The sequence below is a fragment of the Triticum urartu genome, chromosome 2A (genome assembly GCF_056163025.1).
Source record: "Triticum urartu cultivar PI428250 chromosome 2A, HENAU_Tu73, whole genome shotgun sequence".
Lineage (NCBI taxonomy): Eukaryota > Viridiplantae > Streptophyta > Magnoliopsida > Poales > Poaceae > Triticum > Triticum urartu.
In genome coordinates, this window is record NC_141874.1 from 658,013,954 (window position 1) to 658,077,697 (window position 63,744).

Genomic DNA, 63,744 nt, shown 5'->3' on the forward strand with positions numbered 1-63,744 from the left:
TACGTGTGTTGAATGCGGAGGTGCCATCCGTTCGGCACTTGGTCATCGGTGATTTGGATCACGGCGAGTACGAGTCCATCATCCCCGTTCTCTTGAACGCTTCCGCTCGCGATCTACAAGGGTATGTAGATGCACTCCCCTCTCGTTGCTAGATGACTCCATAGATAGATCTTGGTGAAACGTAGAGAATTTTTTTTGTTTTCTGCAACGTTCCCCAACAGTGGCATCATGAGCTAGGTCTATGCGTAGTTACTATGCACGAGTAGAACACAAAGTAGTTGTGGGCGTCGATATTGCCAATTTGCTTGCCGTTACTAGTCTTATCTTGATCCGGCGGCATCGTGGGATGAAGCGGCCCGGACCAACCTTACACGTACGCTTACGTGAGACCGGTTCCACCGACTGACATGCACTAGTTGCATAAGGTGGCTGGCGGGTGTCTGTCTCTCCCACTTTAGTCGGATCGGATTCGATGAACAGGGTCCTTATGAAGGGTAAATAGAAATTGGCAATTCACGTTGTGGTTTTGGCGTAGGTAAGAAAATGTTCTTGCTAGAACCCTATTGCAGCCACGTAAAAACTTGCAACAACAATTAGAGGACGTCTAACTTGTTTTTGCAGCAAGTGTTTTGTGATGTGATATGGCCAAAGTTGTGATGAATGATATATATGTGATGTATAAGATGAATGTTCTTGTAATAGGAATCATGACTTGCATGTCGATGAGTATGACAACCGGCAGGAGCCATAGGAGTTGTCTTTATTTTTTGTATGACCTGCGTGTCATTGAGAAACGCCATGTAAATTACTTTACTTTATTGCTAAACGTGTTAGCCATAGTAGTAGAAGTAATAGTTGGCAAGCAACTTCATGGAGACATGATGATGGAGATCATGATGATGGAGATCATGGTGTCATGCCGGTGACAAGATGATCATGGAGCCCCAAGATGGAGATCAAATGATACTGGCCATATCATGTCACTATTATTTGATTGCATGTGATGTTTATCATGTTTTTGCATCTTGTTTACTTAGAACGACGGTAGTAAATAAGATGATCCCTCATAATAATTTCAAGAAAGTGTTCCCCCTAACTGTGCACCGTTGCGAAAGTTCGTTGTTTCGAAGCACCACGTGATGATCGGGTGTGATAGATTCCAACGTTCACATACAACGGGTGTAAGACAGATTTACACATGCAAACAATTAGGTTGACTTGACGAGCCTAGCATGTAAAGACATGGCCTCAGAACACAGAAGACCGAAAGGTCGAGCATGAGTCGTATAGAAGATACGATCAACATGAAGATGTTCACCGATGTTGACTAGTCTGTCTCACGTGATGATCGGACACGGCCTAGTTAACTAGTATCATGTTATACTTAGATGACTGGAGGGATGTCTATCTGAGTGGGAGTTCATCGAATAATTTGATTAGATGAACTTAATTATCATGAACTTAGTCTAAAATCTTTACAACATGTATTGTAGATCAAATGGCCAACGTTGTCCTCAACTTCAACGCGTTCCTAGAGAAAACCAAGCTGAAAGACGATGGCAGAAACTATACGGACTGGGTCCAGAACCTGAGGATCATCCTCATAGCTGCCAAGAAAGATTATGTCCTACAAGCACCGCTAGGTGAAGCACCTGCTCTCCCAGCAGAACAAGACGTTATGAACGCTTGGCAGACACGTGCTGATGATTACTCCCTCGTTTAGTGCGGCATGCTTTACAGCTTAGAACCGGGGCTCCAAAAGCGTTTTGAGAGACACGGAGCATATGAGATGTTCGAAGAGCTGAAAATGGTTTTTCAAGCTCATGCCCGGGTCGAGAGATATGAAGTCTCCGACAAGTTCTTCAGCTGTAAGATGGAGGAAAACAATTCTGTCAATGAGCACATACTCACTATGTCTGGGTTACATAACCGCTTGACTCAGCTGGGAGTTAATCTCTCGGATGACGCGGTCATTGACAGAATCCTTCAGTCGCTTCCACCGAGCTACAAGAGCTTTGTGATGAACTTCAATATGCAGGGGATGGAAAAGACCATTCCTGAAGTATTTCCAATGCTGAAATCAGCAGAGGTAGAAGTCAAAAAGGAACATCAAGTGTTGATGGTGAATAAAACCACTAAGTTCAAGAAAGGCAAGGGTAAGAAGAACTTCAAGAAGGACGGCAAGGGAGTTGCCGCGCCCGGTAAGCAAGCTGCTGGGAAGAAGCCAAAGAATGGACCCAAGCCCGAGACTGAGTGCTTTTATTGCAAGGGAAGTGGTCACTGGAAGCGGAACTGCCCCAAATAATTAGCAGACAAGAAGGCTGGCATCACGAAAGGTATATGTGATATACATGTAATTGATGTGTACCTTACCAGTACTCGTAGTAGCTCCTGGGTATTTGATACCGGTGCAGTTGCTCACATTTGTAACTCAAAGCAGGAGCTGCGGAATAAGCGGAGACTGGCGAAGGACGAGGTGACGATGTGCGTCGGGAATGGTTCCAAGGTCGACGTGATCGCCGTCGGCACGCTACCTCTACATTTACCTACGGGATTAGTTTTAAACCTCAATAATTGTTATTTAGTGCCAGCTTTGAGCATGAACATTGTATCAGGATCTCGTTTAATTCGAGATGGCTACTCATTTAAATCCGAGAATAATGGTTGTTCTATTTATATGAGAGATATGTTTTATGGTCATGCTCCGATGGTGAATGGTTTATTCTTAATGAATCTCGAGCGTAATGCTACACATATTCATAGTGTGAATACCAAAAGATGTAAGGTTGATAATGATAGTCCCACATACTTGTGGCACTGCCGCCTTGGTCACATAGGTGTCAAACGCATGAAGAAGCTCCATGCAGATGGACTTTTAGAGTCTCTTGATTACGAATCATTTGACACGTGCGAACCATGCCTCATGGGTAAAATGACCAAGACTCCGTTCTCAGGAACAATGGAGCGAGCAACCAACTTATTGGAAATCATACATACTGATGCGTGCGGTCCAATGAGTGTTGAGGCTCGCGGTGGCTATCGTTATGTTCTTACCCTCACTGATGACTTGAGTAGATATGGGTATGTCTATTTAATGAAACACAAGTCTGAGACCTTTGAAAATTTCAAGGAATTTCAGAGTGAGGTTGAAAATCAACGTGACAGAAAAATCAAGTTCTTGCGATCAGATCGTGGGGGAGAATACTTGAGTCACGAATTTGGCACACACTTAAGAAAATGTGGAATAGTTTCACAACTCACGCCGCCTGGAACACCTCAGCGTAATGGTGTGTCCGAACGTCGTAATCGCACTCTATTAGATATGGTGCGATCTATGATGTCTCTTACCGATTTACCGCTATCATTTTGGGGCTATGCTTTAGAGACTGCCACATTCACTTTAAATAGGGCTCCGTCGAAATCCATTGAGACGACATCGTATGAATTATGGTTTGGGAAGAAACCTAAGCTGTCGTTTCTAAAAGTTTGGGGATGCGATGCTTATGTCAAGAAACTTCAACCTGAAAAGCTCGAACCCAAGTCGGAAAAATGCGTCTTCATAGGATACCCTAAAGAAACTATTGGGTATACCTTCTACCTTAGATCCGAAGGCAAGATCTTTGTTGCCAAGAATGGATCCTTTCTAGAGAAAGAGTTTCTCTCGAAAGAAGTAGGTGGGAGGAAAGTAGAACTTGATGAAGTATTACCTCTTGAACCGGAAAGTGACGCAACTCAAGAAAATGTTCCTGAGGTGCCTGCACCGACTAGAGAGGAAGTTAATGATGATGATCATGAAACTTCAGATCAAGTTGCTACTGAACTTCGTAGGTCCACAAGGACACGTTCCGCACCAGAGTGGTACGGCAACCCTGTCTTGGAAATCATGTTGTTAGACAACGGTGAACCTTCGAACTATGAAGAAGCGATGGCGGGCCTGAATTCCGACAAATGGCTGGAAGCCATGAAATCCGAGATAGGATCCATGTATGAAAACGAAGTATGGACTTTGACTGACTTGCCCGTTGATCGGCGAGCCATAGAAAATAAATGGATCTTTAAGAAGAAGACAAACGCGGATGGTAATGTGACCATCTATAAAGCTCGGCTTGTCGCTAAGGGTTATCGACAAGTTCAAGGGGTCGACTATGATGAGACTTTCTCACCCGTAGCAAAGCTGAAGTCCGTCCGAATCATGTTAGCAATTGCCGCATTCTATGATTATGAGATATAGCAAATGGACGTCAAAACGACATTCCTTAATGGTTTCCTTAAGGAAGAATTGTATATGATGCAGCCGGAAGGTTTTGTCGATCCTAAGAATGCTGACAAGGTGTGCAAGCTCCAACGCTCGATTTATGGGCTGGTGCAAGCATCTCGAAGTTGGAACATTCGCTTTGATGAGATGATCAAAGCGTTTGGGTTTATGCAGACTTATGGAGAAGCCTGCATTTACAAGAAAGTGAGTGGGAGCTCTGTAGCATTTCTCATATTATATGTGGATGACATACTGTTGATGGGAAATGATATAGAATTCTTGGAAAGCATAAAGGCCTATTTGAACAAGTGTTTTTCAATGAAGGACCTTGGAGAAGCTGCTTATATATTAGGCATCAAAATCTATAGAGATAGATCGAGACGCCTCATTGGTCTTTCACAGAGTACGTACCTTGACAAGATATTGAAGAAGTTCAAAATGGATCAGTCAAAGAAGGGGTTCTTGCCTGTATTGCGAGGTACGAGATTGAGCTTGGCTCAATGCCCGACCACGACAGAAGATAGAGAAAAGATGAGTGTCGTCCCCTATGCCTCGGCCATAGGGTCTATCATGTATGCTATGCTGTGTACCAGACCTGATGTAAACCTTGTCGTGAGTTTGGTAGGAAGGTACCAAAGTAATCCCGGCATGGAACACTGGACATCGGTCAAAAATATCCTGAAGTACCTGAAAAGGACTAAGGAAATGTTTCTCGTTTATGGAGGTGACGAAGAGCTCGTCGTAAAGGGTTACGTCGATGCTAGCTTCGACACAAATCTGGATGACTCTAAGTCACAAACCGGATATGTGTATATTTTGAATGGTGGGGCAGTAAGCTGGTGCAGTTGCAAGCAAAGCGTTGTGGCGGGATCTACATGTGAAGCGGAGTACATGGCAGCCTCGGAGGCAGCACACGAAGCAGTCTGGGTGAAGGAGTTCATTACCGACCTAGGAGTCATACCCAATGCGTCGGGCCCGATGACTCTCTTCTGTGATAACACTGGAGCTATTGCCCTTGCCAAGGAGCCCAGGTTTCACAGGAAGACCAGGCATATCAAGCGTCGCTTCAACTCCATTCGTGAAAGTGTTCAAAATGGAGACATAGAGATTTGTAAAGTACATACGGACCTGAATGTAGCAGATCCGTTGACTAAACCTCTCCCTAGAGCAAAACATGATCAAAACCAGAATTCCATGGGTGTTCGATTCATCACAATGTAACTAGATGATTGACTCTAGTGCAAGTGGGAGACTGTTGGAAATATGCCCTAGAGTTAATAATAAAATGATTATTATATTTCCTTGTTCATGATAATTGTATATTATTCATGCTATAATTGTATTATCCGGAAATCGTAATACATGTGTGAATACATAGACCACAATGTGTCCCTAGTGAGCCTCTAGTTGACTAGCTCGTTGATCAACAGATAGTCATGGTTTCCTGGCTATGGACATGGGGATGTCATTGATAACGGGATCACATCATTAGGAGAATGATGTGATGGACAAGACCCAAACCTAAGCATAGCACAAAGATCGTGTAGTTCGTTTGCTGTAACTTTTCTGGATGTCAAGTATCATTTCCTTAGACCATGAGATTGTGCAACTCCCGGATACCGTAGGAGTGCCTTGGGTGTGCCAAACGTCACAACGTAACTGGATGACTATGAAGGTACATTATAGGTATCTCCGAAAGTGTCTGTTGGGTTGGCACGAATCGAGACTGGGATTTGTCACTCCGTATGACAGAGAGGTATCTCTGGGCCCACTCGATAATGCATTATCATAATGAGCTCAATGTGATCAAGTGGTTGATCACGGGATCATGCATTACGGTACGAGTAAAGTGACTTGCCGGTAACGAGACTGAACGAGGTATTCGGATACCGACGATCGAGTCTCGGGCAAGTAACGTACCGATTGACAAAGGGAATTGAGTACGGGATTGATTAGGTCCTCGACATCGTGGTTCATCCGATAAGATCATCGAGGAGCATGTGGGAGCCAACATGGGTATCTAGATCCCGCTGTTGGTTATTGACCGGAGAGTCATCTCGGTCATGTCTACATGTCTCCCGAACCCGTAGGGTCTACACACTTAAGGTTTGGTGACGCTAGGGTTGTAGAGATATGAGTATGCAGTAACCCGAAAGTTGTTCGGAGTCCCGGATGAGATCCCGGACGTCACGAGGAGTTCCGGAATGGTCCGGAGATGAAGAATTATATATAGGAAGTGCAGTTTCGGCCATTGGGAGAGTTTCGGGGGTCAGCGGTATTGTACCGGGACCACCGGAAGGGTCCCGGGGGTCCACCGGGTGGGGCCACCCATTCTGGAGGTCCTCATGGGCTGAATTGGGGAGGGAACCAGCCCATAGTGGGCTGGTGCGCCCCCCCCTTGGGCCCCCATGCGCCTAGGGTTGGGAACCCTAGGGGAGGGGGCGCCTCCACTTGCCTTGGGGGGCACTCCACCCCCTTGGCCGCCGCCCCCCTAGGAGATCCCATCTCCTAGGGCCGGCGCACCCCCTAGGGGGCCTATATATAGGGGGGAGGGAGGGCAGCCGCACCTGAAGCCTTGGCGCCTCCCTCTCCCCTGTTACACCTCTCCCTCTCGCAGAAGCTCGGCGAAACCCTGCTGCGATCACCGCTGCATCCACCACCACGCCATCGTGCTGCTGGATCTCCGTCAACCTCTCCTTCCCCCTTGCTGGATCAAGAAGGAGGAGACGTCATCCGCTCCATACGTGTGTTGAATGCGGAGGTGCCATCCGTTCGGCACTTGGTCATCGGTGATTTGGATCACGGCGAGTACGAGTCCATCATCCCCGTTCTCTTGAACGCTTCCGCTCGCGATCTACAAGGGTATGTAGATGCACTCCCCTCTCGTTGCTAGATGACTCCATAGATAGATCTTGGTGAAACGTAGAGAATTTTTTTTGTTTTCTGCAACGTTCCCCAATAGTGGCATCATGAGCTAGGTCTATGCGTAGTTACTATGCACGAGTAGAACACAAAGTAGTTGTGGGCGTCGATATTGCCAATTTGCTTGCCGTTACTAGTCTTATCTTGATCCGGCGGCATCGTGGGATGAAGCGGCCCGGACCAACCTTACACGTACGCTTACGTGAGACCGGTTCCACCGACTGACATGCACTAGTTGCATAAGGTGGCTGGCGGGTGTCTGTCTCTCCCACTTTAGTCGGATCGGATTCGATGAACAGGGTCCTTATGAAGGGTAAATAGAAATTGGCAATTCACGTTGTGGTTTTGGCGTAGGTAAGAAAACGTTCTTGCTAGAACCCTATTGCAGCCACGTAAAAACTTGCAACAACAATTAGAGGACGTCTAACTTGTTTTTGCAGCAAGTGTTTTGTGATGTGATATGGCCAAAGTTGTGATGAATGATATATATGTGATGTATAAGATGAATGTTCTTGTAATAGGAATCATGACTTGCATGTCGATGAGTATGACAACCGGCAGGAGCCATAGGAGTTGTCTTTATTTTTTGTATGACCTGCGTGTCATTGAGAAACGCCATGTATTAACCAGAAACGTAATACTTGTGTGAATACATAGACAAACAAAGTGTCACTAGTATGCCTCTACTTGACTAGCTCGTTAATCGAAGATGGTTATGTTTCCTAACCATAGACATGAGTTGTCATTTGATTAACGGGATCACATCATTAGGAGAATGATGTGATTGACATGACCCATTCCATTAGCTTAGCACCCGATCTTTTAGTATGTTGTTATTGCTTTCTTCATAACTTATACATGTTCCTATGACTATGAGATTATGCAACTCCCGTTTACCGGAGGAACACTTTATGTGCTACCAAACGTCACAACGTAATTGGGTGATTATAAAGGTGCTCTAAAGGTGTCTCCAAAGGTACATGTTGGGTTGGTGTATTTTGAGATTAGGATTTGTCACTCCGATTGTCGGAGAGGTATCTCTGGGCCCTCTCGGTAATACACATCACTTAAGCCTTGCAAGCAATGCAACTAATAAGTTAGTTGCAAAATGATGTATTACGGAACGAGTAAAGAGACTTGCCGCTAACGAGATTGAACTAGGTATTGAGATACCGACGATTGAATCTCGGGCAAGTAACATACCGATGACAAAGGGAACAACGTATGTTGTTATGCGGTCTGACCGATAAAGATCTTCGTAGAATATGTAGGAGCCAATATGAGCATCCAGGTTCCGCTATTGGTTATTGACCGGAGACGTGTTTTGGTCATGTCTACATTGTTCTCGAACCCGTAGGGTCCGCACGCTTAACGTTACGATGAATGTTTCATTATGAGTTTATATATTTTGATGTACCGAAGGTTGTTCGGAGTCCCGGATGTGATCACGGACTTGATGAGGAGTCTCGAAATGGTCGAGGCATAAAGATCGATATATTGGACGACTATATTTGGACACCGGAAAGGTTCCGGGTAAGATTGGGACAATACCGGATCACCGAGAGGTTATCGGAACCCCCCGGGAGGTATATGGGCCTTATTGGGCCTTAGTGGAAAGGAGGGGAAAGGAGCAAGGGAGGGGGCACGCCCCCTCCCAAGCCCAATCCGAATTGGGAGGGGGGCCGCCCCCCCTTTCCTTCCTCCCTCATTCCTCTTTCTTCCCTCTCCTACTCCTAATAGGAAAAGGGGGAGTCCTACTCCCGGTGGGAGTTGTACTCCCCCCCTTGGGTGCGCCACCCTCCTTGGCTGGCTCCCTCCTCCACTCCTTTATATACGGGGGCAGGGGGGCACTCCAGAGACACAACAATTGATCATTGATCTCTTAGCCGTGTGTGGTGCCCCCCTCCATCATAATCCTCAATAATATTGTAGCGGTTCTTAGGCGAAGCCCTGCGACGGTAGAACATCAAGATCGTCACCACGCCGTCGTGCTGACGGAACTCATCCCCGACACTTTGCTGGATCGGAGTCCGGGGAACGTCATCGAGCTGAACGTGTGCAAAAACTCGGAGGTGCCGTAGTTTCGGTGCTTGATCGGTCGGGCCGTGAAGACGTACGACTACATCAACCACGTTGTTATAACCCTTCCGCTTCCGGTCTACGAGGGTACGTAGACAACACTCTCCCCTCTTGTTGCTGTGCATCACCATGATCTTGCGTGTGCGTAGGATTTTTTTTGAAATTACTACGTTCCCCAACAGTGGCATCCGAGCCTAGGTGTAGGATCTAGAAGTAGATGTGTTTAGAGGGGGGGTGATTAGACACTTAGTGCTAAAGTTGCAATTTTTAAGCTTTTTCGGTTTAAGTGGAGTTTTGGCATAATTTCAACATTCACAATACATATCAAGCAAGTATGCAAAGAGTTTATAGGCAGCGGAAAGTAAAGCATGCAACTTGTAAGAATGTAAGGGGAAGGGTTTGGAGAAATCAAACGCAATTGGAGACACGGATGTTTTTCCCGTGGTTCGGATAGGTGGTGCTATCCTACATCCACGTTGATGGAGACTTCAACCCACGAAGGGTAATGGTTGCGTGAGTCCACGGAGGGCTCCACCCACGAAGGGTAACGGTTGCGCGAGTCCACGGAGGGCTCCACCCACAAAGGGTCCACGAAGAAGCAACCACCCACAAAGGGTCCACGAAGTAGCAACCTTGTCTATCCCACCATGGCCATCGCCCACGAAGGACTTGCCTCACTAGCGGTAGATCTTCACGAAGTAGGCGATCTCCTTGCCCTTACAAACTCCTTGGTTCAACTCCACAATCTTGTCGGAGGCTCCCAAGTGACACCTAGCCAATCTAGGAGACACCACTCTCCAAGAAGTAACAAATGGTGTGTAGGTAATGAACTCCTTGCTCTTGTGCTTCAAATGATAGTCTCCCCAACACTCAACTCTCTCTCATAGGATTTGGATCTGATGGAAAGAGGGTTTGAGTGGAAAGCAACTTGGGGAAGGCTAGAGATCAAGATTCATATGGTAGGAATGGAATATCTTGGTCTCAACACATGAGTATGTGGTTCTCTCTCAGAACATATGAGTTGGAATTGTGTATGTGTTCTGATGGCTCTCTCCACGAGTGAAGAGGAGGTGGAGGGGTATATATAGCCTCCACACAAAATCCAACCGTTACACACAGTTTTCCAATCTCGGTGGGACCGAATCAACAAACTCGGTCTGACCGAAAAGGTAAACCTAGTGACCGTTAGAGATTTCGGTGGGACTGACTGGATCAACTCGGTGGGACCGATGTGCTAGGGTTAGGGTAAATCCAAAACTCGGTTTGACCGATTACTCAAACTCGGTGGGACCGATTTAGGTAATAAGTGAAACTGAGATTTGGCCAAGCAAACTCGGTGGGACCGATTGCATATCTCGGTGAGACCGAGAATATTGCAACGGGTAACAGAGAGTTTGCAAGCCCATCTCGGTGAGACCGAGATCCCATCGGTGAGACCGAACTGATTAGGGTTTGGCAGTGGCTTATGACAAGTGAAACTTGGTGGCGCCGGATAGGAAGAATCGGTAGGACCGAGTTTGGCTTAGGGTTTAGGTCATATGTGGAAGTGGGAAAGTAGCTGAGGATTTTGGAGCATATCATTAAGCACATGAAGCAAGAGGCTCATTAAGCAACACCTCATCCCTCCTTGATAGTATTGGCTTTTCCTATGGACTCAATGTGATCTTGGATCACTAAAATGTAAAATGAAGAGTCTTGAGCTTTAAGATTTAGCCAATCCTTTGTCCTTAGCATCTTGAAGGAGTTCCCACAACCTTTAGTCCATGCCACTCCATTGTTGAACTTATCTGAAACATGCTAGATAGAAATGTTAGTCCAACAAGAGATATGTTGTCATCAATTATCAAAACCACCTAGGGAGCACTTGTGCTTTCAATCTCCCCCTTTTTGGTAATTGATGGCAACATACATCAAAACTTTAGATAAAGATATAAAGAACAGCAAGTAAAGCTTTGGAAGGACATGTAACAAGCATAGGCTCCCCCTACATGTATGCACTCATGTAAATATGAAATATAGAGGCATGTGAGAGCATAACCATGACAGAGTAGGCAATGTGTTACATGTATCTTGGCCATATGCATCAGAGCAAAAGATTATCAATGAAAATACCTTCATGCTCATGAGTCCTTCTTGCAAACAGTATGTACATAAGCAAGAACTCCTCATACTCATGATTTTGATGCATATACTTACCTTGTGGTCTTGAGTTGGCTTAGGATGGAATGAACCTGCACAAACAAAGTTAGATAACACAGGTACATCCACTAGCCAGAGCAAACAAAAGAAACCACAAGAATACCAAGACTGGGATGACATGTAGAGAGTGAGTACAAGGTACCACATTGAATTCAACATGTCCCCAAGAGTAAAGATATGCAATGAATTTGACTGATTTCTTTCCCTTAGGTGTCTTGCTCCCCCTGAATCTTACATGGGATATTGGGAGAAGATAGGAAACAGAAAATCAGAGCTGAAAGATACAAATGGATAGAACTTAATGCAAATACATGTCTTTCCCCCAAAAAGACATGTGACATCTCTCCTCTTGAACATCAAGCATCTGGGATCCTTGAGTATTTTCTCTCCCTGGAAATCTCTCTCTCCCCCTTAATAACATCTGGGAAATCGCTCTCTCCCCCTTAACAACATCTGGGATCCTTGAGACTTTCTCTCCCCCTTGAGCTTCCCTTAACAACATCTGGGATCCTTGAGACTTTCTCTCCCCCTTGAGCTTTGATGTGATCTCTTTTTCCCCCTTTGATATCAATTTCCAAGAAGGGCTTTCTGGAATCTGTCGTATAGGTTTGGTCCTTGAGACTCAGCACAAAGCAAAGGATAAAATTGTGATGCTTGTAGAGGACAAGATTCATTGAGTGGAGCTGGATCAGAAGAAATGTAGAACAAGTGGCAAACTGTTTTTCTGATTGCAAAGTCGGTGCCACCGAGTGGCATATTTCGGTGGTACCGAAAAGATTCGGTTGGACCGAAAATTGCAAGTCGGTGAAACCAAGTTTACACAGAGAAAAACACTTGTCACCTCAGCTCACTAGACATGTAGGATCTCACAAAGATTTGCAATGAATTACCTAAAGGATTTGCAAGGAATTAAATGCAGAAAATGCAGAACAAAAACAAAGAGAAAAGAGAAGAAACTGAAAGATCTAGATGAAGTTTTTTTTTGAAAAAGAGAAAGAAAATAAACATGCATGAGACAAATGCAATAACACAAAGAAAGAACACAAGAGAGATTCATCTAGAGTTGGGCGGTGACATAGTCACCTATGTTAGAGTATATTGACTTAGGAGTCAAGTGAGAACACTTGATCATAGGTCATACTCATCGTTTAAGCTCAAAATGGGGTTACCATTTTTCGTTTAAGCATCTTGATGTATTCACATCTTGTTGAGTTGCTTTGACTCATGTCTTGGAGTAAAGCTTCTCTAAGATGGAATAACATACCTTGGGTGGTGGTGTGGTTCTTGCTCATGTAGTTGAACTTGTGTGGGTGCTCAAGGTTGATGTAGCTCATCAAGAGTTGGGAGCACCACTTGGAGTTTGAGTTCATCTACCTACATGGGTTAGTTATTGCAAGGAAGAGCACTTGTGTATCCAAAAATGACAATCATGAAGCTCAACATAGAATTTGTCAAAGGATATGTTTGAATGGTTTTGTGCTTCCTTGTCTTCAACCACTATTGTGTAGAGTCTTGGTGATGTAGAGATTGCTCAAGATGTGAGTGAGTCGCAATCTCATGGAATTAGATTCAACCAAGCACCTACACGGGTTAGACAACATGCAAGGTGCAAATATATCCAAGACATAAGATAGTTATCATAAGAGATATATCATGGATTAGTCATAAGCTCATGTCTTGCATGTATCCAATGGAGTTTCTACTCCAAGTTCGAAGCATCAATGATGTTCAATTCTCCTCTCAACCTGCAAAACACTTTCTCATCAAGTGGTTTAGTGAATATATCCGCTAATTGCTTATCGCTGCGAACATGCTTAAGATTAATGTCACCCTTAGCAACATGATCTCGAATGAAATGATGACGAACTTCAATATGCTTAGTTCGAGAATGTTGTACAGGATTATGACCAATTTTGATAGCACTTTCATTGTCACAAAGCAGTGGAACATGTTTCACATAAATCCCATAATCTTTAAGAGTTTGGGTCATCCAAAGTAATTGAGCACAACATGAACCAGCGGCAATGTATTCCGCTTCGGCGGTGGATAAGGATACCGAGTTTTGTTTCTTGGAAGACCAAGACACAAGAGATCTACCAAGAAATTGACAAGTACCCGAAGTGGACTTTCTATCTGTTGGAAATATGCCCTAGAGGCAATAATAAATTAGTTATTATTATATTTCCTTGTTCATGATAATCGTTTATTATCCATGCTATAATTGTATTGATAGGAAACTCAGATACATGTGTGGATACATAGACAACACCATGTCCCTAGTAAGCCTCTAGTTGACTAGCTCGTTGATCAATAGATGGTTACGGTTTCCTGACCATGGACATTGGATGTCGTTGATAACGGGATCACATCATTAGGAGAATGATGTGATGGACAAGACCCAATCCTAAGCATAGCACTAGATCGTGTAGTTCGTATGCTAAAGCTTTTCTAATGTCAAGTATCATTTCCTTAGACCATGAGATTGTGCAACTCCCGGATACCGTAGGAGTGCTTTGGGTGTACCAAACGTCACAACGTAACTGGGTGACTATAAAGGTGCACTACGGGTATCTCCGAAAGTGTCTGTTGGGTTGGCACGAATCGAGACTGGGATTTGTCACTCCGTGTAAACGGAGAGGTATCTCTGGGCCCACTCGGTAGGACATCATCATAATGTGCACAATGTGATCAAGTAGTTGATCACGGGATGATGTGTTACGAAACGAGTAAAGAGACTTGCCGGTAACGAGATAAAACAAGGTATCGGGATACCGACGATCGAATCTCGGGCAAGTATCGTACCGCTAGACAAAGGGAATTGAATACGGGATTGATCGAATCCTCGACATCGTGGTTCATCCGATGAGATCATCATGGAACATGTGGGAGCCAACATGGGTATCCAGATCCCGCTGTTGGTTATTGACCGGAGAGTCATCTCGGTCATGTCTGCATGTCTCCCGAACCCGTAGGGTCTACACACTTAAGGTTCGGTGACGCTAGGGTTATAGAGATATTAGTATGCGGTAACCCGAAAGTTGTTCGGAGTCCCGGATGAGATCCCGGACGTCACGAGGAGTTCCGGAATGGTCCGGAGGTAAATAATTATATATAGGAAGTGCTATTTCGGCCATCGGGACAAGTTTCGGGGTCACCGGTATTGTACCGGGACCACCGGAAGGGTCCCGGGGGTCCACCGGGTGGGGCCACCTGCCCCGGGGGGGCACATGGGCTGTAGGGGGTACGCCTTGGCCTATATGGGCCAAGGGCACCAGCCCCTAGAGGCCCATGCGCCAAAGGGACAAGAGGAGGGTAGAGTCCTAAAGGGGGAAGGCACCTCCGAGGTGCCTTGGGGAGGATGGACTCCTCCCCCCCTTGGCCGCACCCTTCCTTGGAGGAAGGGGCAAGGCTGCGCCCTCCCCCTCTCCCTTGGCCCTATATATAGTGGGGGGGAAGGGAGGGCAACCATACCTAAGCCCTGGCGCCTCCCTCTCCCTCCCATGACACATCTCCCTCCTCCCGCAGCGCTTGGCGAAGCCCTGTTGGAATCCCGCTACTGCCACCACCACGCCGTCGTGCTGCTGGATCTCCATCAACCTCTCCTTCCCCCTTGCTGGATCAAGAAGGAGGATACGTCACTGCTCCGTACGTGTGTTGAACGCGGAGGTGCCGTCCGTTCGGCGCTAGGATCATCGGTGATTTGGATCACGACGAGTACGACTCCATCAACCCCGTTCTCTTGAACGCTTCCGCGCGCGATCTACAAGGGTATGTAGATCCACTCCTCCCTCGTTGCTAGATGACTCCATAGATTGATCTTGGTGACACGTAGGAAAATTTTGAATTATTGCTACGTTCCCCAACAGTGGCATCATGAGCTAGGTCTATGCGTAGTTTCTATGCACGAGTAGAACACAAGTAGTTGTGGGCGTTGATTTTGTTCAATATGCTTGCCATTACTAGTCTTATCCTGATTCGGCGGCATCGTGGGATGAAGCGGCCCGGACCGACCTTACACGTACTCTTACGTGAGACTGGTTCCACCGACTGACATGCACTAGTTGCATAAAGGTGGCTAGCGGGTGTCTGTCTCTCCCACTTTAGTCGGATCGGATTCGATGAAAAGGGTCCTTATGAGGGTAAATAGCAATTGGCATATCACGTTGTGGTTTTTGCGTAGGTAAGAAACGTTCTTGCTAGAAACCCATAGCAGCCACGTAAAACATGCAAACAACAATTAGAGGACGTCTAACTTGTTTTTGCAGGGTATGCTATGTGATGTGATATGGCCAAAGGATGTGATGAATGATATATGTGATGTATGAGATTGATCATGTTCTTGTAATAGGAATCATGACTTGCATGTCGATGAGTATGACAACCGGCAGGAGCCATAGGAGTTGTCTTAATTTATTTATGACCTGCATGTCAACATAAACGTCATGTAATTACTTTACTTTATTGCTAACCGTTAACTGTAGTAGTAGAAGTAATAGATGACGAGACAACTTCAAGAAGACACAATGATGGAGATCATGATGATGGAGATCATGGTGTCATGCCGGTGACGTTGATGATCATGGAGCCCCGAAGATGGAGATCAAAAGGAGCAATATGATATTGGCCATATCATGTCACTATTTGATTGCATGTGATGTTTATCATGTTTTTGCATCTTGTTTACTTAGAACGACGGTAGTAAATAAGATGATCCCTCATAAAATTTCAAGAAAGTGTTCCCCTAACTGTGCACCGTTGCGACAGTTCGTTGTTTCGAAGCACCACGTGATGATCGGGTGTGATAGATTCTAACGTTCACATACAACGGGTGTAAGACAGATTTACACACGCGAAACACTTAGGTTGACTTGACGAGCCTAGCATGTGTACAGACATGGCCTTGGAACACAGAAGACCGAAAGGTCGAGCATGAGTCGTATGGTAGATACGATCAGCATGAAGATGTTCACCGATGTTGACTAGTCCGTCTCACGTGATGATCAGACACGGCCTAGTTGACTCGGATCATGTAATCACTTAGATGACTAGAGGGATGTCTATCTGAGTGGGAGTTCATAAGATGAACTTAATTATCCTGAACATAGTCAAAAGATCTTCGCAAATTATGTCGTAGCTCGCGCTTTAGTTCTACTGTTTAGATATGTTCCTAGAGAAAATTTAGTTGAAAGTTGATAGTAGCAATTATGCGGACTAGGTCCGTAAACTGAGGATTGTCCTCATTGCTTCATAGAAGGCTTATGTCCTTAATGCACCGCTCAGTGTGCTGAACCTCGAACGTTGTCTGTGGATGTTGCGAACATCTGACATACACATTTTGATAACTACGTGATAGTTCAGTTAAACGGCTTAGAGTTGAGGCACCCAAGACGTTTTGAAACGTCGCGAAACATATGAGATGTTTCTAGGGCTGAAATTGGGATTTCAGGCTCGTGCCCACGTCAAGAGGTATAAGACCTCCGACGATTTTTTAGCCTGCAAACTAAGGGAGAAAAGCTCAATTGTTGAGCTTGTGCTCAGATTGTCTGAGTACAACAATCGCTTGAATCGAGTGGGAGTTGATCTTCCAGATGAAATAGTGATGGTTCTCCAAAGTCATTACCACCAAGCTACTAGAGCTTCGTGATGAACTATAATATATCAGGGACATATATGATGATCTTTGAGATATTCGTGATGTTTGACACCACAAAAGTAGAAATCAAGAAGGAGCATCAATTGTTGATGGTTGGTGAAACCACTAGTTTCAAGAAGGGCAAGGGCAAGAAGGGATACTTCATGAAACGGCAATTCAGCAGCTGCTCTAGTGAAGAAACCCAAGGTTGAACCCAAACCCGAGACTGAGTGCTTCAGTAATAAGGGGAACAGCCACTGGAGCAGAATTACCCTAGATACTTGGTAGATAAGAAGGCTGGCAAGGTCGATAGAAGTATATTGGATATACATTGTGTTGATGTGTACTTTACTAGTACTCCTAGTAGCACCAGGGTATTAGATACCGGTTCGGTTGCTAAGTGTTAGTAACTCGAAACAAAAGGCTACGGAATAAACGGAGACTAGCTAAAGGTGAGCTGACGATATGTGTTGGAAGTGTTTCCAGGGTTGATATGATCAAGCATCACACGCTCCCTCTACCATCGAGATTGGTATTAAAACCTAAATAATTGTTATTTGGTGTTTGCGTTGAGCATAGACATGATTGGATTATGTCTATCGCAATACGGTTATTCATTTAAAGAGAATAATGGTTACTCTGTTTATTTGAATAATACCTTCAAATGGTCTTACACCTGAAATGAATGGTTTATTGAATCTCGATCGTAGTGATACACATGTTCATGCCAAAAGATAGTAATGATAGTACCACCTACTTGTGGCACTGCCACTTAAGTCATATCGGTATAAAACGCATGAAGAAGCTCCATGTTGATGGATCTTTGGGCTCACTCGTTTTTGAAAGGTTTGAGACATGCGAACCATGTCTATTGGTGTATATGCATGAAGAAACTCCATGCAAATGGACCGTTTGGACTCACTTGATTTTGAATCACTTGAGACATGCAAATCATACCACATGGGCAAGATGACTGAAAGCCTCGTTTTCAGTAAAATGGAACTAGAAAGCAACTTGTTGGAAGTAATACATTTTGATGTGTGCAATCCAATGAGTGCTGAGGCATGTAGTGGATATCGTTATGTTCTTACTTCACAGATGATTTGAGTAGATGTTGAGTATATTTACTTGATGAATCACGAGTCTGAATTATTGAAAGGTTCAAATAATTTCAGGGTGAAGTTGAAAGATCGTCGTGACAAGAGGATAAAAGATCTATGATATGATCATAGAGATGAATATCTGAATTACGAGTTTGGCACAGAATTAAGACATTGTGGAAATTGTTTCACAACTAATACAGCCTGGAACACCATAGTATGATGGTGTGTCCGAACATCATAACTGCACCCTATTGGATATGATGCATACCATGATGTCTCTTGTTGAATTACCACGATAGTTTATGGGTTAGGCATTAGAGACAACCACATTTACTTTAAATAGGGCACCACGTAATTCCGATGAGATGACACCGTATGAACTATGGTTTAGAGAAACCTAAGCTGTCATTTCTTAGAAGTTTGGGGCTGCGACGCTTATGTGAAAAAGTTTCAGGCTGATAAGCTCAAACCCAAAGCGGATAAATGCATCTTCATAGGACACCCAAAACAGTTGGGTATACCTCCTGTCTCAGATTCAAAAGCAATAAGGGATTGTTTCTAGAATCGGGTCCTTTCTCGAGGAAAAGTTTCTCTCGAAAGAATTGAGTGGGAGGATGGTGGAGACTTGATAAGGTTGTTGAACCGTCTCTTCAACTAGTGTGTGGCAGGGCACAGGAAGTTGTTCCTGTGGCACCTACACCAATTGAAGTGGAAGCTTATGATAGTGATCATGAAACTTCAGATCAAGTCACTACCGAACCTCGTGGGATGACAAGGATGCGTACTACTTCAGAGTGGTACGTAATCCTGTCTTGGAAGTCATGTTGCTAGACAACAATGAACCTACGAGCTATGGTGAAGCGATGGTGGGTCTGGATTCCGATAAATGGCTCGAGGCCATAAAATCCGAGAGAGGATCCATGTATGAAAACAAAGTGTAGACTTTGGCAGAACAGCTCGATGGTCGTAAGGCTGTTGAGTGCAGATGGATTTTTGAAAGGAAGGCGGACAATGATGGTAAGTATCACCATTAAGAAAGCTCGACTTGTCATTAAGATGTTTTCTGACAAGTTCAAGGAGTTGACTACGATGAGACTTTCTCACTCGTAGCGATGCTAAGAGTCTGTTGGAATTATATTAGCAATTACTGCATCATTTATGAAATCTTGCAGATAGGATGTCAAAACATTGTTTCCTCGATGATTTTTCTTGAGGAAAGGTTGTATGTAATACAATCGGAAGGTTTTGTCAATCCTGAAATATGCTAATAAGTATGCAAAGCTCCAGCAATCCTTCTAAGGACTGGAGTAAGCATCTCGGAGTTGGAATGTATGCTTTGATGAGATGATCAAAGATTTTGGTGTATACAAAGTTTATGAGAAACTTGTATTTCCAAAGAATTGAGTGGGAGCACTATAGAATTTCTGATGAATATATGTTGTTGACATATTGTTGATCAGAAATGACATAGAATTTCTGGAAAGCATATAGGGTTATTTGGAAAGTGTTTTTCAATGGAAAGCCTGGATTAAGCTACTTGAGCATTGAGCATCAAGATCTATAAGGATAGATCAAAACACTTAAATGGTACTTTCAAATGAGCACATTCCTTGACATGATCTTAAAGGTGTTCAAGATGAATCAGTCAAAGAAGGAGTTCTTGCCTGAGTTGTAAGGTATGAAGTTAAGACTTAAAACTCGACCACGGCAGAATAGAGAGAAAGGACGAAGGTCGTCCCCTATGCTCAAGACATAGGCTCTACAGTATGCTATGCTGTGTACCGCACCTGAAGTGTGCCTTGCCATGAGTCAGTCAAGGGGTACAAGAGTGATCCAAGTATGGATCACAGGACATCGGTCAAAGTTATCCTTAGTAACTAGTGGACTAAGGAATTTTCTCGATTATGGAGGTGGTAAAAGAGTTCGTCGTAAAGGGATACGCCGATGCAAACTTTGACACTAATCCAGATTATTCTGAGTAGTAAACTGGATTCTTATAGTAGAACAGTTATTTGGAATAGCTCCAAATAGAGCGTGGTAGCTGCATCTAGGAGATGACATAGAGATTTGTAAAGCACACACGGATCTGAAAGGTTCAGACCCGTTGACTATAACCTCTCTCACAAGCATAACATGATCAAACCTAGAACTCATCGAGTGTTAATCACATGGTATATGTGAACTAGATTATTGACTCTAGTAAACTCTTTGGGTGTTAGTCACATGGGGATGTGACCTTGAGTGTTAATCACATATCAATGTGAACTAGATTATTGACTCTAGTGCAAGTGGGAGACTGTTGGAAATATGCCCTAGAGGCAATAATAAATTAGTTATTATTATATTTCCTTGTTCATGATAATCGTTTATTATCCATGCTATAATTGTATTGATAGGAAACTCAGATACATGTGTGGATACATAGACAACACCATGTCCCTAGTAAGCCTCTAGTTGACTAGCTCGTTGATCAATAGATGGTTACGGTTTCCTGACCATGGACATTGGATGTCGTTGATAACGGGATCACATCATTAGGAGAATGATGTGATGGACAAGACCCAATCCTAAGCATAGCACTAGATCGTGTAGTTCGTATGCTAAAGCTTTTCTAATGTCAAGTATCATTTCCTTAGACCATGAGATTGTGCAACTCCCGGATACCGTAGGAGTGCTTTGGGTGTACCAAACGTCACAACGTAACTGGGTGACTATAAAGGTGCACTACGGGTATCTCCGAAAGTGTCTGTTGGGTTGGCACGAATCGAGACTGGGATTTGTCACTCCGTGTAAACGGAGAGGTATCTCTGGGCCCACTCGGTAGGACATCATCATAATGTGCACAATGTGATCAAGTAGTTGATCACGGGATGATGTGTTACGAAACGAGTAAAGAGACTTGCCGGTAACGAGATAAAACAAGGTATCGGGATACCGACGATCGAATCTCGGGAAAGTATCGTACCGCTAGACAAAGGGAATTGAATACGGGATTGATCGAATCCTCGACATCGTGGTTCATCCGATGAGATCATCGTGGAACATGTGGGAGCCAACATGGGTATCCAGATCCCGCTGTTGGTTATTGACCGGAGAGTCATCTCGGTCATGTCTGCATGTCTCCCGAACCCGTAGGGTCTACACACTTAAGGTTCGGTGACGCTAGGGTTATAGAGATATTAGTATGCGGTAACCCGAAAGTTGTTCGGAGTCCCGGATGAGATCCCGGACGTCACGAGGAATTCCGGAATGGTCCGGAGGTAAAGAATTATATATAGGAAGTGCTATTTCGGCCATCGGGACAAGTTTCGGGGTCACCGGTATTGTACCGGGACCACCGGAAGGGTCCCGGGGGTCCACCGGGTGGGGCCACCTGCCCCGGGGGGCCACATGGGCTGTAGGGGGTACGCCTTGGCCTATATGGGCCAAGGGCACCAGCCCCTAGAGGCCCATGCGCCAAAGGGACAAGAGGAGGGTAGAGTCCTAAAGGGGGAAGGCACCTCCGAGGTGCCTTGGGGAGGATGGACTCCTCCCCCCCTTGGCCGCACCCTTCCTTGGAGGAAGGGGCAAGGCTGCGCCCTCCCCCTCTCCCTTGGCCCTATATATAGTGGGGGGGAAGGGAGGGCAACCATACCTAAGCCCTGGCGCCTCCCTCTCCCTCCCATGACACATCTCCCTCCTCCCGCAGCGCTTGGCGAAGCCCTGTTGGAATCCCGCTACTGCCACCACCACGCCGTCGTGCTGCTGGATCTCCATCAACCTCTCCTTCCCCCTTGCTGGATCAAGAAGGAGGATACGTCACTGCTCCGTACGTGTGTTGAACGCGGAGGTGCCGTCCGTTCGGCGCTAGGATCATCGGTGATTTGGATCACGACGAGTACGACTCCATCAACCCCGTTCTCTTGAACGCTTCCGCGCGCGATCTACAAGGGTATGTAGATCCACTCCTCCCTCGTTGCTAGATGACTCCATAGATTGATCTTGGTGACACGTAGGAAAATTTTGAATTATTGCTACGTTCCCCAACACTATCAACCTTGTCTCCGGCATAATCCGAGTCGGAATAGCCAACAAGATCAAAAGAAGACCTCTTAGGATACCAAATGCCAAAATTTGGTGTATGAATTAAGTATGTCACTATCCTTTTCACAGCCTTAAGATGACATTCTTTAGGAGCAGCTTGATATCGTGCACACATGCACACACTTAGCATAATATCGGGACGTGAAGCACATAGGTATAACAATGAACCAATCATAGAGCGATAAACCTTTTGATCAACCGGTTCACCATCTTTGGTCAAATCATTATGTCCACTAGTAGGCATGGGTGTAGAAATACCTTTGCATTCTTGCATATTGAACTTCTTGAATAAGTCCTTGGTGTACTTTGTTTGAGAGACAAATGTACCTTCCGTAGTTTGCTTGATTTGCAAACCGAGAAAGAATTTGAGTTCACTCATCATAGACATCTCAAACTTCTCTGACATTAGCTTTCCAAACTTTTCACTAAAGAGAGGTTAGTTGAACCAAATATGATATCATCAACATAAATTTGGCATACAAATAGTTCTCCATTAACCCTTTTAGTAAAAAGAGTAGAATCAATTTTACCAATTTCAAAACCACTTGTAGTAAGGAACTTGGTCAAGCATTTATACCATGCTCTAGGAGCTTGTTTAAGACCATAAAGAGCTTTGTGAAGTTTGTAAACATGATTTGGTTTCTTAGGATTGATAAAGCCGGGAGGTTGTTTGACATAAACTTCCTCCTCTATTTCACCATTTAGAAAAGCACTTTTAATGTCCATTTGGTACAAGGTGATATTATGGTGATTAGCATAGGCAAGTAAGATGCGAATGGACTCAAGTCTAGCAACGGGAGCATATGTCTCACCATAGTCCATACCTTCGACTTGTGTGTACCCTTGGGCGACGAGACGTGCTTTGTTGCGAACCACTTGTCCATCTTCATCTTGCTTGTTGCGAAACACCCATTTGGTACCAATGATGTTGTGGTTGTTGTCGTGCTTCTCAACCAATGTCCAAACTTGGTTTCTTTCAAAATTGTGTAGCTCTTCATGCATAGCGTTTATCCAATCCAGATCTTCCAATGCTTCTTCAACCTTCATAGGTTCAATGCTAGAGATGAATGAATAGTTTTCACAAAAGTTAGCTAAACGAGTTTTTGAGCGAGTGATTCTCCCGGTTTGTATATCATTGAGGATTTGCTCGACGGGATGATCTTTGGCAATTCTTGCTCGAACTCGTGAGAGATTTTGCTTGGGTCTTCGTTGAACATCTTCTTCATCTTCTTCTTCTTCTTGGCCTTCTTCATTGTTGACGTTGTTGTTCTCTTGTCGTGGTGGAGAAGGAGGTTGTTGATGTTTGTCTTGATGTACTTCCTCGTCTTCTTCATCTTGGTGTGTCCCACTTGTGGATGCTTCCGTATCAATTCTTGGTTCACCTTGTCGTGAAGTAGAAGCTTCCACTTGGACGGACGAGGTACTCTCCTTCACCTCCGTTGGACGAATTTTGCCAATGGACAAGTCTTGGATTGCTTCTGAAGGGTCTTTGTCTCCTACATCAATTGGCAATTACTCTACTTGCGAGCCATTAGATTCATCAAACTTCACATCTACCGTCTCTTCAACCTTTCGGGTGAAATTGTTGTAGACACGGTAAGTGTGAGAGTTTGAGCCATAACCAAGTAGAAAACCTTCATGAGATTTAGGAGCAAACTTTGAACGATGATGCTTATCAAGAATGTAGCACTTTGAGCCGAATACTCGAAAGTATCCAACTTGGGGTTTGTTACCGGTGAGAAGCTCGTATGCCGTCTTGCCGAGTAGCTTGTGAAGATACAAGCGATTTGTTGCGTGACAAGCTGTCTCAACCGCTTCTGCCCAAAAGTGTTTCGGCGTCTTGTATTCATCAAGCATCGTTCTTGCCATCTCGATGAGCGTCCGGTTCTTCCTCTCAACAACTCCATTTTGTTGAGGTGTGTACGTAGCCGAGAACTCGTGTGAAATCCCTTCTTCGTCAAGAAAGGTGTCCACATTTGCGTTCTTGAACTCCGTTCCGTTGTCACTCCGAACCTTCTTGATCTTCACGTCAAACTGATTTTGGGCCTTCCTAGCGAAGTTTTTGAAGATCTTCTGGACCTGCGACTTGTCATTAAGAAAGAACACCCACGTAAATCTTGAAAAATCATCAACTATAACTAGACCAAAAGAATTTCCACCGAGACTCTTGTAGGCGTTGGGACCAAAAAGATCCATATGAAGTAGCTCGAGTGGCCTCCTTGTGGTCATGATGTTCTTCACGGGATGTCTTCCTCCAACCTGTTTACCTGCTTGACAAGCACTGCAAAGTCTATCCTTATCAAATATGACATCGTTAACTCCAAGGATATGATTTCCTTTAATAAGCTTGTCAAGGTTTCTCATGCCAACGTGACCTAGTCGTCTATGCCACAACCAACCTTTTGAGGATTTAGCAACAAAGCAAGTTTTAGGTTGTGCCTTTTTAGAGAAATCGACAATGTAAAGATCACCTCTACGCATACCGGTAAAGACCATTTTATGATTGTCTCGACGAAATACTTGGCAATCTACCTTAGTAAATAGGACATTCAAACCGAAATCAGCAAGTCTAGATACTGAAAGTAAGTTGTAGCCAAGAGATTCAACGAGCATGACATTTTGAATGGAACTATCATGTGAGATGGCCACCTTACCAAGGCCAACCACTTTACCCTTTGAATTATCACCAAAGGTGACATATTTTCGAGGGTCGTCATTTTCAGCAAGCTCACGGAACATCTCTTCATCTCCGGTCATATGATCAGTACATCCACTATCAAGAACCTATTCCTTTCCTCCTGACGCATATCCCCGAAGATTTGCCGTAAGACCAAAATGTCTCATTGCATCATCAAGATCGAAGTCACTATCATCATCATAGTATCCATGTTCATCATGATCTTGTGACTCATCATTTCCTAGAGAGGATAATTCATTAGATAAATGGTCATCAAAGTGGTCACTTTTATGAATTCTTATAGCTTCGAATATAATATCACTAATGATTCCAACATCTCCTTTAGCATGCTTATGATTGGTAAGTTCAAAAAGACAATTACCAAAACTAGGATCACTAGAGTTCATCTTACTCAAGGCAATAGATTTATGGAGACTTTCATCCAAAGTTTTCAAGGAATGATCGGGAAATCGTTCCTCAAGAAATTTCCATATAGTATAGGCACAATTAAGAGTAGGCAAACTAGCAATCAAATTTTTGGGCAATCCTCTAATGATGAGATCAATAGTTCTAAGATTGCGAATCATATCAATATCTTCATCTAGGGTAGGATGCAAAGGATCAATATGAGGAGCACAAGGACTAGCAATATACTTGTTCAAATGATATTGATTGAAGATTACAAGCATTTCATTTTTCCACTCATGAAAATACTCTCCATCAAGAATAGGCACTCTATGTCTAAGACTCCCTAAAGTAGACACATCCATCTTCCTCCAATGGTGATTAAACCAAGGCAATGGAGACCAAAGCTCTGATACCACTTGTAGGATCTAGAAGTAGATGTGTCTAGAGGGGGGTGATTAGACACTTAGTGCTAAAGTTGCAATTTTTAAGCTTTTTCGGTTTAAGTGGAGTTTTGGCATAATTTCAACATTCACAATACATATCAAGCAAGTATGCAAAGAGTGTATAGGCAGCGGAAATTAAAGCATGCAACTTGTAAGAATGTAAGGGGAAGGGTTTGGAGAAATCAAACGCAATTGGAGACACGGATGTTTTTCCCGTGGTTCGGATAGGTGGTGCTATCCTACATCCACGTTGATGGAGACTTCAACCCACGAAGGGTAACGGTTGCGCGAGTCCACGGAGGGCTCCACCCACGAAGGGTAACGGTTGCGCGAGTCCACGGAGGGCTCCACCCACAAAGGGTCCACGAAGAAGCAACCACCCACAAAGGGTCCACGAAGTAGCAACCTTGTCTATCCCACCATGGCCATCGCCCACGAAGGACTTGCCTCACTAGCGGTAGATCTTCACGAAGTAGGCGATCTCCTTGCCCTTACAAACTCCTTGGTTCAACTCCACAATCTTGTCGGAGGCTCCCAAGTGACACCTAGCCAATCTAGGAGACACCACTCTCCAAGAAGTAACAAATGGTGTGTAGGTAATGAACTCCTTGCTCTTGTGCTTCAAATGATAGTCTCCCCAACACTCAACTCTCTCTCATAGGATTTGGATCTGATGGAAAGAGGGTTTGAGTGGAAAGCAACTTGGGGAAGGCTAGAGATCAATATTCATATGGTAGGAACGGAATATCTTGGTCTCAACACATGAGTAGGTGGTTCTCTCTCAGAACATATGAGTTGGAATTGTGTATGTGTTCTGATGGCTCTCTCCACGAATGAAGAGGAGGTGGAGGGGTATATATAGCCTCCACACAAAATCCAACCGTTACACACAGTTTTCCAATCTTGGTGGGACCGAATCAACAAACTCAGTCTGACCGAAAAGGTAAACCTAGTGACCGTTAGAGATTTCGGTGGGACCGACTGGATCAACTCGGTGGGACCGATGTGCTAGGGTTAGGGTAAATCCAAAACTCGGTTTGACCGATTACTCAAACTCGGTGGGACCGATTTGGGTAATAAGTGAAACTGAGATTTGGCCAAGCAAACTCGGTGGGACCGATTGCATATCTCGGTGGGACCGAGAATATTGCAATGGGTAACAGAGAGTTTGCAAGCCCATCTCGGTGAGACCGAGATCCCATCGGTGAGACCGAACTGATTAGGGTTTGGCAGTGGCTTATGACAAGTGAAACCCGGTGGCGCCGGATAGGAAGAATCGGTAGGACCGAGTTTGGCTTAGGGTTTAGGTCATATGTGGAAGTGGGAAAGTAGCTGAGGATTTTGGAGCATATCATTAAGCACATGAAGCAAGAGGCTCATTAAGCAACACCTCATCCCTCCTTGATAGTATTGACTTTTCCTATGGACTCAATGTGATCTTGGATCACTAAAATGTAAAATGAAGAGTCTTGAGCTTTAAGCTTTAGCCAATCCTTTGTCCTTAGCATCTTGAAGGAGTTCCCACAACCTTTAGTCCATGCCACTCCATTGTTGAACTTATCTGAAACATGCTAGATAGAAATGTTAGTCCAACAAGAGATATGTTGTCATCAATTATCAAAACCACCTAGGGAGCACTTGTGCTTTCACTAGGTTTTATGTGTTGATGTTATATGCACGAGTAGAACACAAGTGAGTTGTGGGCGATATAAGTCATATTGCTTACCAGCATGTCATACTTTGGTTCGGCGGTATTGTTGGATGAAGCGGCCCGGACCGACATTACGCGTACGCTTACGCAAGACTGGTTCTACCGACGTGCTTTGCACACAAGTGGCTGGCGGGTGTCAGTTTCTCCAACTTTAGTTGAACCGAGTGTGGCTACGCCCGGTCCTTGTGAAGGTTAAAACAACACCAACTTGACAAACTATCGTTGTGGTTTTTGATGCGTAGGTAAGATTGGTTCTTGCTAAGCCCGTAGCAGCCACGTAAAACTTGCAACAAACAAAGTAGAGGACGTCTAACTTGTTTTTGCAGGGCATGTTGTGATGTGATATGGTCAAGGCATGATGCTAAATTTTATTGTATGAGATGATCATGTTTTGTAACCAAGTTATCGGCAACTGGCAGGAGCCATATGGTTGTCGCTTTATTGTATGCAATGCAATCACCCTGTAATGCTTTACTTTATCACTAAGTGGTAGCGATAGTCGTAGAAGCATAAGATTGGCAAGACGGCAACGATGCTACGATGGAGATCAAGGTGTCGCACCGGTGACGATGGTGATCATGACGATGCTTCGGAGATGGAGATCACAAGCACAAGATGATGATGGCAATATCATATCACTTATATTGATTGCATGTGATGTTTATCTTTTATGCATCTTATCTTGCTTTGATTGACGGTAGCATTATAAGATGATCTGTCACTAAATTTCAAGATAAAAGTGTTCTCCCTGAGTATGCACCATTGCCAAAGTTCGTCGTGCCCAGACACCATGTGATGATCGGGTGTGATAAGCTCTACGTCCATCTACAACGGGTGCAAGCCAGTTTTGCACATGCGGAATACTCAGGTTAAACTTGACGAGCCTAGCATATGCAAATATGGCCTCGGAACACTGAGACCGAAAGGTCGAGCGTGAATCATATAGTAGATATGATCAACATAGTGATGTTCACCATTGAAAACTACTCCATTTCACGTGATGATCGGTTATGGTTTAGTTGATTTGGATCACGTGATCACTTAGAAGATTAGAGGGATGTCTTTCTAAGTGGGAGTTCTTAAGTAATATGATTAATTGAACTAAAATTTATTATGAACTTAGTACCTGATAGTATCTTACTTGTTTATGTTTGATTGTAGATAGATGGCCCGTGCTATTGTTTCGTTGAATTTTAATGCTTCCTTGAGAAAGCAAAGTTGAAAGATGATGGTAGCAATTATACGGACTGGGTCCGTAACTTGAGGATTATCCTCATTGCTGCACAGAAGAATTACGTCCTGGAAGCACCGCTGGGTGCCAGGTCTGCTGCTGATACAACTGACGACGTTAAGAACGTCTGGCAGAGCAAAGCTAATGACTACTCGATAGTTCAATGTGCCATGCTTTACGGCTTAGAACCGGGTCTTCAACGACGTTTTGAACGTCATGGAGCATATGAGATGTTCCAGGAGTTGAAGCTAATATTTCAAGCAAATGCCCAGATTGAGAGATATGAAGTCTCCAATAAGTTCTATAGCTGCAAGATGGAGGAGAACAGTTCTGTCAGTGAGCATATACTCAAAATTTCTAGGTATAATAATCACTTGATTCAACTGGGAGTTAATCTTCTGGATTTTTGCGTCATTGACAGAATTCTCCAATCACTTCCACCTAGCTACAAGAGCTTCGTGATGAATTATAATATGCAAGGGATGGATAAGACAATTCCCGAGCTCTTCGCAATGCTAAAAGCTGCGGAGGTAGAAATCAAGAAGGAGCATCAAGTGTTGATGGTCAACAAGACCACTAGTTTCAAGAAAAAGGGCAAGGGGGAAAAGAAGGGGAACTTCAAGAAGAACAACAAGCAAGTTGCTACTCAGGAGAAGAAACCCAAGTATGGACCTAAGCCTGAAACTGAGTGCTTCTACTGCAAGCAGACTGGTCACTGGAAGCGGAACTACCCCAAGTATTTGGTGGATAAGAAGGATGGCAAGGTGAACAAAGGTATATGTGATATACATGTTATTAATGTGTACCTTACTAGAGCTCGCAGTAGCACCTGGGTATTTGATACTGGTTCTGTTGCTAATATTTGCAACTCGAAACAGGGACTACGGATTAAGCGAACACTGGCGAAGGACGAGGTGACGATGCGCGTGGGAAATGGTTCCAAAGTCGATGTGATCGCGGTCGACACGCTACCTCTACATCTACCATCAGGATTAGTATTAGACCTAAATAATTGTTATTTGGTGCCAGCGTTGAGCATGAACATTATATATGGATCTTGTTTGATGCGAGACGGTTATTCATTTAAATCAGAGAATAATGGTTGTTCTATTTATATGAGTAATATCTTTTATGGTCATGCACCCTTGAAGAGTGGTCTATTTTTGATGAATCTCGATAGTAGTGATACACATATTCATAATGTTGAAGCCAAAAGATGCAGAGTTGATAATGATAGTGCAACTTATTTGTGGCACTGCCGTTTAGGTCATATCAGTGTAAAGCGCGTGAAGAAACTCCATGCTGATGGACTTTTGGAACCACTTAATTATGAATCACTTGGTACTTGTGAACCGTGCCTCATGGGCAAGATGACTAAAACGCCGTTCTCCGGTACTATGGAGAGAGCAACAGATTTGTTGGAAATCATACATACAGATGTATGTGGTCCAATGAATGTTGAAGCTCGTGGCGGATATCGTTATTTTGTCACCTTCACAGATGATTTAAGCAGATATGGGTATATCTACTTAATGAAACATAAGTCTGAAACATTTGAAAAGTTCAAAGAATTTCAGAGTGAAGTTGAAAATCATCGTAACAAGAAAATAAAGTTTCTACGATCTGATCGTGGAGGAGAATATTTGAGTTACGAGTTTGGTTTACATTTGAAACAATGCGGAATAGTTTCGCAACTCACGCCACCCGGAACACCACAGCGTAATGGTGTGTCCGAACGTCGTAATCGTACTTTACTTGATATGGTGCGATCTATGATGTCTCTTACAGATTTACCGCTATCGTTTTGGGATTATGCTTTAGAGACGGCCGCATTCACGTTAAATAGGGCACCATCAAAATCCGTTGAGACGACGCCTTATGAACTATGGTTTGGCAAGAAACCAAAGTTGTCTTTTCTGAAAGTTTGGGGCTGCGATGCTTATGTGAAAAAGCTTCAACTTGATAAGCTCGAACCCAAATCGGAGAAATGTGTCTTCATAGGATACCCGAAGGAGACTGTTGGGTACACCTTCTATCACAGATTCAAAGGCAAGACATTTGTTGCTAAGAATGGATCCTTTCTAGAGAAGGAGTTTCTCTCAAAAGAAGTGAGTGGGAGGAAAGTAGAACTTGATGAGGTAACTGTACCTGCTCCCTTATTGGAAAGTAGTACATCACAGAAACCAGTTTCTATGACACCTACACCAATTAGTGAGGAAGCTAATGATGATGATCATGAAACTTCAGAACAAGTTACTACTGAACCTCGTAGATCAACCAGAGTAAGATCCGCACCAGAGTGGTACGGTAATCCTGTTCTGGAAGTCATGCTACTAGATCATGATGAACCTACAAACTATGAAGAAGCAATAGTGAGCCCAGATTCCGCAAAATGGCTTGAAGCCATGAAATCTGAGATGGGATCCATGTATGAGAACAAAGTGTGGACTTTGGTTGACTTGCCCAATGATCGGCAAGCAATTGAAAATAAATGGATCTTCAAGAAGAAGACTGACGCTGACGGTAATGTTACTGTCTACAAAGCTCGAATTGTCGCAAAAGGTTTTCGACAAGTTCAAGGAATTGACTACGATGAGACCTTCTCACCCGTAGCGATGCTTAAGTCTGTCCGAATCATGTTAGCAATTGCCGCATTTTATGATTATGAAATTTGGCAGATGGATGTCAAAACTGCATTCCTGAATGGTTTTCTGGAAGAAGAGTTGTATATGATGCAGCCGGAAGGTTTTGTCGATCCAAAAGGAGCTAACAAAGTGTGCAAGCTCCAGCGATCCATTTATGGACTGGTGCAAACATCTCGGAGTTGGAATAAACGCTTTGATAGTGTGATCAAAGCATTTGGTTTTGTACAGACTTTTGGAGAAGTCTGTATTTACAAGAAAGTGAGTGGGAGCTCTGTAGCATTTCTTATATTATATGTGGATGACATATTGCTAATCGGAAATGATATAGAATTTCTGGATAGCATAAAGGGATACTTGAATAAGAGTTTTTCAATGAAAGACCTCGGTGAAGCTTCTTACATATTGGGCATTAAGATCTATAGAGATAGATCAAGATGCTTAATTGGACTTTCACAAAGCACATACCTTGACAAAGTTTTGAAGAAGTTCAAAATGGATCAAGCAAAGAAAGGATTCTTGCCTGTGTTACAAGGTGTGAAGTTGAGTAAGACTCAATGCCCGACCACTGCAGAAGATAGAGAGAAAATGAAAGATGTTCCCTATGCTTCAGCCATAGGCTCTATCATGTATGCAATGCTGTGTACCAGACCTGATGTGTGCCTTGCTATAAGTCTAGCGGGGAGGTACCAAAGTAATCCAGGAGTGGATCACTGGACAGCGGTCAAGAACATCCTGAAATACCTGAAAAGGACTAAGGATATGTTTCTCGTGTATGGAGGTGACAAAGAGCTCATCGTAAATGGTTGCGTTGATGCAAGCTTTGACACTGATCCGGACGATTCTAAATCGCAAACCGGATACGTATTTACATTAAACGGTGGAGCTGTCAGTTGGTGCATCGTGGCGGGATCTACATGTGAAGCGGAGTACATAGCTGCTTCGGAAGCAGCAAACGAAGGAGTCTGGATGAAGGAGTTCATATCTGATCTAGGTGTCATACCTAGTGCATCGGGTCCAATGAAAATCTTTTGTGACAATACTGGTGCAATTGCCTTGGCAAAGGAATCCAGATTTCACAAGAGAACCAAGCACATCAAGAGATGCTTCAATTCCATCCGGGATCTAGTCCAGGCGGGAGACATAGAGATTTGCAAGATACATACGGATCTGAATGTAGCAGACCCATTGACTAAGACTCTTCCACGAGCAAAACATGATCAACACCAAGGCTCCATGGGTGTTAGAATCATTACTGTGTAATCTAGATTATTGACTCTAGTGCAAGTGGGAGACTGAAGGAAATATGCCCTAGAGGCAATAATAAAGTTATTATTTATTTCCTTATATCATGATAAATGTTTATTATTCATGCTAGAATTGTATTAACCGGAAACGTAATACTTGTGTGAATACATAGACAAACAAAGTGTCACTAGTATGCCTCTACTTGACTAGCTCGTTAATCGAAGATGGTTATGTTTCCTAACCATAGACATGAGTTGTCATTTGATTAACGGGATCACATCATTAGGAGAATGAGGTGATTGACATGACCCATTCCATTAGCTTAGCACCCGATCGTTTAGTATGTTGCTATTACTTTCTTCGTGACTTATACATGTTCCTATGACTATGAGATTATGCAACTCCCGTTTACCGGAGGAACACTTTGTGTGCTACCAAACATCACAACGTAACTGGGTGATTATAAAGGTGCTCTACAGGTGTCTCCAAAGGTACATGTTGGGTTGGCGTATTTCGAGATTAGGATTTGTCGCTCCAATTGTCGGAGAGGTATCTCTGGGCCCTCTCGGTAATACACATCACTTAAGCCTTGCAAGCAATGCAACTACTAAGTTAGTTGCAAAATGATGTATTACAGAATGAGTAAAGAGACTTGCCGGTAACGAGATTGAACTAGGTATTGAGATACCGACGATCGAATCTCGGGCAAGTAACATACCGATGACAAAGGGAACAACGTATGTTGTTATGCGGTCTGACCGATAAAGATCTTCGTAGAACATGTAGGAGTCAATATGAGCATTCAGGTTCCGCTATTGGTTATTGACCGGAGACGTGTCTCGGTCATGTCTACATTGTTCTCGAACCCGTAGGGTCCGCACGCTTAACGTTACGATGACAGTTTCATTATGAGTTTATATATTTTGATGTACCGAAGGTTGTTCGGAGTCCCGGATGTGATCATGGACTTGACGAGGAGTCTCGAAATGGTCGAGACATAAAGATCGATATATTGAACGACTATATTTAGACACCGGAAAGGTTCCGGGTAAGATTGGGACAATATCGGATCACCGAGAGATTATCGGAACCCCCCGGGAGGTATATGGGCCTTATTGGGCCTTAGTGGAAAGGAGGGGAAAGGAGCAAGGGAGGGGGCGCCCCCCCCCCCAAGCCCAATCCGAATTGGGAGGGGGGCCGGCCCCCCCTTTCCTTCCTCCCTCCTTCCTCTTTCTTCCCTCTCCTACTCCTAATAGGAAAAAGGGGAGTCCTACTCCCGGTGGGAGTTGGACTCCCCCCCCCCCTTGGGCGCGCCACCCTCCTTGGCCGGCCCCCTCCTCCACTCCTTTATATACGGGGGCAGGGGGGCACCCCAGAGACACAACAATTGATCATTGATCTCTTAGCCATGTGCGGTGCCCCCCTCCATCATAATCCTCGGTAATATTGTAGCGGTGCTTAGGCGAAGCCCTGCGAAGGTAGAACATCAAGATCGTCACCACGCCGTCGTGCTGACGGAACTCATCCCCGACACTTTGCTGGTTCGGAGTCCGGGGATCGTCATCGAGCTGAACGTGTGCAAAAACTCGGAGGTGCCGTAGTTTCGGTGCTTGATCGGTCGGGCCGTGAAGACGTACGACTACATCAACCACGTTGTTATAACCCTTCCGCTTCCGGTCTACGAGGGTACGTAGACAACACTCTCCCCTCTTGTTGCTGTGCATCACCATGATCTTGCGTGTGCGTAGGAATTTTTTTGAAATTACTACGTTCCCCAACACAGACATCCCACACGCACACTGAAAGCCTCCGGACTCAGTCGCTTCTTCTGGTGGTTGGCATTGTTGCGCTCCGCCCACCAGGACCATAAAAGGCAGATCATGCGCATCTTGATCTCGATGTGCAGCTTGAAAACGGCCGCGAGCAAGTCCGTAGGGGTTGCACACAGCAGGAGCCGCTGTCTAGTGTACTCAAGACCACAGTGTCGCCACATGCACTTAACTTCCTTGCAACGCAGAAAGAGATGGCTCCCATCCTCAGCTTGTCGACAGCATAGATGGCATAGCACATTCCAGCTCCACCCCGATTCGTTCGACATTACGCCAGAGGGGGTGGCTATTATGGGCAAGTCTCCACAGAAAATGATGAACTCTAGAGGGGCACGGCGGCTTCCATAGTGCCTGCCAAAACTTTCATTTATCCTCTAGGCCGGATGAGTTCTCCCCCCTTTGTTGTTTTTTCTGCTGGTCTAACAGGTGCACATAAACCCTGTAGGCTGATCTCACCGAGAAGAGACCCTTGCTGTCAAAATACCAGGCCACAAAGTCCTCAAAGCAGTCGCGAATGGGATACTCAGGATTGTCCTTGCATCTTCCTGACAGAAGGTTTGCTGAACCAGTTCTCCATCCCACGTACTTGCAGCCGGGTCAATTAACTCCGAAACCCTCGTTAGCAGATGGGCACCTTGGAGGGTCCTTTGTCTTCTTGTGTCATTTGAGGGCAGCCATGGATCCCGTCAAATATTGATCATATCACCTGTGCCAACCCTCCAAATCATGCCAGCCTTAATGACATAAATACCTTGGAGCAGACTACGCCAAACATAGCTCATCCTTGGTGTTGCTACAGAATTCAGTACCTCGCCGTGTGGGAAATATTTAGCTTGTAGGACTCGTCCACACAGGGACTCCGGACACTGGATTAGCCGCCAGACCTGTCGTGATAGCATTTGCAATGTTAAAAGCATGCAAGTCGCGAAAGCCGAGGCCTCCCTGCTCCTTCGGCAGACACATTCTTTCACTCCTCCTCATCTTGATTTGCCCAGTGGTGTAGAATTATCGTTGGTAGGACAGAGAGCTCCTATACGTCGCCCGTCAGCGTCCGTTCATCGCGGCTTCGCTGAAACAGCACGCAAATAGGCCGGCCCAATTATCACAGGTCGAGCGGAAAAAAAACGAAAACAGGAATCGCACGCGTGGATCGAACTCCTGACAACATTCAAGATTCTAGCGAGCCAAGCCACCCGAGCTAGCAACCTACAACGGTGTTAACGCAGCGCCAGTCTTAAAGTATGCAAGACGGCGGCAAAATCCTTTTTTCGAAAGAAATCATTTTTTTAAATATACGTTGAACAAAATTTAAAAGAAAGTGAACCTTTTTTTGGAAACAAACACTGAATAAATTTCAAATACACAAATCAACATTTGTAGTATGCGTCAAACAATTTTTTAATGTATGATGACCACATTTTAAATATGCAATGAACACTTTTAAATATATGCTGAACAATTTCATAACATACGGTGAACATTTGTGTAATACACGATGAACATTTTTATAATGCTAGGTGAACTATTACATAATATATGATGAACATTTTCTTAATATGACGAAGATTTTCGTAATACACAGTGAACTTTTATATAATAAATAAAGAGAAGAAAAACAGAAACAGAAAATAAAAAAGGAAACATAAAAGAAGAAAAATAAAAGAAAAAGGAGCCAAAAAATAAAAAACCGGAACAAAACAACTGAAAAACGGACAAAAAGAGTGAAAAAACTGGAAGCAAAAAACCATGTAAGAAAACGAAAAAAAACCCCGCAAAGAACAGAGACGGAAGTAGCAGCGAACGAATCCCGTACGTGGGCCGGCCCAATCGGAGGCTTGCCTCAGCGAAACCACAACGATCTTGACGCTAACGAGCGTCCAATAGGGTTTGCCGGTAGGACACTGCCCATCTTGTAATCAAACTGACAAGCTGCCACCATACACGGACTCGCTATTTCCATGCAGGCACAGCGAGGCGTCTAGTTTTTCCGATCGGGGCAGGGGCAGGGCACGTGCATGCAGTGTGCTGGAGCCGTAGATGGCACTGGCAGTGGCAAGCAAGCTGGCACGACTCGGCCCAGAATGGCAACGAACTGAGGCCCGGGGTCGGGGTGGCCCAGAATGCCAGCGGAATACGTACGTAGTTACGGCGACGCCGATGCTGTGACATCTTTCGTTCTTCGTTTTCCTGCAAGAAACCTTGGAACTCAGAGATCGCGTGATCCTTCTTCTGAAGCAGTAACGCAAAAAGATCGATCACATCACATCAGACGGTTGGGCTGGAGGCAGGTGGAGGTGGTGCGTGCGGCCAGGCCAAACGAGCTCGATCGGAGGCGCACAAGCGCCACGAGCGCGCACAGTGAACGTTGCAGAGGGTTGGGAGTTGGGAATTTTCTAGCGACACTCAGCGACATGACAGTATAATCAGCTTAAATTCGATCATGTCGTCCCGGCTGTCCCCGTTCCTATCTTGAGCTTGAGGAGACCCCCTTTTATTTTGAGGAGACCCCTGCCCTCTAAGCATGACACTGACATGTGCAGAGCAGACATCCCCATAACCCGAGCCTGAACTTTTCATGTGTTCGCTCAAGTTCCAGACCGCAAATTCAATGAACTCTTATCCGAAGAAAAGAATCGACCCCGGTCGGTCCACCCTGGCTGGGCCGCGGCCGCATTGAAACCCAATCAACTGTACGGTTAATCAAAGCAAGCTAGCTGCCCAACGTTACATGGATCAAGCTAGAGTGGCCCAAAATGACGCCGTCGAGAGTGCGGTGTCAAGGGCCGTTACAGCGTTTGTATCTGTCTATCCTAAGTGACGCGTGGGTGCAGTGCAGTGGATGAGAGCGGCACGGCAACAGGTAGTTGAAAAGCCTCTGAAAGTCGGTTCTGAACCAGGCCGGACCGGAGACCACTCAACAACGCACCATTTTAGCTGTCAGTGGCCGCGGTCGAAACTAGAGTTGAGGCCTCTTTTGATTCATAGAGTAGGAAAATCATAGGAATAGGAAAGTCATAGAAAATGAGATGAGATGTATCTCAAATCCTATGAATAGGAATAGAAAAAGAGATGATCTTTGATTCACATCATAGGATTTTTCTCATTGAGTTTAGGCTAATGTTTATTTTTCTATGAAATGTGAAGAATAGAAAGAATTCCTTCACAGGAATAGGATTCCATTCCTACAAACCAAAGGGCTCTAAAGGAATTTTTTCTATAGAAATTCTATCCTATAAATTTTTTATAAGATTCCTCTAAACCAACAAAAGCCTGAGTATGGATGGATGCAGCGTAGCCATCGCGTGGCTGAAGCTCCATGGATGCATATGTGCGGTATGCGTGCATTGGTTAACAACTTCATTCCTCAAGCGTGCTAGACTGCTAGCAATTACATCCAAACAATATTATACTCCAATAATAAGCTTGTGCACGTTCCGTACCGTATATCAAAATTTGAGGATTGCAAGGATCAGCAACGGGGGTGTAGCTCATATGGTAGAGCGCTCGCTTCGCATGCGAGAGGCACGGGGTTCGATTCCCCGCACCTCCACCTTTTTTTTTATCAAATCCCGTTATATTCAATTTGTTTTTTTTTTGCTAACTTGAATAACAAATCATCGTACCCTTTTTTTCTTGCGGGAATCATCGTACCCGAGAGGGTTCCCATCCCAAGGTCCGCCACCGGAGCACGGACGCGTATTCTGCAGCGCAACGGTACTCCATACGCATTCCGTTCTTCCCATCCACCTCACGCACGATCACGACCGTTAATTCCCCACTCTACGGCTCACAAGACCCCCGCAACGACACCAGTGGCACCATCTCCTCCCGCAAGAAAGAAAGCCCACAGGAACAAAAGTGGCCGAGGAAAACCACCAGGACCAACGGAAGAGCGAAGACGGGAACTGGGAAGGGCGAAGCTGCTGCCGCCCATGGATCGGGAGCTGGAGGAGGCGAGCTGCAAGTTCGCGTGGCTCAAGCTCGCCTGCGCGGAGGACGAGCTCGACACCTGCGCTACCCTGCTCTCCGAGCTCAAGGTATCCATCCACCCACGCACGGCTCGACTTCGTTTCCGTCTTTTTCCAGTGGATGCGCGATGTTGCTGAAATCCGGCTTGTTACGGTGGATGCGCAGGGTTCATTTGGAGAATTTGGGTGTTCCGCGGCGCGGGGGATGGGGTTTATGAGCGGTTTTGGGCGAGTTTCGGGGAGTTTTTCTTTTCGATTCGAGGATAATTTTGACCTGGGTTTTATCAGGTTTGGGAGATGGATGGGATGGGTCGGGAATTCGGGACGCGCTCCCTGTAGGTTCCTGAAATTTCCCAAATGTACTACTGCTGTCTAGGGTTTGATGCGATTTGCTGGAAATGAGGGGAGGAGTTGGGGCGAGAGTTTGCAGTTTTTTTTTTTGAGAGTTTGCAGTTCTGGAGATGTGAAGATCCAGTTCCACAATAACAATGTCAACACTGATGTAGGTCCTGGTCTGGGGATTCACGACAGGATGCAATGCTGTGTATTTTGTTTTGAATTGTCAGGGTTTCACTTAAATTCAGCGTTTACCATCAGGTGACATGTCTCTTCATTTCGTTGATTTCAGGTTCTCCTCACGAAGTTTCCTAGCCTGCCACCATCATTTAAGAATACACCCAATGCAGTTGCGGAGCTGAGACTCGCAAGTAAGCACTTGCTCCTGGAAAAAAACTGTGCTCTGTCCTTTATCATGCTGAACCATTTTTATTTTCAGTTAAAGGTGGGATTCTGAACCAATTTAAGAGAAATGCTCCTATAAAATGGAACCCAAAATTCTGCATATGGAGTTTCATCCAATTTGAGACGTGCTATGTAGTTGAAGGTGTTTCGTGGAATACTCTTTTCAGGATGCGTGTATTGAGCTCTGTATGTATGTTCGCTGGTCATGGACTACAACTGCAATTCTACAAAGCATTCTCCTGAAGAGAATATTGTTGTCACTCATAAATGTTCTTTACACCATTTGAGAAAGCCCTGTTCACTACATTTTTTAATTGCAATCTACTGTACCATTTTGCAAGTGTGTAGTAGACTATAACTGTCCTACTGTAAGACTGCTGGCTACATTTTTGCATTGCAATTTACCATTTCATCTAAAAACTGCAAGTCTGGAAAGCATTTTTCATGCTACGGCATCAACTCTAAGAATGCTGGCTACACTTCTGCATTGCAGTTTACCATTTTGCAATCTACATTTTTGTATAAATTTTAGTTGTGGTGACTGATCGTGAAACTTTCAGGGGCCATATACGAGTTTGCTGTCATCTTCAGCATCAGAGTTAAGGACCAAGATGCATTTGAGAGGAACTTCTTCCAACTAAAAGTCTTCTACATGGATACAAGGTTTGTTTTCTACTTAAGCACATTTTGGTCCTACGTACTGCATAGATTCATCCTATGTAGTCATGCACGTAAATTATCTTTCTAGCTTATTTTTCTTGTGCCAACACGCTTATGTTTTTCCTAAAAAACAATTGACATTTCAAATATCTAGATCGTGGACATGCACTTCCTTGATACAATCTATTTGATTGTGGTGGAAGTTATGTGTTGTGACCATTAACCTTTGGTTTAATCACTATCTAGTACCTTGGCATTCTATTCCTCACAGCACCTATAAGGAATGGCAGGTGCCAGCAGGACACCCTTGATATAAGTAATCAAAATGCAATTATTAAGATTCTTTCGTTCAGCAGTCAGCACATGGTTTCATTGTTTGTCATTTGTCAAGTCGACATTGTTGAGGAATGAGGATACGTTTATGAATTGTCTTAATCTGTGCGACCTCCTGGATTTTTAGGAGCACGATTATCTTGTGGCTAAAAGATGCCGCTGAACATTTCCACATAGATATTCTATCCTGGAGTACTGTATTTCTGAACTTATGTTTGCCGAGTGCTATTGATATTGTGTTTTCTTTTGTGATTGTCCATCAGAAGCATACTCCCACCATCACCAGAAGAATATCGAATTTGGGGGCTTAATCTTATGAGGCTGTTGGCTGAGAACAGAGTAGCTGAATTCCACACTGAGCTGGAACTTCTGCCCCCCAGAGCCCTAGACCATCCTTGCATCAAATATGCAGTCGAGCTTGAGCAATCCTTTATGGAAGGTACCTACAACCGATTAACCAATGGTCAGCGAGCTGTGCCACATGAGACATACCTCTACTTCATGGACCTTCTTGCTGAAACTATTAGGTGAATGAATTTACATTACGTTTTCTACGTGGCTCGTGTGGTGAAGTTCCTGATTGTGTTCTCTACGTCTTCTTTTGCAGAGATGAGATAGCTGATTGCAGTGGTCAGGCATACGATCACTTGCCAGTGGATGGTACCAGAAAAATGCTGATGTTTTCCTCTGAGCAAAAGCTTCTGGAGTACATATCAGAGGTAACTATTAATTTCTCTCGTCTTCTGTCCTATCACCATGTTTTATATGAATAATGTCATAGTGAATCGTTGGCGTCTGAATAATTTAAAGGGTGGTAAAACACATCTTGTTAGAGGCATGAGTGCAAACCACTAAGCTGCTACTCTACTGACATAACCATATGCGTACTAGTAGACTAGATTGTATGATTGTTAACGCTGCCACTTCCTGACTATACAAGTACTCCTTATGTTGGCAGATACAGCATGAATGGGAGGTTCAGAATCATTCAGTCCTTTTCCACATGGCGAAGGTCCAACCCCGTGTCGGCATACAAGCGCATCAGATGATCAAGCGATCTCTTTGCTACGCACGGGAGCTCGAGCGGGTAGTGTAACCTGCAAAACACTGTGGATATTGTTCGATGAGCGGATGGTATAACTTGCAAAGCGAGGTGGATTTTGTCCCATGTAGGTAGTCCGTGATATTAGTATTTTGTCCCAAGGAACGATCAGTCTAGATGCTAGATAGTCATGTCTCGTGATATGCGTTCTCCTTGCTGAAATGCTGGAATTTCTGTTGAAAACACAGGCTGGGGACTGCTTGACGATGCTAAAATCGATGAGATATGTTCGGTTCCAGTATGATGCTCCCCTGTCGTGAAATTCATTTAAGTTCAGTTCAGTTGGATATGTTCAGTTCCAGTATGATGCTCCCTGTTGTGAAGTTCATTTCAGTTCAGTTGGATGCTTTGATGGAAATTGGGAACTCAGCATAGGATCATGTGAGCGGTTAAACTTGTTATCAAATCTATCTCCCATTTTTCTAAAGTGACGGCGCTATTTCTCAGCCAGTAGAACTATTTTGACACATCCAGGACATTATACAACATGAATGGTCAGGAAACGAGTCAACATACTCGATGCAGCATTGCACTTGTGCTGCCTCAGCTACCCTCCCATGTTCCTTGAGGAAACTAATTCCTTATTCCTTGTTGTGCATTAGCTTTAATCGACAGAGAGTAGAGAAAAAAGAATGGCCGGCCAAGAATCGACTGTCATGAACCGGATCACTGCATCGTCTTAGAGTAACACCCACGGGACTGTCATGAACCAGATCCCTGCATCGACTTGAGCAACTTCTTCAGCGTATCCACAATGCTTGAAAACGAAGGGCGCTGCCTTGGGTCACTGAAAATAAAGCAAAATCGTGTTATCGATGATGATGTTTTGTTTTAAACTTAGGCTGAACTAATGGGTGCCGTCACTTGAAATTTTGATCAAGGTGGCTGACAGGTCATGGGAAATTTGCTTACTCAGACCAACAGGATTCAACAAGAGCAGCTAGCTCTGGGATGGTGTCTTTAGGGATTGGCAGCCTTCTGTTCTGGAATGCAACTGCCCCTACTACCTGTAAATATTACTCCAGTGAATCACGAATATCGCCTTTTTTTCTATACCATATAAGAAACACAGAAATAGGTTACTTGTGCTGGGCCTAGGCCGCCCCATGGTTGCTGCATCGTCAGGAGCTCCCATAAGATCACGCCAAAGCTGTACACGTCACATTTCTCGTTGGATGGCTCGCCACGGAGAAACTCTGGCGCCATCCATTCTGGCTGCAGTTAACCAGAATTTGATATTAAGAATCCAAAAAGATGTAATGGCGAGTTACTAACTGAGTAGACTGTCATGCAAAGCTTACTGTTCCAGCGACTGATTTGGATGATATGAAGGTGGTCGCCTTAAATCTGGACAAGCCAAAGTCACCTACCTGAAGTTGTATCAAGGATAGTAAATAATGGGACAAAAGCAGAAGAGCCGTATTCGACCGCGCTACGCCATTTGGGAAATGAACTCCAACTAACCTTTACGGACCAGTTCTTATCCACCAGCATGTTTGGTGTCTTCAGATCCCAATGTACTATAGGAGGGTTCAGGCAGTGGAGATAGTTGATGCCTTTTGCCTGCAGTTTGGTCACAGCAATGCTTCATATAACATTCAGTGAGACGAGTAACGTTTCAGGAGCATGCTTATCTGTAGAAGTTGGTATTGCAATACATACAACATCTAATGCCATGCGCAAACGCCGCCGTAAATCAAGTATTTCCCCACTAGAAGCTTTGCTGATGAGACGGAAGAGGCTCCCTCTGTTCACAGCAGGATGATTCAGTGATTCTGTTTGGTGCAGGGAATTAGTTCATTTTGCCCGTGAAACTGACTGAGGGTTTACCTGGGCAAGTACTCGGTTACTATCGACAAATGCGGGCATTTGGTCACTGCACCCATGAATAGTACCACGTTTGGATGGCGAACTCGTTTCATGATAGAGATCTGCAAGGATCAACAATGTGCCAAGCTAAAGAGAATGGGACAGATTGAGATCCATACTAACCACAGGTGAAGTTTTGATGCAAAAAAGAAACGGTGAAGCAACCTCTCTAAGGAATTCTTTGAGCTGAGCTTCGCCAACACCCTGGTCTGTAAGCACTTTTACTGCAACATCCTACATAACCAAAACTACAACCTCAATTTCATGATCTCTGCAAAGGATACTTATCTCATTGCAGAAAAAAAAAAGGTTTCCATAGTGAAAGGTCTACAGTACTTACAGAACCGTGCCAGTCAGCTCGATAAACAGTACCAAATGAACCTGCATTTTCAGTAAACTGTGATCAAATCCACAGAATGCAGCAAGTTGATAAGAAAACTGAAGCTAAGCAAGTACCAGCGCCTATGCGTTCCTTGAGCTCAAGCTCATCCCATGATATCTCAAGCCAATCCATGGCGAAAGATGACTCAGCGAGCAGGTGTTTCGGCAGTGTAAGACCAGGGATGTTCTCCTTATTGACACCCTCGGTGCCGACCTCCATCGCCTTAAATTGCCTTGACACTTGAAACACTGACATGTTGTTGCAGTTGTCATTCTGCATGACCTGACCGCATTTTGTGTCTGCTTGAACAGGGTTCTTGTCCCCGGCAACTGCTACAGTACATGATCAATCAGTATGCTCATCTGCATGGCCTATATATATTTTGTAGATTGTACCTGAATATTGAGAATCTGAGAACACCGAGTTGCAACGATCGTCAGCTATCGCACGATTCCAAGCCGCAACCGGTGCCGCGTAGTTTTCCAAACTTGCCGTGCAAGAAGTCTTGAAAGGTGAAGACACAGAGGAGAGCAGCTGCCCGTTGATGGACGAGTCTGGGCTGCAGATGCTCCCTGGCGCAACGACGAGGTCCACGACGTACTCCCTGAGGAAGCACCAGTATAATTACAAAGCAACCTGAGCAGATATCTGTCATATGTTTACTCACTACCAATGCATGACATTGATCAACACAGAATGCTCAAAAAGTTTGTGCAAAAAGGACTCTACATACATACCTTGAATATCTTCTGTCGTTTTCAATTTTGACAAGGCAAGAGGACCGGTGAGGCGCGGAGCAGTACTTGCAACCTTGCGCGATTCGGCATGGCAGGCCGATAAAATCTGCTAGAGCCTGCATCAGTTTGGAGAAGATGACAGGACTGAAAATAACCTGCTGGCCTAAAGTAGCATGGATCGCAACGGTAAGTGAAACAATGCCGGAGACCTTGAATAGAATGGCGCGATGCCTGCAGAACCCAATGGACAGGCGGCCGATGGGGACGACGACGCTCTTCTGCTGCTTCCTCAGCCGCTTGCTGCCCGCCTTCCACCGCATGTACAGGTCTCCGTCCTCCGACCTCAATGCACCCCTTCAAACACCACCATCAAATTTAGCTGAAATTTGTCTGCTCAGATTATTTACTGGAAATTTTGATCAACAAAGCTCAAGTTGTATGTAACGAATGGCATGACAGCATGGAGGTACAGACAGGAACGTGACCGGCCATGGTGATCGTTTGATCCATGATGTAACTGTGCTACGTTTTAAGACATAAAGTGGTCTCTGAAATTGGAGTGTTGTTCACATGTTCGTCGGTGCCCAGGTTCCGAGGTTCACGGACGAGCAGGTCGTCAACTTGCATGTCCACTGCTCTATCGAAGGTCAGTCACGGTCACACTCACGCAGTCACGCTCACAGGGAGCACGGGCACACACGGGCGAGACATGCATCAACACGGACCAGGCTAACCTTTTCTTCGAAAGCAAATCAAGTGAACATCGATCGGAGGAGGTGACGTACGCACCCCATGTGGTCGGAGACGAGCAGGGCGAGGCGGCGGACGAGGTCGAGCGTGGCGCCGAGCGCGCGGTAGAGGTCGAGCGCGCGCCGCTCCAGGTCGACCAGCACGGAGTCGCCGCACTTGTCGACGAGCACCACCTCCAGCGACGACTGGTCGCTGGCGTCCACCTCCCGCAGCGCCGCCAGCGTCGGCAGCCGGCGGCCCTCCCCCTCGTCGGCGTTGCACATCGCCCACAGGTGCGGGTCGATGCCCATGATGTTGTAGAACCCGTGCGCGATCTTGTCACCCCACGACAGGCACCCGTTCACCTGCACGCGAGCCCAGTGAATACATGATTTATCTAAATTTTCTCGAGCGCATCCGGTCAATAACCATGTCGCCTAGAAAAATCTGGCCAATGATGAAGCTGAAGGTCGCACGCCTTGATTGGCCCCAAGTTGCAATTTTCAATGTGTATGCATAGCATCATCGGACATAAACAAATCAATGGAGAAGAGAGACGTACTGGATGATTAATTTATCAGTTGGCACTTGCAATGATTAGCGTGATCCGCGAGACTATTACCCAGAGCCGGTAGGAGACGGCGGCGGCATCGGCGGGGACGTCGGCGTACTGCTCCGCCGCCGCATCGCCGGGACCGAGGCGGCGGACGAGGAGCTCGGGCGGGACGCCGGCGAGGAAGGCCTCGGAGGTGATGCGGATGGCGAGGGAGAGCTGCAGGTAGTAGCTCTCCCTGGAGCGGCGCACCCACGTGTCGTCCCTGGCGACGGACGACGCCGGTGCGAGGGATGAGCCCGTCGCTGCCGTGGAGGTGGAGGCGGTCGCGGGCTCGGTGCCGGTGAAGGCGCTCCCGGCGCTCCAGTGCGCGGACGGGGGCGCGGCGGGGGCGGGGAGGTCGTCGACGGGCTTGAGCCGCCCGTAGTCTGCGAGGAGCGGCAGCCGCGACTCGGCCTCGGACAGGTCGAAGGCGGGGTGAGGCGCCGCGGGGGGCGGCGGCAGTGGTGGCACGAGGTTGTGTAGGCGGCGACGGTGCGGCATGGCCGGAGCCCGGAGACCGGAGCTAAACTGCTAGACTGCTAGACAGCTATGCATGGGAGTTCGGCGGGGAGGTGTAGGTGGTTTTGGCCTCGAGCAGCTAGGATTCACGGTTGCCGGCCGGAGACAGCCACGGACAAGAGAGAGAGAGGGAGGGAGGTTTGTCTGTGAAGCGTGACGGCGGGGTTGAAAAGCTTCGGGGAGCGTGGGAAGAAGAGGAATGGCTGCAAAATACTGTAGCTCGCACTTTGCATGTCGGCCCTTGAGGTTTCCGTGGCCTCGTCCCCGCTCCCGCGCGGCCGTGGTCACCGGAATCACGAGGGTGCGCGGGCATAAAGGGCGCCGCCGGTGCACGTGTGTCGGGGGGCTCGTGGCCTCTCAGAGCGGCGCCGCGTGTGGCCGCGGGGACACCCGTCGGCCGCTGGGTCGTCGAGTCAGCGCGCGGGGTGGCGTGCGGCTGCCGTGCGCGCGCCGGGGGCGGAGGACGAATCTGGCGCCGCGCGCCTTCACCCTATCCACACGATCGACCACACCGGGCTCGGCTCCCCGCCCGGCAGGAACGCACGGCGGCGCCGCCCGACACAATGCACCAGTGCACATGGTGGTGTGCTCGCGTGGCGACCGGTATTGCGGTGCGGTTGCCGTGGTCTCACTGGGAACTGCAATGGCGGTTGTACGCTCCTAGGAGGAGTTGGTTCCGTGATAGTTGGATGCAGGGTCGACTAGAGATGATATAAGAGGGGTCTGACTCTAATAAACCAAATGTTATAGGCTGAACAAGGCAATGCTCATTTGGGACTTGCTTGAAAAGGACGTGCATAGTTCTTGGAAGAAACAAGGTTGTCAAATGCCGTGACCTAAGGTGATGTGTGAACAACCATACTTAAAATAAGAGTGCAAGTGGTCATGGAGCCTGTTTCATGTTCTCACCCGTCAGCCCAAAGACCAAAGTTTGTTAATTGGTTCTCTCAATGCCTGTAATTCTTAATCATCAAGCTAATGGAGGTTATCCACACTACTAGACCCAGAGGCGGAGGACGAAACAAAATTAAGGTGTGGCGAAGTTTAAGCAAAGAACTTTTTGGTGTGAATTAAAACAGTCAATACACACTAACAATGCACGGTACAAATAAAAAACCAAATACATTGAAAATGTTTTCAATAGAAAAACAACCTAAAACATACCGATAAAGAAGATTTCACTAGCGTCTAGAAGACCCAGGCAATGACGGTGCCATTATCACTGAAAGTCTGAAATCACTATAATTGCATGATACAAATTATTCAATTTCAGAAAAATATACCTCTGCCTCCTCCTTTTTCATTGGCTTTGCTAGCCTCTTTCCTTCCCTCTACATTCACTGCACCAGCCGACGGCCGTGAGCCCGTGATGGACTCAAAGCTCGCTGCGACGCTGCCCCGAGAGAATGACGTTGCGCCGTTACTCCTTGACGCCGCCTGCCAGCCCCAACCCTCAGCCGCCGCAGTGCGCCCGGCGCGGCAGCGCCCAGCCACCTACTTGTTCGACACCCCGCCCCGCCATCGACCGTCCCGTCCTCCTGGCCAGCCGCCGCCGTGATAGGTTTGGCCGAGCGAAATTGCTCCCGAGTGCTAGGTTTGGTCATCTGCGTTTCGTTTCGATCTGTCTCGTGAACGACCTGTGCGTGCAAAGTGCGAAGGGATGCGACTCCTGCAGCAGCTCGTGGCCCATCCGCTCATGACCCACCTGATGGCATCCAAACGGGCGTTTTTCTCCAGGTCTTTAGCGATTTTCGTGACATACTAATTAGCGTAGCCAGCGACTGAGCGACCAGGGAGACGATGCGTACATATAAAAGAAAATTTGCACCCGATCAAGGTATGGCAGGCGCCACACCTTGCCCACTGGAGGCCTTCGCCAGTGACTAGACCGTTAAGATGGCATGTGAGGGTGGTTCAACTTGTTTGGGAACCCAGTCACAAACGACTAAAAATTGGGCGTCAGATTTTTATACATGGCAAGTTTGATGTTTTTCGTGACAATTTATATTGGCGCTTTGATGATAAATTTAGTTTGTAAGCACGGTAATTTTCTGACAATTTTTTATGTGAACTGAGGCGGATTTGACATGCTCGTCAATTAAATTTGTTATCGCCTGTGATAGCCTGGCTTATTAAAGATGATAGACTACTCATATCAATAAGGAATTCCTTTTTTTTTTCGGGAACCCATTCAGACAGAACTTTAAAGTTAAGTGTGCTCAGCTTGGAGTAGTTTTAGGATGGGTGACCGACCGAGAAGTTGCTTCCGGGTGCGCACGAGTGATGACAAAGTGCGCAAAAAGACTAGTATTGATCTGTGGGACCAGTCTAGGTCCCGCCAGGAGTAACGACCACCGGCGGGTGTGTGTGGGGCGTTACAAATTGATATCAAAGCTGACCCTCGCGGTTACACGGATGTTTGCAGATAGGTGCGCGGTCATGTTGTTCATGACGTTTGTGACCCGTCGTGGCACACGGCATGGTACATGTACCGGACTGGATGCACAGACGTATGTGGCAAGAGAACGTTCCTGTGGCCCGACGAGGACGTCGGTTCCTCTGAGTGGGGGTGTATGTGATAGCTTGGCTTATTAGCGATGATAGACTACTTATAACAATAAGGAATTCCTTCTTTTTCGGGAACCCATTCGGACAGAACTCCAAAGTTAAGCGTGTTCAGATTGGAGTAGTTTCAGGATGGGTGACCGATCGGAAAGTTGCTCCCGGGTGCGCATGAGTGAGGCCAAAGTGCGCAGAAAAGACTACTCCCTCCATCTCGGCGAATAAGTCATTCGCGTAGTTTTAGGTCGACGATTTATCTAAATATGTACTATATGTGATAAAAAAATATATATTTAGAAATTACATATGTGTAGAAATATAGTGATATACTTTTCATGACATATAACACATATTTAGTTTTTCAAATCGATGACCTAGAACTACACGAATGATTTATCCATCTAGACGGAGGTAGTAGTATTGATCTGTGGAGCCACTTTAGATCCTGCCAAGAGTAACAACCACCGACGGGTGTGTGTGGGGCGTTACATCACCAAAGAACATAATTTGTCATGAAAACGTTCGATTTGCCATGATAGAAAATCTGACGTCAAATTTATAGTAGAGTCCTTCAAAAAATAGCAAGTGGAAAGAAATTACATGTTAGGGACTATGTTTCACTTTCAGGTACCATATCATCCAGTGAACAAAACTATTTGGCTTTGGGCGCTTTCTCGTGAATAGGAGCTTGGTAGGCTACACAGCCAGCCATCTTTTGCTTTGCTTGTAAGCCATTAATCCTTGGGATAAAATATTGAGTTTTATCTTAATTCTGATTGCAAGCACAAGCAAAGCTGCATTTGGGACTGCAGCCTTTTCACTTTAATTTGTTGAGAGATCATATCCCAGTAATCATTCTACAAGTTTATCCGTTTCAGCATTATGGGATATGATTCCCAACTAATCATTCTGTAGTGTCTCAAGTTGCATCAATTTTCCATGATACCCCCTCCGTATTAAAATACAAGACAAGGCACTTTTTGTCACTATCCCAGTAATCATTATATCTTGATACATATTGTTCTAGCCTATTAACTGCATGATGAACATATTTGCCATGCTAGCCGGGGGTGGTAGGTTAAAAGCTACATGAATTGTTGGCCCCACTGATATTGCAAACGACACGCTCAAAACAAATGATGAATAGTTTCTCCCCGATCACAATAAAACCTTTTCCCCTTCCTTGCCATCGAAGTTTGGCCAGGTTATCTTTGGTCAAAATTACACCTTCATGTAAGAACCACATAAAGATCATTATTTTCAAAGGAACTTTTTATTTCTAGGTGTACTTATTTTGAAAGACCGGACCTGTGGTAATAGCTTCATCGTATATCGATTTGGACTTATTTGCTTCAACCGAAATGAGTCTTGATCTTCAGACAGGTTGACAGTCATCACCACTAGACCAAATGAATCCACCCTATCGACCTATCCCCAAGTAACACCCGTGAAAACTGAATATTCAATGGCGTAGTTTCTAACATAGAAGAAATAATCACATTCTTACGTTTTGTGATTTTATAAAGGTTTGGGTACCCTACACTTCACAGGGTATTACCAACCCGAGTATCTTTCCAAAACAATGTAGTTTGACCATTGCATACTACAAATTCTCCCCTCTGGAAGAAATCATCCTTCACCCTCACTAGTCCTTTTCAAAAGGGTGATTCAGTTGGTTTTGTCATCACATAGGATAAATTCTTTGATTTCAGGTATTAGTTGGTCAGTAGCTCCTACCAAACACCTTCCTTGTTATGTAGTTTGAACAACTATTTACTGAGCAGACATTTGTTTGTAACCTCAAAGTCTTATATCCAAAGTTCAAAATGATGCTTTGAGTGTCACACAATGTCGCATCTAGCTAGCAATACTTCTACTAGTGTCCGTCACCCTGCTAGAAGAACCTTGATCTATAAAAATCTAGTCTTTTTCATACTACTTTGGATACTACAAAGAAGGATACCATAAACATTGACAAGCTAGTAAGGAGTGTGTTTATTAGGATGAGACACGCTCCATATGATAGAAGGTTTCCCTTCTCATTACTGAGCATTTTCCCTGCAAAAAATAAAATAAAATAATTACTAAGCATTTTCGATGTCCTTTGGCTGAAGCAGCCACTTTACTTGAAGGGTTAAAACTTGCATTACGGCTCGGGTACAATAACATTTTGGTGCGGATGGACAATGTAACAATGGTCCAAGCTTTGAACGAAGACGAAGGCTATTCGATGGTTGCATCGCCTGTTTTATCTGCTTGCTGTAGTGAGTTTTGGAGTTTCGAGAAGGCTTGTATCGAGTTATGTAATAAAGAGTCGAACGTAGTTGCACATGTGCTAACAGGGTGGTGGGGACGCAAAAACCAACCTGCGGAGTGGTTCGAGTCACCTCCAGGTTTATTGTTAAATTTCTCACAGGCGATGTAAATGTGGTTTGAGGTTAATAAAACTAGCTATTATGACCTTCCCTTAAAAAAGGTTTCCCTTCTAATTAATTACTGACCATTTTCTTAGAATGATCCTCACTTATTTTTAAGACTTTATCGTGAAGCCTGCGAAGGTCAATTGGAGTCCCAACATATTTAAAAGAAGTGAACCAACCTCACAGCTAAAAAGTTGCTTCTATTGATGTTGTGCCACCTTGTCGTTTTCAAAACAGAACAACTCGCTTTTATGAAAATTAATCTCGAGTCCAGACAATTGTTCGAGCATGCAAACGATTAACTTCAAGTTAATGCCTTTTTCATATCATGTTCCATGAAGGTAATAGTGTCATCAGCAATACCACAGGACTGGAACTCTCCAGTCCATAAGGTGCGAGATAAGTCCTTCAACTCATCCGTCCTCCTTAGTCCACGTTACAAGGATAGCAAACATTACCGACAACCACATTAAACAAGACTGGGCAGGGGATCCCCTTGACGTAGCCTCTTCATGGTTTGAAAATAATGACCAATGTTATCGCCAAGCGTCACCCGAAAACTGACTCCATGCAGGGGCGGACCTACGTTGGAGCCTGTGGGGGCAGCTGCCCCCACTCGTTTTTTCCATTCGGTTGTACATGTTGCTGCCTATACTTGTGTGCCCCCACTAGGACGAGTACTCTGCCCCCACTCAGCCCGATTCCTGCTTGTGTATTTTCAAAAGCCCGTTTACTCTAAACTGTGAAGAAAGTAAAGAAATAGCCCAAAAACAAATAGGGTGTTGCAGCGTCTAGCCTGCAAGCCTGCAGATTGCATTGTTGGCTTGGCCAGTGGCTCGCTCAGATTTCCTCGTGCACACACGCACCCACACGAGACGGCCGAAGCCCTGACCTTGCTGCTCGCAGCCGCCGGCTCGCTCCAACTCCGCTGGCAACTGCTGACTTGCCTATATCCGTCCCTTGCGGCCTTGCACAACGTCACCGTCGCACAACCCTGATACTGTAATTTCCCTCTAATTGACATCAAAGTGAGCCGTATAACATCTAGGTTTTTCTCCTTGCGTTTTTTTTGTTAGTTTGCAATTTCAATCTTATAAAAACTAAGATTGAAATTCAGCTGTTTGCAATTTCAATCTAGGCCTTGCATGTGTGCTATCAGATTTGGGTATAATTTATTCGTTTGCCCATTCCTTTCTCCTTTTGAAATCTAGATGAGCCATACAAAACATCAAAATATGTGTATAATCCATCAATTTTGATAATTAGGTCAATTCAACTGTTCAATCATTTTTTCTGTCACATACAAATTTTAATATGCAATTTTCTACTTAAGGGCAATATTGGCTACTTCAGACTCATAGGCTCCAATTCGAATCAACTATTATAAAAAATTCTAACAATCATTCATTTGTGCACGCACACACATCAAATGTGATATTCATATTGATGCAAACACACACATACATCAAATGTGATATTCATATTGATGCAAATCATTGTCTCAAATTTTTAGTTTTTTTCACTTCACAATGAACTTGATACCTTGTGAAGAATGAGGTGATCATGCACAAATTTTTAGTTTATACCAATACTTGCCTTGCTAGTTCGTGAATATGCCCATACATTTTGCCCCCTCTCAATTTTTTCCCTGGGTCCGCCCTCCATGGATGAAGGTTTGCACCGGGTCACATGATGCATAGTCCGATACTTTTCATTCATGTGACAAACCATTCAGGCATCCCAGCTACGTTCATGTAACACCTGATCACGTCAAGCGGCATTACCTGCTGCTAGAACAAAGAACCAAAGCAATACAAAGCTTGTACATCTAGATGTTTTTAGCTATGTCACATCTAAGTTGTTCACCATATGATTATGGGCTATAAGATTTGTGCAAACCGTTTTTTTTTCTAACGTCAACTGTTTTTTATCTCCGCTAAGGCTCGTGTCGCGCCCTTTGGGCTGTTTGATCACGCGCGCATGTATGTCCCTTTTTCCTATGCAGGGTCTGGGTACGTGGGCATTTATTTAGTTATTTGCGTTGTTGTTTTTTTAGGCAACATTATATGCGTTGGTGCTCCGCTGTTTTTGTTCTTTTTTTTGTCCGCGTCTAGGCCTTTTTGTACGGACAGAATTGAAGGAGCTGGGCTGTGTTATTTTCTGTTTACCTTTTTTTCCATTATCTATTAAAAAATTGTTTGTAAATTATGATTTTTAAATTTGACTTTTTTGACAGTGTCAGTTGCATGTCCATCATCAAACGCGGACAAATAATTGAAGAGTCAAGGAAGCTACTTTATAGACGGCATACCATGATTTTACCCGGACCTTATTTAGTTGCATGTCCGACACTAGCACGCAACTCATGACCGATCCAGTTGCATGTCTACTTTTCGACACGCAACTTGTGCTCGATTCAGTATCCCTATCTAGTTGTTTGTCCAACTCCAACACACAACTCATTCGACCTAGGTGCATGCCCATCTTCGGCATGCGCTCCTAACAGAATACCTCTATGTAGTTGCTTTCCAACACTGACACACAACTTGCTCAACTCAATTGCATGTCCAAGCCTAACACATAACTCATGCCCGATCCACTTGCATGTGCACTCACGACACGCAATGCTCGAGAGTGAAGTTTTTTGTTTTCTTTCCTTTTCATTTATTTGTTTCGAATTCATGAAGTTTTTCTAAATTCATGTTATTTTTTATTTTTCTGTTTTCTCTTTCCTTTCATGTTTTAATTAATTTATTTATTTAATTTTAATTCATGAATTTTCCTTTCATGTTTTCTGTTCTCTTTTCTGTTTTCTCTTTCCTTTTACGCCTTTTCTTGTCCTAGTTGCAAGTCCATCTTTGACGTGCAACTGGGGCACAATCCATTTTTGTCCTAGTTGCAAGTCCGACTACACTCTCACATGTATTTGGGGCCCACTTTTTTTTTTACCAATTTTGTCTAAGTTGCAAATCCACTCTCGATACACAACTAGAGCTCGACCCATTTTTGCCTCAGTTGCAAGTCCACTATCGGCTCGCAACCATGTTTTTTTGCCTTGGTTGCAAGTCTACCCTTGACTTGTAATTTGGGTTCAACTTTTTTTTGGCCTTAATTCCATGTCCACCATCGATTCACAACTAGGCCTGACCTTTTTTTCGTCCCAACTGCAAGTCCACCATTGACATGCAACTATGCCCTTGATCATTTTTTGCCTCAATTGCAAGCCCATCCTTTGACTCATAGTTGGGCTCATTTTTTTTTGCCTCAGTTGCAGGTCCACCATCGACTCGCAACTAGGGATGACCATTTTTGTCCCAATTGCAAGTGAACCATTAGCTCACAACTGGGTCTGGCCCCTTTTTTTATACTGGGTTGCAAATCAACCATTGACTCACAATTGCAAGTGCATCCTCGACATGCAACTGTGGGGGCCGACCCAAGTCCACCCTCGATAAGAAACTGGGCACTATCAAATTTTTTTCCTAGTCGCAGGTCCACCTTGACACTCAACTGAGAGGGGGCGGGACGACCCATTATTGTCCCAGTTACACCTACACCCCAACATGCAATTGGGGGCCTATATTTTTACCCAGTTGCAAGCCCACCCTTGATGCGTAACTGGGGTCTGTGATACGTCTCCAACGTATCTATAATTTTTGATTGTTCTATGCTATTATATTATCTGTTTTGGATGTTTTATATGCATTAATATGCTATTTTATATTATTTTTGGGACTAACCTATTAACCTAGAGCCCAATGCCGGTTTCTGTTTTTTCCCTTGTTTTAGAGTTTCGCAAAAAAGGAATATCAAACGGAATAAAACTTTCGCGATAATTTTTCTTGGACCAGAAGACATCCAGAGGACTTGGAGTGCAAGTTAGAGAAGCCACGGGGCGGTCACAAGGACGGAGGGTGCGCCCCCAGCCTTGTGGGCCCCTCGTGACTTTTCTTCCGCCTATATATTCCCATATATCCCAAAACAACCAGGGAAGTCACGAAAACACTTTTCCACCGCAACCTTCTATACCCATGAGATCCCATCTAGGGGCCTTTTTCGTCGTCTTGTCGAAGGGGTATTCGATCACAGAGGGCTTCTACATCAACACCATTGCCCTTCCGATGAAGCATGAGTAGTTTACCACAAACCTACGAGTCCATAGCTAGTAGCTAGATGGCTTCTTCTCTCTCTTTGATTCTCATCGATGTTTTGGGAGATATATTAGATGTAATACCTTTTTGCGGTGTGTTTGCCGAGATCCGATGAATTGTGGATTTATGATTAGCTTATCTATGCATATTATTTGAATCTCCTTCGAATTCTTATATGCATGATTTGATATCTTTGCAAGTGTCTCCGAACTATCGATTTGGTTTGACCAATTAGATTGGTTTTTCATGCAATGGGAGAAGTGCTTAGCTTTGGGTTCAATCTTACGGTGTCCTTTCCCAGTGACAGTAGGGGCAGCAAGGCATGTATTGTGTTGTTGCCATCGAGGATAAAAATATGGGGTTTACATCATATTGCTTGAGTTTATTCCTCTACATCATGTCATCTTACTTAATGCGTTACTCTGTTCTTCATGAACTTAATACTCTAGATGTAGGCACGAGTCGGTCGATATGTGGAGTAATAGTAGTAGATGCAGATTCGTTTCGGTCTACTTGACACGGACATGATGCCTATATTTCATAATCATTGCCTTAGATATCGTCATAACTTTGCGCTTTTCTATTAATTGCTCGACAGTAATTTGTTCACCCATTGTATTATTTGCTATCTTGAGAGAAGCCTCTAGTGAAACCTATGGCCCCGGGTCTATTTTTATCACATAAGTTTCCGGTCTACTATTTTCCTTCATATTAGTTTCTGATCTACTATTTTGCAATATTTTACTTTCTGATCTATAAAACAAAAAACCCAAAAATATTTTATCTTTTGTTCAGTTTTATTTATCTATCTCTATCAGATCTCACTTTTGTAAGTGACCATGAAGGGATTGACAACCCCTTTATCGCGTTGGGTGCAAGTGTTTGATTGTTTGTGCAGGTATTGGTGATTTGTGTGTTTTTCTCCTACTGGATTGATACCTTGGTTCTCAAACTGAGGGAAATGCTTATCTCTACTTTGCTGCATCACCCTTTCCTCTTCAAGGGAAAAACCAACGCAAACTCAAGAAGTAGCACAAGTCAACCATCGAGTCGTAACTAGGAGACACATGTTTGTAGGGGAAATTGCTAGTGAACCATTGACTCACAACTAGGGGGGACATATGTTTGTAGGGGCCTAGTTTCAAGTTAACCATCGACTCGCAATTAGGACGTGTCATACATTTTTGTAGTGGCCCCAGATGCATGTCAACCATCAACTCGCAACTATGGTGGGACTTATGTTTGTAGGGAGGCCTAGTTGCAAGTCAATCGTCGACTCACAACTAGGGTAGCATATGTTCGTAGGGACCCCAGTTCAAGTCAACCATCGACTCGCAACTAGGAGGAAAATATGTTTGTACGGGCCAAGTTGCAAGTCAATCATCGACTCGCAACTAGCACACAACTTTTTGTAGTGGCCCCCAGTTGCATGTCAACCATCGACTCACAACTAGGGGGAGTATGTTTGTAGGGGGCCCAGTTGCAATTCAACCATCGACTCACAACTAGGACGCGTGATACTTTTTTTGTAGTGGCCCTAGTTGCATGTCAACCATCGACTCGCAACCAGGGGAGTCGTATGTTTGTAGGGGCCTAGTTGCAAGTCAACCATCGACTCACAATTAGGAGGGGGGGGGGTATGTTTGTAGGGGCCTAGTAGCAAATCAACCATTGACTCGCAACTAGGACGCGTCATACTTTTTTGTAGTGTCCTTAGTTGTATGTCAACCATCAACTCCCAAACGGAGGGGGGGGGGTGTTGCAAGTCAATCAACAACTCGCAACTAGGTGTGACGTATGTTTGTAGGGGCCCAATTGCAAGTTAACCATCGACTCGCAGCTGGGACACCTCGTACTTTTTTGCAGTGGCCTCGGTTGCATGTCGACCATCGACTCGCAACTAGGGGGATGTATGTTTGTAGGGCCCAGTTGCAAGTCAATCATCGACTCGCAACTAAAAATCATATAGTTTCCTTGAGCATCGATGTATTGGACTTTATTGTATCTTTTGGGTCTACTTTGAATTTTGTGGTAGAATCTTCAGTCAATAGCCTGCCTCCCCCTAAAGTAGTGCAGGACCTGCATCAGTGGCATTATTTACCACGTTCTTCCTCATCCACGCCCTCACATTATTAAGATACTTCTTTGTGTAAGGGAATGTCCTCACAAACATAGTAGTTTTTTTGAGCGTTTTTTTTGTAGTTTTTTCCGGCACGGGTTTGGTTTGTGTTCTTGCTTTCCTTTTTTTTAGCTTATTCTTTTTCATTTTTTTTACAATTGCATTAACTTTTCCAAATTCATACTCTTTTTATGAAATTTCATGAACCTTTTTTCTATTTTGCGTACTTTTTTGGAAACTATCTGTGAAGCTTTTAAAATTCATGATCTTTTTTCATTTTCGTGACTTTCCTCAAATTACAAGCTTTGCCAAGTAGTGAACTTTTTCCAAATTCGTTGTTTTTGAAATTGACAAAAAATGTGATTTTTTTCATTTTCACAAACTTTTTTCAAATTCCAAACCTTTTCAAGTCACGAATTTTTACAATCTATGGCCTTTTTGAAATTTATTTTATTTTTATTTTTATGAACTCTTTTTAAATCCGTGTTTTTTAAAGTCAACAGTCAACGGTCAATAATTTTTTAATTCAAAAACTTTTTTATAGGCGCACGCGAGGAAACAAAAGCTAGCAGGCAACATGTAAAAGCAGCTAGCCGTCAAATGGCCACGGCATCCGGCCGCTAGGCCAGCATCCAGTGTAACTCTAATCGTGTGAGCTGCCAACGCGCCACCGCCTGCTAAATGAGTGGAGCACTGTAATGAAAGGATAAGATAAGAGTCTTCCGAAGACGGCAACATGCTGGCACTGGGAGACAGAAATCAAGGTTGCACGCTGGCGCAAAAATACTACTACTAGCACTCGCAGTTTATAGACAGAAGAATAACGACGCTCAACTATACGTACTTGATGAGTGTTGTTCAGCACTTGACTTGGGAAGGCACATGCGCGAACTTTCCAAGTTCTAATGATACCTCTCATGCGCCGGCCATCTGTTAAAAATTTCAGCACCAGCGTGCTCTAGCTTTGGGCATCGGCATTGATATTCCCCCATGCATGTGCACACGACTTGTTTAGTCGCGCCTCGACCATTAGCACCACTATGCGTGCATAGATTCGGTTGTCTCTCTGATTACTTTGTGCTCCTGAGCTAAGCCAAAGCGTACTGTCCTAATGTGCTCGATATGCCTCTAGTTTAACCAGACCCATAGAAAAGAACTAGGGAGCAAGATTCGGCGAGATCTTGCATGGTGCTACTAGTCCACCGGCTCAAAGCTTTTGAGGCTCAGATTATCTTAATGGGAGGGGCCATGTGCAATTACCACGATTGGATACTATCTCCAACCAGTGGAGCACTGTGATGAAAGGATAAGTGCTCGACCAGAAGTGAACGATCAAGAGGTGAGCTTATGCTTTCTGCTGCCACATGACTAGTGATGCCATTGCTATTTTTTTTCCGAACCATGCAAGAGAACTGCATGCGATCATTACAGAAGAAATAAAGAATACAAAATCTCAGATTAAAAAGCTCAAAAGAAAAGAACGACCTCACCACGACCTACACAGGGAAAGAAGGAAACTGCCGAAACACAAGCCACAAACCTTGTCGAACAGAGAGATACAAGGCACAAAGCACCAGCCTTGAAACATTCGAAGGTGTGTGCGAAAGATTGCATTAGGCTGGTCATAGTGGGGAGTAACTTAAACTAGTGTCATGTATATGACACTTGTTACTACCTTCATAGTGCAAAGAAACACACAAGTAGTATCATAGATGATTGCATTTATTACATTATAGACTTATTTTGCTTTGGTTTGCGTTATGTTACAGTAACATATTATGTTACTCCAAACACTTCTCTCCTCATTAACTATATGCTATATAAGCAAATTTGTCTTGAAATGCGCTATGTTACTTGCTAAATTACTCTCATTATGACCAGCCTTAACCAGTGATGGCTAACTGAAGGTAGCATACCTTCAATTAACAGAAAGAAGAGAACCGTACAAACGACAACTGAAAGTAGCATACCCTCAAACATCCTGCCATTACGTTCTTGCTGAAAGGAGCATGCGACCAAGATAATAGCGAAGGTTAACTTCCTCTTGCTGAAAGGAGCATGCCATTGCTAATTTGCTAGTGACGCTGCATAGTTATCAAGCAGCAACTTCGATGTCCATTACTATGTGCTAAAAAAGACTTTCAGCACACTTTATATATAAAGCCATACGGCTGAACTAATACAAGGTATGAGAAAAACCTCTTACAAAGCGTACATAAAAAAAACAAGAGACCAGGAGGACTCATACCCCACCAAGAAACAAGCCGCAGCTACTCACTAAGACAAACTGTGCTTCCTCCAAGCCCTGGTCCGAACTAATCAGTCCATTTGAGCCATGTCTTTAAGTTCTGTTTGTGCAGCAAGTAAGCCTACTGCCATTCCTTAGACAGATCATTGGAAGAATCCACTACAAAATCAGATTGCCCTCAACGTAGACGCTGCATACTCAAAGGAAGATCATACATGAGCTTGTGGAGCAGTACTACGGGATAGCTACGTAACTTTCATTGGTGCGGCAACGGTAAAACTCCAGCATGTGGCTGATGTGCTATCGGCTGAAGTTGCAGCACTAGCAGAAGGTTTGAAACTTGCACTCTCTGTGGGATGCACCTCGGCCAGGGTTCAGTCCGATTGTTTGGTGCTGATTGAAGCAATGCAGCAGAACGATGGACATTCTATGGAAATAGCGCCAATTCTAGATGATTGTCGGTTACTTCTTTTTTATTTCGGGAAGGTCGTCTTAGAGCGTTGTAATCGTGATGCTAACTCAGCTGCTCGTGTGCTAGCGCAGAACAGTCGTGTCGATCCACCGAATGTGTGGTTGGACTCACCTCCGAATGTTATTCCTGAACTTTTAGCAGAAAATGCAAATGTTGTTTAAATTTTAATAAAACTACCCATGATGGCCTTTGCTCAGAAAAACTATGCTTCCTCCAAAGACTACGGGACATCAATGCAACACACACACACACGCACGCACGCACGCACGCACGCACCAAGTTGAAGTTGTCATTGGAGAGGCCCCCTTGCCCTCTTGCTCCGGACAGTGGAGCACCAATCCTGCCAGGAGACAATGAGGACCCAGAGCGATGTCAATGATGTCACGTGTAAGAGATAGGACCGCCGGGTTCGCCCCATGCCAGAGACAAAGGCTGGCTCATTAGCGCTCCTGTTGTTCGGGTCGCTGTGTGCTTCGCTTTGATAGATTTTCTTTGTTTCTTTTCTTTTCTTAAGTTTTTTCTTTGGTTTTGTTGTTTTCACTGCTTTTCTTTGGTTTTTATTCATTAAACTTTTTCCCCTTGTTTCCTTAGGTTTTTCTTTCTTTCTTTCGTCATTATACTTTGGTTTCCTTTGTTTATTTCTTACTTCCTCCGTCTCATAATGTAAGATGTTTTTTGATACTACTGTAGTGTTAAAAAACATCTTATATTATGGGACGGAGGGAGTAGTTTTCTTTGTTCTATTTTGTCTCATTTGCTTTTCTTTGTCTATTTTATCGGTTTCTACTTTCCAACACATGTCTTCTTTTTCTCTGTACACAATGTACATTTTTAGCACATACGTCAACATTTTTTTGATACACGTTGAATATTTCTGAAATATATGATGTATATTTAGAAAAGCCAGTTTTGAACACATTTTTTATTACGTGTTACATTTACCAAATACATGTTGTACATTTTCTGATGGCAACAAATATTATTTGAATTACGGGAACATATTGTTGCAATTTAAAAACAATTTTTATTTTTTCATGGACAATTTTTTGTGACACATGAATATTTTTCTAAATGCCGTGTATATTTTTATTGAAAAGAAACATTTTTTTCACCTATGGGAACGATCTTTTTAGATTGTATTAACATGTTCTAAATTGTCCTGAAGATTTTTATTGAATCCCAGGAGGTTTTCTTGAAATGTCACTTCATTGTTTTAATGATACGAAATATTTTTTTTACATTATGTAAACTTACCTTTACATTGTATACACATTTTTTCTTAAAATGTTACTAACATATTTTTAACTCATAAACATTCTTTTAAATGCAGCATACATTGTTTTGGATGTACGGAACATTTCTGAATTACGCAAAAAAAACTGTCATGTATACTTTTGTACACATGATTAACATTTTTTACTTTTCTCTTTTGTTTGTATATTATGTTCTATACATGTTTATGATTTTCAAACAATTTTTCAAAATTTTATGTAATATTTAAAATATTTCAAAATATAAACAATAGAAAAAAATAAGGCAGAAAATGAAAACAGAGAAATGAATAAAAAATATATGAAAAAACATGGATACCATCAGCGTGTCGTCAGCATGCCACGAGGACATGGGTACTATGACGACCCGGCAACTGGTCCCTGTAAGCGACCCGGTGTCGGACCCAGACGCACAGGGGCAGCTCGACTGGGCCGCTCCCATGAAGCTTCAATGCGGAACGAAGAATCTGGCAAAAAGGTAGGCGCTACGAGGATTCGAACTTCTGACCAAGTGCTTGCGACCGCGCACACGTCTCCAACCCAGTAGACTAGTACAATTGATTAAAGAGCAGCGCAAAGATGAAAGAACTAAACTTGACTTGTGCACTGTAGCAAACAGGAACCAATTAAAAAACTAAACCTGACTTGTGCACTGTAACTAAACCTGATTTTTTAAAAGTATACTTTCTTTGAATATGTCTCTTTCAAAAAATGCGCACATTTTCTGAATTCATGAAAAAAAATTAGAGAAACAAACATTTTTAGAATATGTGAACAAAAAAATTGAAAAGTCAGAAATTGTTTTTGTGATAACGTGAACCATTTTTTGAATTTGTGAACAAATTATGAAATTCCGAACAAATTTGAAATTGTGTGAGCAAATTTAGAAATTCCAAAGAAATTTGTAACCACGAACATTTTTTGAATTTGTTAACAAATTATGACATTCCAAACAAATTTGAAACTGCAAACATTTTTTGAAATTGTGAACAAAAAATTGAAAAATGGAACATTTCGTGATATTCTGAACAAAAATTCAAACATCGAACATTTTTTGAATTGGTGAACAAAAAAATAAAAATGGAATATTTCATGAAACTATGAACAAAAGTTTAAAACCACATTTTTTTTGAAATTCTTGAACATTTCTAAAATTTCTATGCGAATTTTGAAAGCGTTAACATTTTTTGAAAATGCGAATAATTTTTGAAAAACACGAACAATTTTTGATAAATGGGAGCAAATGTGAAATTCCAAAACCTTTTTGAAAATTTGAACAATTTTGAAAACACGAATTTTCTTTGAAAATCACAAGCAAATTTTAAAAAATTGGAACAAATGTGAAATTCCAAATGCTTTTGAAAATTTGAAAATGCGATCATTTTTTGAAAATCACGAACAAATTTTGAAACACCGAACACATTTTGAAACACAAACAAATTTTGTACATTTTTTGAAAAGAACGAAATGTTTATTGAAACCTGAACAAAAAAATCGATCATTTTTTTATAAAAAGCCGAATAAATTATTGAATATATTGAACTTTTTTTGAAATTGCGATATTTCTAAAACAAAAATAAAAGAAAGAAAGAAACAGGAAAACGAAAACGAAAAAACTTGAAAGAAAGAAACAGATAATAGCCTACCTTTGCATGTATAACACAGTAGTGTTGTTAAGCACGAATGGCTAGATACGCATCTCCAGGAGTGGGATGTTTGAGGATCGATTCCTCTCTCTCTGCATTTTTGAGCGATTTTTCTGTAGGAAGCATCCGACATGGGCCGGCCCACGAATGGTCGATGGGTGTGCGACAGGTCGACATTTTGCCGCAAAATGCGGCGAATAGGGTTTTCCGTGTTGCACGACGGCTCATTTGAAAAAGAAGTAGCATGGACTGAAAACATGTCTGCATTATTTCTAAAATGTCCGTGAAGTGAAAAAAAATTGGGCACGATTTCAAAAAATGTTCGCGGATTGAAAAATATGTTATCATTTTTTAAAAAATTTATTGAATGAATAAAGTTATACCTGATTTTGAGAAAATCTATGTGATTTCTAAAAATTCATGCAAAAGTAGTATTTGGATTCAAAAAATGTTCGTTTATGGAATCAATGTTCCTGATTTTTAGAAAATCCTTTTCTTTCAAAAATTGATAACGAACTGAAAAACTTGTTCGTGAATTTTGAAAAATGTTCACCCACTCGAAAAATATTTGTGAATTGAGAAAGTTGTTCCGGAATTGAAAAAATGTTCACGATATTTATAATATTCGTGAATTGGATATATTTGAGACTTCAAAATTTTCCGTGAATTTTAAAATTGTTCGCAAACTCAAATAGTGTTCATGAATTTCAAGAAAATATTGGCGCACTCGAAAGATGATTGTGAGTTAAAATATGTTC

General features: G+C 43.9%; 2 protein-coding genes and 1 non-coding gene across 5 annotated transcripts; 2 read left to right on the forward strand and 1 right to left on the reverse strand.

Moving 5' to 3' along the window:
* Window positions 1-37,939: 37,939 nt before the first annotated feature.
* Window positions 37,940-38,012, forward strand: TRNAA-CGC (transfer RNA alanine (anticodon CGC)). Its single transcript has one exon. It is a non-coding gene; the product is annotated as a tRNA-Ala (tRNA).
* Window positions 38,013-38,280: 268 nt separating this feature from the next.
* Window positions 38,281-41,547, forward strand: LOC125539518 (26S proteasome non-ATPase regulatory subunit 8 homolog A). 2 transcript variants are annotated; one of them, XM_087544784.1, is made up of 7 exons: window positions 38,338-38,499; window positions 38,597-38,932; window positions 39,059-39,137; window positions 39,732-39,834; window positions 40,428-40,691; window positions 40,772-40,883; window positions 41,123-41,547. In XM_087544784.1, exons 2-7 carry the CDS (start codon window positions 38,813-38,815, stop codon window positions 41,258-41,260), a joined length of 816 nt encoding a protein of 271 aa, XP_087400910.1. In that variant the 5' UTR covers window positions 38,338-38,499; window positions 38,597-38,812; the 3' UTR covers window positions 41,261-41,547. The 2 variants fall into 2 exon arrangements, with proteins under 2 accessions (XP_048558950.2, XP_087400910.1); XM_048702993.2 differs by lacking the exon at window positions 38,597-38,932 and having other exon boundaries at window positions 38,281-38,499.
* Window positions 41,548-41,745: 198 nt separating this feature from the next.
* Window positions 41,746-46,266, reverse strand: LOC125539516 (serine/threonine-protein kinase CTR1). 2 transcript variants are annotated; one of them, XM_048702991.2, is made up of 15 exons: window positions 45,606-46,266; window positions 45,044-45,348; window positions 44,464-44,608; window positions 44,255-44,370; window positions 43,913-44,121; window positions 43,592-43,849; window positions 43,476-43,516; window positions 43,301-43,369; window positions 43,097-43,197; window positions 42,929-43,013; window positions 42,731-42,829; window positions 42,568-42,636; window positions 42,350-42,481; window positions 42,179-42,273; window positions 41,746-42,053 (listed from the first exon to the last, which is right to left on the reverse strand). In XM_048702991.2, the coding sequence occupies exons 1-15, from the start codon at window positions 46,077-46,079 to the stop codon at window positions 41,969-41,971; spliced, it is 2,283 nt and encodes a 760-aa protein (XP_048558948.2). In that variant the 5' UTR covers window positions 46,080-46,266; the 3' UTR covers window positions 41,746-41,968. The 2 variants fall into 2 exon arrangements, with proteins under 2 accessions (XP_048558948.2, XP_048558949.2); XM_048702992.2 differs by having other exon boundaries at window positions 41,747-42,053; window positions 43,592-43,846; window positions 45,606-46,264.
* Between the last annotated feature and the right edge of the window lie 17,478 nt (window positions 46,267-63,744).

What these genes read in the sequence shown, in the direction of transcription:
- LOC125539518 (XM_087544784.1), top strand. Translation starts at nt 38,813, where the DNA reads ATGCGATTTGCTGGAAATGAGGGGAGGAGTTGGGGCGAGAGTTTGCAG. An exon ending in ATAACAATGTCAACACTGAT is followed by an intron (nt 38,933 to 39,058) that starts GTAGGTCCTGGT and finishes CGTTGATTTCAG; the next exon opens with GTTCTCCTCACGAAGTTTCC. An exon ending in TTCTGGAGTACATATCAGAG is followed by an intron (nt 40,884 to 41,122) that starts GTAACTATTAAT and finishes TTATGTTGGCAG; the next exon opens with ATACAGCATGAATGGGAGGT.
- LOC125539516 (XM_048702991.2), bottom strand. Translation starts at nt 46,079, where the DNA reads ATGCCGCACCGTCGCCGCCTACACAACCTCGTGCCACCACTGCCGCCG. An exon ending in GTAACCGAGTACTTGCCCAG is followed by an intron (nt 43,014 to 43,096) that starts GTAAACCCTCAG and finishes TGCTGTGAACAG; the next exon opens with AGGGAGCCTCTTCCGTCTCA. An exon ending in CCAAATCAGTCGCTGGAACA is followed by an intron (nt 42,482 to 42,567) that starts GTAAGCTTTGCA and finishes GGTTAACTGCAG; the next exon opens with CCAGAATGGATGGCGCCAGA.